The 61,772-nt window shown below is 44.4% G+C and overlaps 1 protein-coding gene across 2 annotated transcripts; it reads left to right on the top strand.

Moving 5' to 3' along the window:
* The first annotated feature begins 4,420 nt into the window (after nt 1-4,420).
* On the top strand, nt 4,421-48,116 carry Rtet (major facilitator superfamily domain-containing protein rtet). Of its 2 annotated transcripts, none has more exons than XM_077686661.1 (12): nt 4,421-4,621; nt 4,885-5,021; nt 8,962-9,052; nt 13,101-13,204; nt 13,540-13,698; nt 15,376-15,564; nt 19,961-20,057; nt 26,581-26,692; nt 28,034-28,142; nt 30,846-30,936; nt 32,941-33,078; nt 37,173-48,116. In XM_077686661.1, exons 2-12 carry the CDS (start codon nt 4,887-4,889, stop codon nt 37,286-37,288), a joined length of 1,341 nt encoding a protein of 446 aa, XP_077542787.1. In that variant the 5' UTR covers nt 4,421-4,621; nt 4,885-4,886; the 3' UTR covers nt 37,289-48,116. The 2 variants fall into 2 exon arrangements, with proteins under 2 accessions (XP_077542787.1, XP_077542788.1); XM_077686662.1 differs by having other exon boundaries at nt 4,621-4,722.
* The last annotated feature ends 13,656 nt before the right edge of the window (nt 48,117-61,772 follow it).

Below are 61,772 nucleotides of genomic sequence, written 5' to 3'. Positions count from 1 at the left end.
CATGGAGGGAAATTTCGAGGCATTATTTGTTTCGGCTGGTTTGGAATTAACAGGGGTATTCTGCCAATTGCTTGGGCGAATACAGAGCTCGAGCAGCTTAAGGTTACGCGACTTAAAAAGTGATTTCTTGAGTGACGCCGATGCCTCCTCCTGTTGTCTCCTGTTTTCTAATCACGTCAAAAGGCAAACAATGTGCCTCTGCAAGCGTTCCGACGCTCGAAGATCCCTTCGGAAGCCCAAGACAGATGCGTAAATTGTGGTTCCTTGCTGCCTCAAGACTCTTCTTGCTTGTGTCTGATATTCGTTGTAGGATTGGGAGGCTGTACCTCAGCACACCATCCACATAGCCGTTATGCAGCATGACCATGGAATGGCAATCGCTGCAGCGTAAACCCGCGAAACATAGTGGCCGAAGAAATGCGGGCGCGTAACCGTTTAACCTCGGGTGACCAGGTCAAGTTGCGATCTATTAGAATTCCCAGAAATCTCTGAACTCGTGCATATGAGAGTGCGCGGCCGCCTAGAATCAGGGGTTAACAATCCATCTTTTTTCGTGTGAAGGCCATGAAGGCCATGGCTACACTCTTATTGGGGGACAGCTGAAGGTCACGGGCGCTGCTGTAGGCGCTGCTGTGTAGATCGTCGAGAACGTGAGGCACACCAGATACAGATGTCATCTGCATATAGTGTGACCTTCACTCCACGGGGCAGGACTCGCTTGAGTGAAATGAGGGCTAGGTTGAATAGCAGTGGACTTAGTACAGCTTCTTGTGGCACACCCTTTTCTACAGCGTAGTAAGATGTGGGGCCGCATGGAGTAGACATAAAAAGCTGCCGTCCATCAAGGTAGTCCGCTATCCGTGCGTATATTCTGCCTCCGAGACCATGGTCTTCAAGAGCGGCAAGGATTGCTGCGTGAAAGACCGAGTCGAAGGCGGCTTTGATGTCCAGGAAAATGGCGGTTGGTGTACAGCCGGAATTTAGTGACTCTTCGATATAAGACACTAAAGCGATGATGTTATCTATCGAAGATCTGTTTTGACGGAAGTCATTCATTTCTTGGGGAAAAATTTTCCTGCTCTCAAGATACCAGATCATTCTTGAATGTATCATTTTTTCCATTAACTTTCCAACACAACTGAGCAAAGCAATAGGCCGGAAAGATGCGTAGCTTGTTGGCGCTTTCCCAGGTTTCAAAAGTGGTACTATTTTTGCAAGTTTCCACTCCGGAGGCACTTTCCCTGCCATATTGAGTTATAGAATTCCAAAAGGCGCAGCTGAGAAGGCCGTGACAAATGAGCTATGGCCTCATAGCTGACGCCGTCATGGCCTGGTGTGGAGCGTTTGTTCACATTGAAGATGGCCGAAGAAAGCTCTTCAATTGTAAAAGGAAGGTCAAGGGCTGGTTCCGACACTCCCGAGTTCGTAGAGCAAGACACACGCACAAGTCGGGGTGAAGGCGTTGATGACGTTGAGAGAAGTCTGCAATATTCCTCGGAGACTTCTTTTAAGTGTGCGCGCTCGTGCAGAGAGATGGCACTGAACGGATGTAGCTGCTGGCTGCGTTTGCGCATTCCATGAACAGCACGCCATATGCGTGTCAGAGGTTGCCTCGCATTCAACGTAGCACAGAAGCTCCTCCAACGTTGCTGATAGCTTGTTTAGGTGGCGCCTGACATGTCTTAGCGCTCGACGGGAAGCTCGCAGGTCCTCCATACTTTTGGTTCGTAATGCCTTTCGCTCCGCTCGTCTTTGTACCGCGCGCAGCCTTTGATACTCGGGATCATTTTTTGGTATATCGCGGCGCTTGCTTAGGCTGCGGGTTGTTTCCCGCAAACAAGAGGCAATCGTGTCGATGAGTTCGCCGTCACCAGTCTGAGCTGTCACACATCTACTCGTAGCGTATAGTAAATGCGTCCCAGTTCGTGCAGTTCACTTTCTCTAGGCGCCTTGATTGCGAAGCGTCGAGGGTGGTTATCAAAATTGGGTAATGATCATTTCCTCTTGTTTCTATGTCAGTGATCCATGTAAATCGCCCAGCAAACTCAGACGAAAGGCATGACAGGTCAATGCAGCTGGTGACGTTCGGGGACTTGAGGTAAGTTATACTGCCGTCATTCAATGGCTCAACACCATACCTAATGAACAGATCAGCCAGTTTCCTCCCTCTTGCGTTTTTGTGCGAGCTCCCCCATAGTACATTATGGGCATTGAAATCACCACAAATTATGTGGGGTGCCGAAGTAGTCCTAATAAGATTGTCTAGCCGTGAAGCGTCGAAAGCAGCGCCTGGCTCGAGGTAGGCGGATATAAAAGTGAAAGGTTGGCGGCCGATAATAGTAGTGCCACAAAGATATTCGTTTGTATCGTGTGTGTGATGGCAGTTTCAACGAATGGCATGTCGTCGCGAAAGGCCACAAATAGTCTACTTGGTTTGTTAAATCGCCGCGAATGCAGTATTTGGTAGCCACTTATCCGAAACTCCTCACCCACACGCGATTCAGAGATGGTAATGAAAGGGAAGCGGTAAGTGTTCACAAGATAGCGAAAGTCCGCAAGCTTTGAACGCAAGCCACGCGCATTCCACTGGAAAATGGTAGTGTTCCTGTAATTATTGTGAAGTGGCAGTCCGGGTCCTATAGCTTGAGTTGTCATGACGTGCCTCCAAATGAACTTTGCAGCGTTGGGTACGAGGCGCTCACCAATGGCTCCAAAGCCAAGACAGCTTCGACCTCGGGGAGGCTTCCGGAAGACGGTAGCGCACGGAGAATTGCCTTGATAGCGGCGAAGAGCATAGGTATCAGAACCTGTCCGAGGTCAGCAGTGGTAGAGCTGCTTGTCGTCTTGTTTAGATGGGTGTTCCGTGGTCGCAAGGTCTGGGGGGTACTGGCATGCTCAGGGTGAGCTGTGGGCTTGCATTGGGTGTATTTTGGCAGCAGCGACATGTGATTCTCCCGAACAGACATTGCGTAGGACTTGTTAGGAGTCGTCTTGATTTGCGACGACATGTCTGTTCGGGGAAAGTTGGTTGACTTGTTAGGTGCCGCCGTTTTGGTTTGCGTAGACTCATCTGCTTGGAGGGCGTTGCTTGGCGTAAATACCATTTCCGGGTTAGGGGGTGGATCCTGTCGCCTGGGATTTGTGCCTTGCACTTGCTGTATGGTCCGAGAGAGGGTGGCAGCTTTTTTCTTTGGACATGATCCGTACGATGCCGGGTGCGAGCCATCACAATTGGCGCATCGTGGATGGGACCGTGATGTGCAGTCCTTATGGGTATGTGGCCCAGCACAAACTTTGCACCGCACAGGACCATTGCAGTGCTTGGCAATGTGCCCGTGTCGTTGGCCCGAATAAACGCTACGAATAAATGCTGCTCACTGCTTTACTGTACGTTCCTTTCCGGCAGCAGCAAGGCAGAACTTACTTCAAAGTAAAGATGTAGAAAAATGGCTGTCGTTATTTAGATAAAGGAAGCTGCATGCTTCATTCCTCGCAGTTTCAGATTTTATATTTTGTAGCCATAGCATGTTAGCGTTGGTATCCAACTTTTACAGCTTTTGAACGAAGTGTTCGTGCAGGTCAAATGGGCCGGCGTAAGCTCACACTTGTGTTCATCGCCTCTCGGTGTCCCACCGCAGTGCGGCGGCGGCATCGAGGATCATCTTGACCGTCATGATAACTCCGGCACTTGCTCCGTCGGGCAGTATCATCAGATGTCACTTATCTGCCCGGCTCTGGCAGCCTTCTCGTCCGTCCAGTGAATACCGCTGAGTAACCTTGATTAAGTCAAAGCGAATGTGTTTTGTTATGGTTTCGTTACACCAGTGTATTAGTTCTACCAGAGTGCATTGAAGGACTCAGATTCTACAGTTGGTTCCTTTGGATTCAGTCGCTCCGTGTGGGATTTTGCTGATTTTAAGTCGACTTGGTTGCTGCTCTCAATAGAGCAGTGGAATTCATAAGGTCTGCTTCCCTGTTCGCCGTGTGGATGCCCACATGATTGTGCGTCGTTCGATTCGTCATTCTCCGCTTTCGTTTTTCGCGCCCTTTCGTGCGAATGATCCTTAGTTCTTGTTTTTGTTACGTGCGACCGTGCCCATCATTTTGCTTCCGTTCTCCTGTAATCCTACATACTAATCAACCTCAGTGAAAGGCTCTATCTGAGATAAAAGCAAAAAAAAAAAGCGATAAAAGCCTAAGATACGTGAGATTTTCTTATTGCGTAACCTTTACGCTAGCGAACAAAAGCTGCTTCTTAATCTAGTTTTTTCTTTACTGCAAAATTCAGTTTTATTAATACTTTTTATTTAGAGGTTGAATGATTACATAATATTGAAACAGCGATGGCAACGCCAAGCGATGCCAACGCCAAATTCAAATTGTGTCGCCACGTTTTGCGGTTGCCTTGGTGCCTTGGCACACTTCTGCTTCTGTTGCTCCATGAGTTACTTTTTTTTTCGTGACTTTTTCAGCGAGTTTCAAGGCATGGTATCTGACGCTCATAACACGACTGCCGCATTTTTGTGTGAAACGCTTACGCATGGAAGAAAAACTGCTCAGTGTCTGAGACTTGTCTATTAAGCTTTTTGCTATCTGCTACGGACGTGGCGTTTTCTATCAGGTAAATAACTTTTCTTTGGTTCAGGGGCAGCACTACGCAGTACTGTTGTCAATTATTGCACTGGCATTGCGTCCCAGATTTACGTTGAAGGGAGTTGAGCTGTACGTAATAATTCGTTTAATGCGTTGTTAGTGGTGTTGAACTGCTTGATAAAAGGTCAGCATGGGAGAGTCAGTGTTGGCTTTGAATGTGTAGACCGAAGAATCGTTGTGTGATTTGTTAAGTTGATAGGTGACTATTGTAGTGTTGATCTACTTTTTCAGAGATGGCAGTTTCAGTGGAACGCGTTCCGCGAACAGTATACATAATATTTATCTACCTGGTCATTGACCTCCTGGCTTTCACCGTGATCCTGCCTCTTTTGCCATCAATTTTGGATCATTATAGCCACCACGACAAGGTGAGTATCAAACGTCCTGCCTAATTAATTTTCTGTTCACTTGATCTCGGGTTAATGAAAAAAAAAAAAAAAAACGCGACATTAGAGTTACGTCCGACGAAACTTCAACCCAATGTTTTGAGTTACATACGACGTGCGCAATCTGAAAGTTAAACTTAAAGTTACGTCCGACGGAACCTTAACCCAGTGTTTTGAGTTACGTCCGACGGGATCTGAAATTGACGTTGTGTTCGACGTATTCCGCAGTAAAAAACAAACAAACAATTGGAGTCACGGCCGGCGGAACCCGAAATGGAAATTAAATTTGACGCGAGACGTATACGGTCAAGTGAAAAAATTACGGCTGACGGAGCAAAAGTACAGTCATGTCCTATGTAATCTGCGCAACCTTATTGAAATGGTCCGTTTCTTGAAACGTGACGACCAATAAAAAACAACACTATGTTTTCTGCGTTAAGTTGGATTTGATGCAAGATTAGGAAATTATAGTTGAAACCGCACCCTTCTGCATTGAAAATGAGTACGAGGGCATTTCTTTTACTACCCCTAATCAATTATTAATTATATTTGTTAAAAGACTCTTGGCTCATGTCAACTTTGTTCTCGGCAAGAGCTACGGACGCTACAAACTGGCACTGCGCCTGCGGCAATACTTTCTACTTTGGGAATTTCCATCTTTTCCTTTTTTTTGGGGGGGGGGGGTGTTGCATATGGAAAGAAGTGCATGAGCATTCGTATTGAGAAACCTTCAACACTTTGATTTAAAAAAAATATTTAAAAAAATCCATGCTTTTGACGGTATCCAAACTCACATCGAGAGGAACACACTCCAGACTCTCGACCAACGGGGAAACACGAAAGGGTGAGGTTTCAACTATAGTTAACCGATGCTGCACCGCATTGGACGTAACTCAGAAAACATACATGTTATTTTTGAATTGACACCACGTATCGGAAAGGGAGGTAGCATAGGTTACACAGGGCGGGGCTGTACTTTGGCTTCGTCAGCCGTAACTTTTTTTTTTGCTTGATCCTGTGTCGAATGTCACTTTAATTTCCACTTCGAGCTCCGCTGGACATCGACTCAAATGTTTTACTATGAAATTTGTCGGACGTAAGTTGAAGCATTTGGGTTAGAGCTCCGTCAGACGTAACCTGAATTCTTCTCATTTTTGGTTACGTCAGATGTAAGTAAAAAGAGTGGGTTAAAGTTCCGTCGGACGTAACTTTAATCTTTGTTTTGGGTTCTGTCGCAAGAGTGGGTTAAAGTTCCGTCAAACATAATTCAAAACATTAGGTTAAAGTTCCGTTCAATTTTAACTTTAATTTTCTATTTGGGTTCCATTAAACGTAATTCCAAACACTGCGGGAAAAAAAAAAAAAGACGAAGGTAGCTAGGGTGCACACAAGTTTGTGGCGACGGCCAGCAGTTTTAAAAGCTTAGGCCAGCTGCTAATATCATTGCTCTGGGATGCCCCATCCTGGTGAATATCAAAATTTTAGTAAAATGTTTCGGTACAAGTCAAGAGAATATTATTGGAGATAAAATTAATTAATTAAGCCACAAAAGTTATTGACAATTATCTGTGAAATTATTGCATTTAAACATTTGCAGCTGCAATTTTACTAGCAAGGGAACCGTCACGCCATATTTTTTGCAGTCTAGAAATGCAGTCTAGACAGTGCTATTATGGTAACAAAAATTCTCCCAATGTTTTAAAGAAGTTAAATTATTTGATCTGGTTATAATAGTAACATTCATATCTGTGTGCAAGACACATGCATGGTTGTAATAACACCATTTAGAACAAAAAGTGAACATTGGTTTCAGTAAAGCAAGCAGCCAACACTGTTTTCTTGATGTTTGTTAAGTCGGTCATGACATTTGGCTACTTGCCATAAGATCAGGTTGTCTTCTTGTGTGCATGTATGTCGTATCAAATGTCACAACACGCCATCCTTTCATTTTCAGTTCAAAAGTTCAGATGGTACTCCTGCTCAAAAGCTATGTCCTTTAATTAGATGGCAAAAATGTCATTGACTGACAAAAAACGACACAGTTCAGCGTCCGTGTCCTTTTCTTCCTTCCGCCTCTAGCTTGTGATTGACGTGCAGCACAATGGCACCAGTTTTTCACCAGTCACTCTTCGTAAAGGTGCATACAAAAGTGAGATGTGCTGACATGAACACAGCTACAGAAAGGAATTCCAGAAACACGCGCTAATGCATAAAATGTCAAATAGAGTAGTGACCTCATTAACTACGAAAACACTGAGTAATCTCATACACTCCAGTTTTATTTTTCTTGTCCTGCTGAGCTCCAAAAGGTGTTTTGCTTGCATGTGATCACGTTGGCCATCAGTGCATTAAAGTGGCTGAGCCGTAATGTATGTGCAAGGCGTTTTTTCTTAATTTTTCTATAATACCATTTATGAAGTTTTACTGAAATTCTCATCATTCGGGCTTGTAAATGCATGTAGGGCCAGGCAATCACCTGCGACCGATTCTTAAACACAGGAGTTATTTGTGTGGTGCTACTATGTAATAGTATGTAAATACTATGTATGTATGAACTATGTAAATGGTATGTCACTTTGTAAAGAGGATACACTATGAAAACAAAAAAGAGTAATGCCCTTACAGATGGCATTTAGAGCACATTGAAGACTTTCAGCTGTTCGAAAAATCGCCTGCAGTCGTCTGCGAGACTTCCCCTTTTAGTCCACGTGTGTTGGTGTGTTAAGATGTAATTTTTTTGTAGCATTCGTGTACAAAATAAACAACAGTAGAAATTAACAAACAAAATCAAATTTTGGGTTACACCAACATCCTAAAGATGAGCCATGTCGTATTAAAAAATATCAGCCGCTCTACATGGGTCCTTGGAAAAGTTTTAGTCCTCCTTTTGTGAGCACGTTGTGAAAAATCTGTTCTAAAACATCATGTTAATTCTTACCTGTAAGAAGGGATCTAGTACACAAACACATATGTAAATCTCGGAAGTTTGATTTGTTCATAGGAAGACAATTTGGTAGTCCAAAGCTACTGTCACATGCTTTCAGTGATGCCAAAAGGTTTTTTAGGTTTGCATTCAACTAAAGACAGGCTCCTTTGTGTAAATGGGGCAAGAAAAACCATGGTATCACTGCAATAAAAACTAAAGATTCACATCAACACAAAAGGGCAGCAAGTGTGTTTATGAAACCATCTTTCAAGGGCAACTACAAATGCAACATTTTCGTCCTATAGGGCTATGGGGCCATTTTGTTCAAACCGTTGTACATTTTTCTTGGTCTTCTGAAGTAGCTGTGAGGTCATTGCTTTTTTGGAAAAAAGGGGTGGCACTTTTTGTTGCTTTGCTTTTGGAAGCAGTTGTTGCCACCACCATGTGAGACTATAGGAATTAAGTTGATCCCTCTATAGCTTAACTGTAGCCTTCATTGTAGTTTCAGATATGTTGATGTCATGCAGTACGGTCAGGTTCTTGAGGAAATTCTTATTGGCGTTGCTAACTCCATCACTGTTCTTAGCTTTACTCAGTACATTGATTTTGCAGTGTATTTGCTCAAAACAAAAACAAAAAACAACAAAAATCCATTCTGTTTGTGCTTTCTTTGGTGTAGATGATTGCTGGCTTGCTTTCGAGTAATAAAATTCTTGCCTTTGCTAGCAGTAATGCGAGAAGAACAAGTTTGGTGCTGCAAGTGCTGTCAAGCAGTTATATTGTTTTATTTTCTTCAGTTGACGAACCAGATTTTTAGAACATTATAAATGGTAGCAAATATTCTGTGGGTGTCTATTTTTATGCTTAACTCCAAAGTGGTTTAGCATGTGGCAATGCATACGAAGTTGGGTAAAATTATTTGGAAAAAAAAAAGGAAAAGAAGGCACCTTGGTTATATCTTGCCCCCTTGACTTGCTTTTTCTTTCTCCTTTACAGCATGGTTTGTATCCATGGCTTGAAGGCCATATCAACTACCTCCAGAGCTTCATCGGGGTGCCAAGTGGTCTCAATAAGGTCCTTTTTGGAGGTATTGCTACAATCTTTAAGCCCTTGTAATTGTTTTTACATGTGACAACACTTGTTGATGACAAGTTGGGCCTCTACACTCATGTTAGGTCAGGAAATGCAGTTCTAGCACTTTTTGACCACCCCGAGGTGGCAGCACTAAAAATAAGTTGTCACTGCCATTGTCATCATTACCATCCTTGTCATCATCGTCATCATAATCACAGTAAATGTGCAGAACTTGCCTAGCTGACATGTGCATTGAGATGATGTTTTGCAGGGTTAAGGGACCCGTTATAGAGGGAGGGCAGTAAAATTTGGCCACCTTCGCAAGTGAGATGTGAAGAGTGAGGAAACAGCAGAGCTGGTGGTCTTCACTATCTTTAAATTGGCTTTTCTTAGGTCTGCCCATCTCATTGGTAAATTGGACACTGATGCCCTTGAGCGCACGCCATCTCTCTCAACTAAAACGCCTGCATGTCGGAGCTTGCGTCATCACTAGGCGTAGCCCATCCTCTACGTGCGCCTCGCCACCCGAACATTATGCCGTGACGCGCACTCCCCACAAGTGCTCATCGAATCCTTGCCTCCTTGCCACTTCCCCTCACACTTATTCACCTAGCATTTTCCTACTCTCCACTTTGCTGTGCTGAGTTTTGAGCAATGCCAGGCATGGACGGAACTCAAGCTTAAACAGCTCTGCTCTTAGAAGAAGGAGGTGAAGGTGGTCGTAGTAGTTGGGTATCGTTATGCAAGGAAGCAGCACAAATTTAACACCAGGGGACCCACGTCAGAGTGTTGTAATGACGCCAGTCATTACAACACTCAAGTTAGTTAAGTAGCTAAAGAGAAAGCTTAAATAAAGTGGAAGTTAACCATCGAGTAGGCATTGTATTTTAATAAGGTGTGCTCAGCTGTTTCTCTTGGACTGCACTGGCCCCAATAAGGATTTAATGTTTGACACTAGTGGGAGAGCTGGTGGTGGTTTTAGTTCAAATGCTAACAGTGCATGCAGTCCAAGGTATTTGTTGGGGATAATTTTAGAAAATTCAATCAACAAGCTTTGCATGCTACATGATTTCAATTCTTTGCCACTGTTCATTATCTCTAGTGAATCAGAATACAACTGCAAAAACACAATTGTATGGAAGGTTTTATGCACATAAAAGAGCATCCGGTTTTTTTAGGGGCAAAGCCCCTTAGGGGCTGGGGCTGTTGGCGTCTCCTGTCGTCGTTGTAATCGTCGTTTGTCCCATGTAGTCACCGTAATAAAACACCGGGACACTCGTTTACACCTCGCGCTAGAGAGCTTCATGCTTCAAAGACAAGAGACTTTTACAGCAAAGCTGTGTACCTATACCCACAACGGTTTCATCTTTGTTGGCAAAAATGCCAAGGCGCCAAGAATACACTTATACACTGCATGCTTCGCCCCTTACCAGGTTTCACATTAGTGGAGATGGCCCGGGATTTATTTTTAAGACTCGCCAGGTATGACAGGAAACATGCAAAACGGACAGTTGATTTGTTGGGACCTAAGGGCTAAATTGGTGCATTAAAAATAACTCGGTGAAAGTACACTTTACATGTGTAGTATATTCATATGGAACAGCATCAAAGCTGCAAAAAGTGAACTTCAAAATGACTGCAGTCAGTCAGTACCCTGGCTTCCTTCCATCTGAACGAGCACTTCTGCATGCTTATGGTTATGTTTGCTGTGCAAACTGCCGTAAAAACCTCAAGTTAAATGCAGTTAAGTTTTGTTGTTGCTTAAAGGTACACTGAAGTGATTTGTAAACATTGTGGTATTACTAGCACAAATTGTAGTCTGGAGTCTCGAGGCCATGTTTCGACCACTCTCGTTACGTTTATAAGACTTTATTCAGCAGAAAAATCAATTCGAAAACGCTGTCCTCCTCTCTGCATCCTCGCTCATTTTCTACGTTTCGTATGACGTCAAAAGAAGATGCCTTGGCTTGACTGCGCTACCGCACAGCTCGCCGACCCTCCAACAGAATCAGTCGGCTCAGCGTTTAGTCTGCTGGCGGGTCGTCAAAATTCATTCACTCGGTTTAATCTAAGCCACAGCACGTTTGTGCCAGGAAGAATGTGCCTTTAGCGGGTTAGTTTGTAGGCTATGAAGCTCTAATCCAGTTCGCTCCACACAAGGGCACATGCGACACTTCGCTAATTGGTATGTTAGTAGAAAACCTAAAGCCACTTGAAGGCGGGAGAAGAGTCAGCGAAGTTATTATAGGTACGAAACCAGGGTGCAGAAAGTACTTTTTGCGCTCGGTGAACCAGCACAGCGGTCAGCAGCACGACCACACATCTGTGAACGCTTTTCCACCTAAGGACTGCAGTCGCTAGACATTAGATATTCTGGGAATTTGGGGGACACTTACTGCACGAGTGCTTTACAAGAAATAGTCATTTAAACTCCCTGAAATGCTAAAATTAAATGAAAATGTAAACTGGCTATACACTATATAATTCGTATATTATACGAATTATACGAAGCCAGCCTGGCAACGCTGGCTTACGGCCGAGTGGTCTGGAGCACTAGCTTTGTTGGTTTGCAAATTGCAAGTTCGAATCCCCAATAGTGCATGTTTTTCTACAGTGAATTCACCATTTTTGCACTGTAACGTTCATTGCTCCATGAGCGAGTTTGCAGAACATGTGCAGACTGACACTGACACGCTGGTGAGTTCTTGTTGGCGTGGTGTTGCCATAGCAGCCAGTGCTTGCGGGCAAAGTCCTGAATCAGCCGACCCTTGGCCTGGTGCAAGCATGCCTCATACAATGCAGGCTTGAGCCAGGCAAGCTCCAAAGATGGGGGAAAAGCGCATCGCATTTGAGCGTTTGCGGTGACACCAGGGCATTCATCCACTACTTATGCATTGGCTAGGGATTGTTACGACTCCAAGCTGTACTGGTAGGCTTCTCTGACGCATTTTACAGCTGACAACATGGCACAAGCGCAGTGTACCGAATACTGAGATGTCAAGAATGCCTATCCACTGATATTATGTCGGATGCCAAGCATGGTGTTTCACAGAACCGAAACTGAAACTAGTTTGATGTCTTATCTTGGACATTGTCCAATCATGTAGCACCTTTTATTGATGTCACTGCTGTTAGCTGGTGCGGCTGCCACAAACTGCACATGGTAGTTCTTCTTCTTTCAGGCTTTATAAAATAAATACCGCTGTAGCGGCCGGATAAACAATGAAAAATGTGTTTATTTGAGCCATCCTACGCAGTGCAAGCAAAAACAGGAGCTTGACGAATTCACTTTAGTGTTCCTTTAAGGAAGGTGATATTGGTCTAACAGTCTGGCACAAAATCATACATACAGCTACTTATGTCAGTTTGTAAGTCTACATTTGTCGAGTGTGTTCAGAACTTCTTTTGTGCCAGAGACTTCTCCAACAGGTTGAAGGGCTTTGGAACTGCAGCTCCTCTGAAGTGGAATCATGCTTAAAAGCTTATTAATGAAATAGAGCAACTTATTTTGCCATGGAAGCAGCACCAGGCTTAGAAATAGAAAAGTATCAGAATGATCGAAAGGGTTCACTTTATGTTTTGGGATTTGAAGTTTTGCATGCAGCATTAGCTTTCGTGTGCCAAAGCAACGTATTGGATTGGGATTTTATGTACTGGAGCTTTTCGGATTACTTTAGCCCAACCTTCGTTAATATTACAGCAACAAAACTTTTCTCTACAGGTATGTTTATGTCTTGTTTGCATCAGAAATGTAACTGCAATGACTGGAAGTTGAACCTGGGACTCTAAACATAGCAGCAAAATGCCTTAGCTACTAACTAGGACAAGCACAGCCCTTGAGTTTGCAGTGTGAGAAACGCTTCATGTAGACATCAGTGGATTACTGGGGGAGTATGACAGGAATCAGGAGCGAGATTCTTGTGGAACACCGTTTTTATTGTAGAAGGACTTGTGCAGGCACAGGCATGTTGCATTGTCCTTCTTGATGCACACTGGTAGGGATTTCATAGATTAGCAAGTTTCACTTATGTGTGCCTCTCGTCAATTTTTTTATTTTTCAGGTTGCATTGGGTCTTTGTACTCATTCCTCCAGTTTCTCACAGCCCCTGTGATTGGCTCGCTGTCTGACGTCTACGGACGAAAATGGATGCTCACTTTAACTACGGTATGTACAAGAGACCTACAGTGTATTCTGGTCATATAATTTACTCGAGATAGGCACTCTTTCTGTCTGATACATTGTAACTCTCTCACAGCGAAAATTGATTTTATTTTGCCCTCCGTACTATGGCATAATGTGAAACTCCTTGTTATCGAGTTTCTAGTTGCGTTCTTTGTGGGTAGCTTTATTTGAAGGTTACAATGGCAAATGCCGTTGTTCCCTAGCATAAAGATTTCATTTTCTTTCTTATGTTACGACGATGATAGTCATGGTGTCTCTGATGGAATAGAATGTTTATTGTTGGTTATTAAGTTCACTATGCATTTTTGTTTTTCCAGTGTGGAGTGGCCTTGTCTTATGCCTTGTGGGCTGTGTCCAACAACTTCTCACTCTTTGTGTTGTCGCGCATCGTTGGTGGCATCAGCAAGGGCAACATAAGTCTTAGCACTGCTGTTGTCACAGATGTCTGCAGCTTGAAACTGAGAGGCAAAGGAATGGTAAGCCGTAATTTACATTTTCTTATGTACCGTATTTACACGATTGTTAGTCGACTCGAATGTAGGTCGACCTCCCCAAAATTGCATCTCTCTCTCTCAAAAAAATAAAAAAATAAAAAAAAGGAGCACAGAAAGCAGCCCGTTTGAACGCTGCTGTGAACGAGTGCCGAGAGAGTTCTTCGGGCCAAGGGCGCTCGTGGTAGACGGGACGATTCAGCACAACACAGGAATGACACAAGCACCTGGCAACGCGGCCGCCTAAAAAATCATATCACAAAGAGAAGCTGTTCCCTCAACTACCAATACCCCCCATACGGTGGCTCTTCCATCAATGATCGATGCTCCCACAAGAGCCGTACGCTCATGGTGCGCGCAGTAGATGTTAAAAAAGAAAAGCTTTTGTATAAGCACGTGGAATAACCATGCAGTGTGGGTTGAGTGGGAAACTTTATTCCCAATCATGAGAACACATTCACTGCGAGATGACAACTATCGGAGCTACCAGCAGCAGCTGCTGCCGTGCGATATCAAAACAAACAACATGGCGGCTGACAGAAGTGGCCGCTCGCGATTTTCTTTGATTCGTGTGGACGTTACTTGCATTCAAGAAGCGTTTTGTTCGTCTCTAATAAACAAAATGAGTATTACCGAATCCCTTGAATCGATGCACGGCACTGACGTAGGAACAGTCATATCACGTTCAGTACACTTCCGAAGGCGCTGGTGGAAGGTTAGCCACTCTAGGTAAGGGGGACAAAGGGCACAGATCCGGAATGCCAACTTTCAAAGTCGGCATCCACCTTTATTGACGCCAGAATGTATGCAATGGTAAATGCTATGCTTCGGCCGTAACCATAGAAACGAGGGTGTTACACTTTCCCCAGCTCGTAGCACCCCTGATTTCTCATTTCTCTTGCTGTTACAAGCGGCACAAAGTTCGATTTCGATTCTAAGTCAACCCCCAACACTGGATTGTCAAACTTGAAAAAAAGGGTCAATCTACAATCGTGTAAATACAGTAGCTCCCCTGTACGATGGCTCTCTGCGCCTATAGTGTCAGTAGGCAGGGAGGAGAAGCTGCTACATGCCTGTCACAGTGGTGGTGTAGTGCCTAAGGACCTCTGCTGGTCTAACTTAAACCAGTCTCCCACTAGAGAGCGCTTCACTGTTTGGGTGTAAATTTAGCACGTTACAAGGGTAAATTTTATGAAGTGTTTAAAGATTGCATTGGGGCAGTGTGGGGGCCCTACTCTTGTTTATCACGTCGTTGGTTTTCAAGACTGGTAGTGCCATTTCTGAGGGAGACAGTGACATCTCAGTGGATACTGCGTGCATGATTTCAAAAGTTCATAACAACAGCTTCTGCTGACTGGTACGCGAAGGATTCTTTCTGCACTGAAAGCGAGCAAAGGTTTACCTTATTACTTGCCTGCAGAACAGAGGCATGCCCCTGCACATTTGAAATGCCTGGGTAGAACTTTGTTCCCTTCTGTCAGCAAAAATCATGCTAAATCTGTCATTCACTGGGAGTTGACTGCCTCGGAGCGAGGGGACTAAGTGAAAAACTTGTTTGTTTCTGTTCGTTCTCAACTGCCACTGCCGTATGCGAGGTCCTGAGCTCAGAGCCGGTTTTCATTGATGTAAAAGCGTCTCTTACCCTGGGTGCTTCCCTTGCAGGCACTCATTGGTGTTGCCTTCTCTGTTGGTTTCATCGTTGGACCTCTCATTGGAGCACTGTTTGCCATGGCGAACAAGGGTTCAGAAGAGTTTTTTGTGGCCCCGGCACTCTTTGCTCTTTCACTGGCCCTCCTAGATATATTGTTCCTAAGCCTCATGTTCACAGAGTCTCTGCCTCAGGAGAAGCGGGTAAGTTCATGTACGAGCGTAAGGCTTTCAGGAAAATTTTATTAGCGTCAACTTGCTGCATATGCACCTTAAAAAAGGTCACTCAAAATCAGTGTTGTACGCAGGATTTAGTTTCAGGGGAGAGCAGAGGGTAGTTAAGGAGAAGGATAGAATGGAATGTTGACAAACAAACACCTCTGTGTACAGTGTGTCTGTGTGCCTCTTAGTAAGTGTTTGGTTGTTTTCTTCATGTTTTTGTTATGCCCAGGCATTGCAGAGGAGTGGCTGATTGTTGTGGTGGCACTGCTTACGTGTGAAAAGGGATTATTGCTGGACCTTATTTGATAAATGGCAGAGTTAGTGACCTGCTTAACTCTCCCGTATGCCTGTGCTAAAGGCTTAATATGCTTGATTTTAAAGTTAAAACATTTCATAGCTCTTGTGACTTTCATTCAGTGCAAATGGTGCCTGCTGCTCAGGCCCATATCTAAACTACAGGGAGCATGTTAGTGTCAGGAGGAAACTGCACGATGTGAGAACCAATATAAAATCTCTTCCTAAAGAGTAGACGATGCAAAAATTGGGTCATGTGAGTGTCTGAAGCCTTGTGAGCCAGAAATAAACAATGAGGGCTGAGAGCTGCTCTAGATGAAAATCAGTTCCCCTGGGTCCCGGAAGATAGAACCATGACAGAACAAAAGTTTGCACAAAAAAAGTTGGTACAACCCCAAAGAGATGGCAGCACCTCTCTATCAATTTGTGGAGCACAAGAAGCAGGAAATTTAAATGTTCGGTTGTTGCTACAATGTTAGGGCAGCAACCACAGGGGTGAATCTGCAATGCTGTGATGTTATGGCAGCTGCCCTTCAATCGCCAATATTAACAGAGCCTCTTAAAGTTGGCTTCATTTATATAGTCAAATGCATTGCTGGAAAGACAATGTTTAAGGGATGATACATTCAAGGCGTTTTATATGAAAATGTGAGGGCTCAAGGAGTTTTTAATAATCTAGCAAGGCTTGTTGGTTTCAACAGCAACATGTACTCAGAGAGTTGGGAAAGGGCTTTATACAAACAGCTGAAATTCAGGTTGGTAGGGTAATAGTGCTTTCGCGCAAAAAAAAAAAAAAAAAAAATCCCGATGTATAAATTTGCTTGAAAACTCTTTGCTTGTGGGCCCGCTAATAACGCATTAAAAGGAGGCCATGCAGGCTAAACACGTTTGGTTCATTCGAAAGATTGCCTCATTAAAATCATACTGACACCGCTTTTAACATACACTTTGCTCAAATAAGCTATATAATTAGGAAAAATGGAATGCTCATGCGACTCACTAGTTCATTTCCCGCGCTAATACCTGTGCTGTAATATGCACAGCTGTGTGATTGGCTGAGGCCAGCAAAAGCAAACGTAAGTTAGGCAGGGCTTATAAGATTGCAGAACTAGCTATTTTCACTTAAATGTAAATGGTTTTATAGCAGTAAGAATTGTGCGGTAAACAATGGAAGTTACGAACGTGCATGTAAACATAGAAGTGCCAGTGCGTACTGCTGTTGGTACTGTGCACACTATGCTTGTTATAGCTGCACAGCAGTCCGACGCTTTGGAGTTGTGTCGCACAACACTGGCTGATTGGCACAAGCAACATTGTCTTACGGGGCCTTGTTTGTCTAGTGTACCCCTTTTTTCACAAAATGATTGCTACCTGCCGTAACAACTAGCCAGGTGCAAATACGATCAGACACAAAGCAAAGGCGGACAGCGGTTTTGCACAGTACGGTGGTGCTATCTAATACCCCTGTCACACGGCAGATCTAATGACATTTAGAGGAAATGTCATTCGCTCTAAATGTCATTAATTCGGCGCTACACGAGAATAACAAATGACATTTGAGGCGAATGACATTTAGCGGCTTATTGAGGTCCCGGACCTCAGTTAGTGGCCAAATGAGTAGCCTCGACAGCAGTAGCGCATCCCTAGACAGAAAAATTCAGTAATAAACCAAATAATATTGTTTCTAAAAAATTGTTTCTAAAAACTGTCAGTAAACTTATATTTTCTTCTTTGTGTTGTTGTTCAAATAGAGAAAGACCAACGAGTACTAACAAAAAATAAAGTCTCGTCCCCAATGTATAGTGCCTAGAATATATTCTAGGCACTATACCCAATGCGCGCGCTACCCTAATCCGGATTTTTTGCAGACTTGTCTCGGCTTGTGATGTCTACTGATGTCACCTAAATAGGTGGTTTTCTTGTTTTTTATTTCAAAAATAATCCTTTGTTACGTTTTTAAAAAAAATATGTGTGAAAACATTCTAGATGCGCTTTAAATGTAATTTTGAGGTTTTGCGAGCTCGCTAATCATCCCCGCTATCACAATCAAATGACATTTGTTTCGCCGTGTAGACCTGCACGGCTGAGCCGAATGTCATTGACAGCTAATGTCATTGACTTTGAATGACATTAGATTTGCCGTGTGACAGAGGTATAAGAGGAGTGCCGGTAAACAAGTCCCTAGTCCAAGGTTCGACGAAAACTCGTCTGGCGAGGAAATAACATTGTTGGTACAAAACCTACACTCGCCAAAGTGCTAAAAACAATAGGTAAAACAAATGACGTTTCGGGGCCCGTACGGGTCCCTTGTTCACATATGAACAAGGGACCCGTACATATGACTGACCTGACACATATGAACCTTGTTCACATATGAACATATGTGAACAAGGGACCCGTACGGGCCCCGAAACGTCATTTGTTTTACCTATTGTTTTTAGCACTTTGGCGAGTGTAGGTTTTGTACCAACAATAAACAAGTCCCTCCGCAGTATATTGCAGACTAAACTGCGCACTAACGTGCGTTTGTAGACCTGTCCTGGTTATGTCATCGCAGGCGTCACAAAACACATGATTTGGTAGGATAATAATAATTTTAACTTTAATTGAATTTCTCAGTGAATAAAGCATCGTTTGTTGCTGGACAAGTATGGGGGGCACTATAAAACACCAAATTTTAAAAATAAAACGCACATGTATTTTGTCTGCATGACCCCTTTAGCACCTGTGCTCCAAATGTGTCTGCACACACAAAATCTTAACATTGTTGGGCCAAACACATTTCATGCCTAATATACAATAAACATACAACTGGTGCACATGCAGTCAGCAAATTAGCTTAACCAGTGCAGCTGTGTCATAGTATGAAACTAGGCAAGTTTGTTGTGCTTATAAAAAAAAAGAACATTACAGTCTTAAAAAAAAAGATTAATGTTTGCATATCCTTTAATGAGAAAAACTAGGGACTATGGCAGTGCACTGCTAGGCTTTCTTGTCTAGAGGGCGTTGACTGGGGCTGGTTGGGGGGGATCACATTACCAAGGTGCCCAAAGAGAAGCATGAGGGCGAAATTGGCCCAATGCGAACTCTACCATGCGGAGTTGGCATTGGGGACAACTCCGCAGACAGCCGTGTTGCAGAAGTGACACATCAGCCAGCACTCTCCGCTGGTCAGAAAGGTGGCAAGTCTGAGGCACGCCTCATAGCCCAGGTGTAGCCCCCCCGCTCCCCCCCCCCCCCCCTTTCTCAAACATTTTTTTGACTTGCCACAAAATGAAATGGTACATACATCACTGGTACAAATGCAATCCTTGTTTGCATCTTTTGTGTTCAGTCCTGCTCGTCTGACTGTGTTCATCATGCTGATGTCTACAATGCTCTTCCAACTTTTCGTTTTATTTTAGTACTCGAAGCAGCAAAGCAGTGTACGGACTGGTCCTCGTATTTAGTCTGCATTTGTTTTTGTCAATCTTGGGCACAGGGACGTAACCACAGGGGGCCTTGGGGGGGTTAAAACCTCCTCCTAAATTTTTTCCTGGCAGCGCGTACGCGAGACTTACTGTTCCTTTTGGCAAAACTGAGCCCCTCCCATAACACAGAGCCCCCTACGAAAAAAAAAATGCTGGCTACGGCGCTGCTTGGGTAGCTTCTTTCTTGTTGCGTTTGTCGTCTTGGGCAACAGATGAAATGAGATTAACATTTAATTAAATGTGATTAACATTTAACAAGACTAACAACAGATTAACAATTCACGAAAATTTGTGTGACATTAACTTACCTTGTTTATATGTAATGGTGGGAATTGTGCAATCTTTCAAATGTCTGAAATTCACAACAGTGTCAACAGTAATGGCACCTGTTAGACCTGACTATCTGCCACCTTTGCCAGCCCTTTGACTTGAGTTAAAGGTTGAAAAATAAACTTAATACTCATGTTGTAATAGTGGAAAATGGTGGAGATAGCTGCCATGGCAAGTTTTCACAAAAGTACCGAGCCTTAGGGCTTGAAGAATATTGTCAGTCATTAGTGTTCTGCTTAACAAGCTTGATAATTAAAATGCTCATGTCTTATCTGCCATTTCAGGCACATTCCGTTGCTTCAACTCTTTCGGGGGCGCTCTCCTATGTCAATCCAGCGTCACTGTTCAAGTTTCAGCCAGTTCAAAAGCTACCACTAAAAGGTAATAGTAATTATGCAATATATTTTCATGTTTGATTGACACTAAAATATTAGAAGTGTGCAAGTATCAACTTTGGGAGTGCAAATCGAATATGAATTGTCAAAGCTGACTGAAAATTGAATTGAATAGTTTCTAATACGAATAGTGAAAACTGACTGTGAACCTATAGAATAGAATGTTTGCATTTACTTTAGTGTTTACCAAGCTTCTGAAACATGGCTACAAGAAAAAAAAGATAACTCAAGCTGTCAGGGCCCACATCTAAGTGTTCCTGTTCTGATTAGAAAATGGTATAACAAATTAAAAATTAAGCCAAGAAGGCAAACCAGTGAAACGAAAATTTGGCGTGTATTGCCAGTAAGAAATGTGGGTTCTTCAACATGCTGTCAATACAGCAAGTATATTTGACTGGTCTATCCAGTCATTTAAAAGAGGCTAGGCTTGCTGGTGTCTGGTATGTACCTCACTGAAAGCATGGGGTGGAACAGCTGCACCATTTGCGCTATTGAGCGCCAAACTCATTTATCAGCGCTGTCCTGCGCCGGAGAACCGAAATGGAGCCGTGAGATACGACTGCCATGATGCCTCTTGCCCGGAGACTTCACTGAAACATCGTGTTTTTCATTTCACTGTGGTTATGGTTTCGGTTTCATTAATGCTATGAGTGGCTATGGAAGTTGGCTTTTGCTTATCTATAGGGCCGGAGGCACTGTGCGCCTTCTCCGTCTTCACTTTGGATTTATTTGTGTCACATTTGCATGGTTTTGTTTGCTGGTGCCAGTCGCTGCGACACGATCAATAAAAAATGAGCAAAAGGGAGTAAAATATTTTGTGTCAATAGAAAACAAGCAAAAGTGAGTGAGATATTTTGTGTCGCATCGCGAACAGATAGAAAACAGAATAATATTCGCACAAAAGGTTGTATAGTTTATAGGATGTAAATTTTAATTTAGTCGGCCATTTTTGCCGAGTGTAGCTGCATGTATTGAACAAACAGGGTCTTGGATACTTTGCTGTCGCTTGATAATTTGGTTCGCCCTTGTTGTGAGCTAATTACTCATTTTCACCTGTGAATTTGGGGTTCGCTTTGCTTATGTGTAGGATGGTCTAGCATTTATTATGCCTTCTAACAAGCTCACGTTATGAAGTCTACGGCATACATTCGACTCTCGCAACCCCGTGACGGCCGAAGACAAATCTATGTTGGGCTTCGCATGCACTGAAGCCACTGTTCTATAGAAAAAATGCAAGCAAACGCCTTGTTTTGTGGAATGCTGCCATTAGTTCGCTTAACACTGCCATCTACTGGACATGAAGTCAGGCCTGTTAGCTGATCCCCTTTGACTTGGTGCGTGAGGTTTACATTTTGAACAGTCTAATGCAGCACACTCATCGGGGCCGAAGGTAGATGACTCCACATATTGTAAATTTTGAGACGTGGTACAAGAACTGCATTCATGGTTCGGAGGAGGTTCTAGTGCACAATAGAATGCCTAATGTAGTATATGAATAGATTAAACCTAATTGGCAGAAGGCTGGTATAGGCTTTCGCGCCAGCCCCATGCCAAACTGCCCTTCTGGCTGCTCCAAACCTGCTCCAAAAGGCCTTTCTGGCTGCTCCAAGCCTGCTACAAAAGGTAATTTTGCTTGCTCCCAGATCTGCTCCCAAACCCATGTGGCCTGTTCCACCCCTATGCAAGCCTACAAGTGGGCACTCTCGATTCTTCACTCACATCACTACTGACACGAAACTTCAGCTTCAGCTAACATACACTAGAGTTCGCATACACTTGTTTCTCACAAGGCTTACATGTGTTGGGCGTTTTTGAACAGCTGTGGCGTCGTGGCAAAAAGCCAACCCAGAGGGGCATGCGTGTGTTCAAACAATATAACTGCTCTGCAAATTGAATAGCAAACAATATTGGTGAAGTATTTGAAGTATTGAATATTTGCACACCTCAATGTTATATATTTCAGTGCAACTATATTATCGATGTTTTGAATGTAATTTGTGCCAGTACACATTAGTTTTTCACTAATTTTTCTATCTGCTGAGTCAGTCAGGTACACTGTAGTCTCCAACAAATATTTACGCTAAAGAAAGTCACATGTGGCAAAGTTTTACTTGCCTGAGTGGGCCTGAAGGTGAAAATGTGTTTTGTAGCATTAGTATAGCCATTTAAAGAAAAATAAAATAATGCCATCTGAGCTCTTCGTGCCGTTGGAATGCAATGTCATGTGAGCTCTTCGTGCCATTGGAATGCCACCTTCAGTACAGCTTTACAATGGTTATGTCTTAAAAGATTCTTTGAAGTTTGGTCAGTCTGGATGTGTATTATGCATTTTTTTTTCTTTTTGTTACTGTAAGAAATTGCAGTGTACATGACTCATTCCTGAAAAATTTTCTTGGCTGAGGCCGTAAATTACATTTTTTTTAAATCTCTGCCGAGCATAGCCTTCCATTCCACAAGCAATAATTCATTTTTCATTACTACAACGAAAGGTAATTTTGTAAACGAGTTTTTCACTAAATTTCTTCCCTAAGGAAGGTTTCTTACTTGGGAAATGTACCCTTTATATCTCGAAGAATTGGAAAACGACTGTTCCCTGAGCTATCAGGGCAAACATATATATAGTCCGGTTTGAAAACATCAGTTCGACACCTCTCATGGGCTTTGTCAAGATGGTCCGCACTGTGTTGCGAATGCTTACCACCCATAACAAGTTGAAGAACACTTTTCTGATGGAGGCGAAATGCAAAAATGCCCATGTGTACGAGATTTTGGCGCACGTTAAAGATCCCCAGGTGGTCAAAATTAATCCGGAGTCCTCCACTGCGGTGCACCTCATCGCCTGCGTCGCGTTGGTGCATTAAACTCCACAATCAATCAATGCAGAACACTCTTTAATGCGTAGCATTCTTTGCTGAGTACCCCCCCCAACCAGGACTGTGTAATGCCCTGCATTTCCACTAGAATTCATATTTCGCCAAAGTTCCACCTGTAATCGTACAATAGCATAAATGGAGATACCTGGTTGAACGAAATTTTAGAAAGCTAGAAAATAAGAAAAATATAAAAAAATCTCCAATAATGGCGAACAGTGTAACGCCTTGCATTTCCACAATAAGGCAGATTTAGCAAAAGTGGCACCTGTAATCGTTATAATGGCGTAAATGGAGATAGATAATTGGTCGAACGAAATTTTGAGAAACTAAAGAATAAGAAAAATTTAAAAACTTGTTTTTATTCAGAAGGTTTTTAAGAGGCTTACAGCGCCAACCCTTACCTTGTAACTACAGAAGGAATGAAAAGAAAATAAAGCCGACTCTCTCTCTCTCTCTCTCTCTCTCTCTCTCTCTCTCTCTCTCTCTCTCTCTCTCTCTCTCTCTCTCTCTCTCTCTCTCTCTCTCTCTCTCTCTCTCTCTCTCTCTCTCTCTCTCTCTCTCTCTCTCTCTCTCTGTGTGTGTGTTACGATTCAACAAAACTATTCTTTTTCAAATGCTGCAACATTTGTATGAGCAGGTTTCAAACTCATTCTTACAAAAAATGGGAGTCCATCTATCTCTCGAATGTGGCCGGAGCATTGCACAGACCAAATGGCATAACCCGGAATTGGTAAAGGCCATCGGGGGTCACGAGTGCAGTCTTTTCGCGGTCTTGCTCATCAACGGCTATCTGCCAGTAACCAGATCTCAGGTCAATCGACGAAAACTAACCGGCAGCGCCCGCACTCATTTAGTTAGGAACACTTGCTGGGTTGTGTTTGCGATAGTAAGTGAAAAAGAAACATCCCCCTCGCGAGGGGCACGATCAAATGCAGAGCATTTCCGCGGTGGGCGCGCCTGCAAGTCGTATGGATTACGTATTGGTTGTTGTTGTTGTAATTGTTGTCTTAGAGCGCAGACATTGTCGATGAAGTCGATGGTGAAACATGCCGTGAACCCCCTGCCGCGGCTATGACGCAACACAATCCAACACAATCCACTTTAATCCAATCCAAACCAATCCAAGCCAATCCAATCGAATCCAATCCAATGCCCCTCGCGAGAGAGAGTTATAGCGCCGAAATCGCGCCACCACACGAACGCGTGATGTTGGCGTCACGATCACGCCACAGATGTTAGCGACGGGAGCGCGCGCGAACGACATATATGGTTTAAGCGCGAACCGACCGCGGCGAGAGAGCGCGATGCAAGCGCCCCCACCTGTTCTCCTGCGCGAACCGACAGTTGCTCAGCGCGAACCCAACGCGGCGAGAGAGGGTGTTGCGCACGTCCCCACCTGTTGTGCGCCCAAACCGAACGCGGCGAGAGAGGGTGTTGCGAGCGGAGAGAAGGCGAGGAGGACGCGGGGGGGAGGGCGTACCTGTGGCCGACGGTTGAATGAGTCAAGGATATAAGGCGCGTTCGTAACCTTCCGTTCTGTGTTGGCTTTGTGGCCGAGTGGGTAGAGCAACATGTACCTTGCGTTCCGCCCGCAGAGTCGTGGGATCGAAACCTGGCGCCAGTAAGTATTATTTTTTTATATAGTGTAGGGGGAGCGATGCGGACTATGGACGCCAACGCGGGTGACATCGTGAGTTACTGAAATGCTCTGCATTTAAAAAAAATTATGGAAAATGGCAAACCGTACGCCCTGCACTTTTACAATAATGCTGATTTCACGGAAGTTCCACCTGTAATTGTTATAATAGCGTAAATCGAGAGAATTGGTCAGACAGGGTTTCGAAAGACCACAAAATTGGCTGTACAGAACTCACACTCAAGACAAGTGGCATAAGAATGCTACGCATTAGTATTTAGTTTAATGCAAATGTTCTCATCTGGCATATTGTAAAATGGTGGAATATGCTCACAAAAAGCAGAAGAACTAAAAAGATGCTTTTGTGTGAATCTGTTATGTTTTCAGTCGCATGTTTCTCGGTGTTCTGGAGCGGAATTCTAAGTTTCGTCTATTTCGTGTCCATTTCCAAGTATCCATTTCAAGCGAGCCCTGATTGGCTGAAAGCAGGCGATCACGTGTGACTCAACACACGCAAGGTGTGGAGTCGGTTTCTGTGCATGTCATTGGTCAGAGGACATGCAATCGTGGGCAAGCGCAAGTGGGCAATATCAATTGTGGGCAAGTGCAACTAGCCCACGAGTAAAATGGACATTTTCGAAAAGGACAAACTCAAAATCCCACCTCTGTTTTCCTACCCAAAGTGAAATTGATGGAATGTAAACTAAACAGCAGTTGGCCTGCTACCCCTCATCAGTGTCATTATATTAAATGCATGAACAGTGCTATTAAAAGCTCGAACTCCAAATATGTGAATTCACAAATAGTTTGAAAACTTCAAATATTTGAAGCTTTTTTTGCATGATTGAATAAGTTTGGTTCTTCTCTCAGCCCTGCTACTTCTCTCACGCTATTTCAAGAATTGTGATCATGGAGGATATGAAGGTCACTTTTGGCCGAGCGTAATTGTTGCAATTGTATTTTTTAAAATCAGATTTTAAGACATTTAATAATTTTCGGATAATTTTTACTACAGCCGTCTTGCAGCTCATGCAGAAATCTTCAGAGTTGCAGACCTTTGAGATAGGTTCTTTCGTGCAACCGTAACTCGCACTGGTGTCTCGACAGAGGCAACATAAGAGATTGTATTGTTTTTTTGTGGAACAGTGGATACGAATAGAATGACAAGCATGTGGGGGGGGATGAAAACACGGCTGCTTACTTTCAACTTGTGGCTGCATGGCTGTCAGTGTAAAGCCATTAGTCTCTTGCGCTATACAGGGCAAAATATAATGAAAAGACAGTGCACAATTCTTACATATGTCACTTAAAGGCCAACTGCACTCAAATTTCACCTCGACCAAATTTATTTTGAATGTGTAGTAAGTGCCCCCAAATCAGCTGGGACACGAGTGGTAGATCCGTGAAACAAACACCTTGGTAATCAGTCGGAAGTGTTTAAAAAAGCTCCGCCGCAGTTCACGCTGCACCTGCCGGCGGATTGCGTAAACAGCCATGACGCGCTTGTGGCGTTCCAGCCGACGGGGTCTTCTTCCTCTGGCCAGCCACACAGCTGGAGAACTGGTCGTGCTCTGCCGCGCACGCTGCACCCATTTTCTGCCCCGTGCGCGCAGACTTTCTCCCGAGTTGTTGACTGTCCGGCTGCCCACGGGACAGCTGCAACGTCACCTCAATGGCCGCGCTCTCCTCGGTTTCGGTTTCAAAATCGCTGATTTTTGCTGACCGCTTGCGGCGTCCACGCGCGTATTTCAGCTGTTGTATTTTGCATGTTGCTTTCTTTTTCAGCAGACTATACGGAAGTAGGGTTTTCAAGAGGTCGAAATTTTGAGTGCAGTTGGTTTTTAAGAAGTGCAGTAAAAAGGAAAGCAGTTATTTTACTTCTTGCCAAATAAACTCACTTCAGTTTGAGCCCTTGTTCATTTTATTCCACCCTCACTCATTTCTGAACTACACCTATCCTCTTGCACTCGGTTCAGCAATGCCTATTTTGCACATTCCAGATCACCAAGTGCTCCGTCAGTGTGGCCTGGCATACTTTTCATACCTGCTGTTCTACTCGGGCCTGGAGTATTCACTGTCATTTTTGACGCACAGCAGGTTCCAGTACACGCGGTGAGCAGCGTTCTGCGGCAAACACTAGAAGTGCACTCGGGAGAAATGATACAAGTGGCATTGGACGTTTTCACTTTTCAATGAGTTGCATGCACAGAATCATTCTACTATTACAGTTGTAACTTTGCACTTCATTTGGGCAGCAACTCCTGTGGTATTTAGACTTTGGCTCGCAAGTGCACATGTTAGACATTTTAAATGAGCTGCTGTTTTTTTATACAGATTTCAAGTTAATGAAGGCTGTATGGGCCTTGTGCAGTTTGGAAAAATCGGAAAAAATCTAATGGAAACAAGAAAATATGAACCTGAACATACAGGGAGAAATGAGGTGAAAACAAGGAAATACATTCAAACCTCGTTATAACGAAGTAATATCGGGACAGGAAAATTATTCGTTATAACCGATATTTGTTATAACAGTAGGGGTAAAAATCGGCTGTAACAAATCGACAATCTGACTCTCACGAAAATACTTGAGACAAAAATGCATTTTTTAGGCTTCCAACCTACTATAAACGAGGTAACTCTTACCTTCTCTTTGTTGCATTTCAAGCTGAATGAGTCAGAGCATGAGTATGTGAAATTACAACAAAACAAGGTTCACTTGACAAAACAGGCCTGAGTCTATTTATTTGATGAAAAATGTGGTCTTCATCTGGTGGCTACTCACACCACTGAGCAGGATGGAGTTTTCCACAGTGTCCACGAACAAAAGGGCCTTTATACTTCTCCAGTTTCGTATGCTGGAGGGTTTTTCCAACTAGCTCCTCAGCCGCCTGGTCAAATATTTCTTCATTATATCCGATATTGCGCGCAGCTCACGGTGTCTGTTTCGTTATAAAAGAATAAGTGTCATTGAAATAAAGCGTGACCAACCAAAGATCGCATTTAGTTCACTATAGCCAATAATTCGCTTATCAGTGTTCGTTATAACGAGGTTCAACTGTAGTCTAAACACGCAAGTGCAAAAATTGTGGTTAATTAGAGTGGAGTATGGTCATATCTCAAGTAAATGTAGGAAACAGTCCCACCCATAAGAAAAAAAAAAAAAAAAAAAGTCAGCCATGCCGCATAGTATATGTAGGAGGAAATATAAAATTCTGTGCATTTCATTTGGGCTTTTTCAGATTCATTTGTTTCCGACTGTGCATGTGAATAGCTATGTAGACTACATGGTGCTACACAACCTACCAAACATTACAGCGGTTTATGAACACATACAAGCCTGTGCTTTTGTATATACATTGTTTTTATGTTTTTGAACTAGCGTAAACAAAGGAGACTGTTCTCTTATCACAGTGATTTCTAGAATGCGGCTTGTCCACTCTGCTTCTGTTCTAGAATGCAGCAGGGAAAGATGTATTTTGTAGTCGGTCTTGTCATGGCTGCGATCCAAGGTGGCTACGTTCACAGAGTTCCCCCAGGGAAGGAAGTGCGAGTTTGTCTGGCGGTGAGTTGGCAGTCCTCGGTCATTAGCAATCGTTGGCAGTCATAAAGGCGGCTATTGGCAGTTCATTTGCTGATGACCAACCTTGAGATTTGGTGTTTGTTCCAATCTTGCACAGTTTTAATTGTGGCAGCTATAGCATGGGTGTACAGCAAAAAGGTTTGCACTGTGTGGAGTAATTTTCTATTGCAGTAGCTTGAAAACTTCTCAGTAATTTCAGTTTCTCTTGGAGCATTGCATTCATAGCCACCTGTGGGAGGCAGAGTGGGAGACTTGGAACATATTGGAATAGTACTTGAGAAAAAAAGTATTTTGTGCCTAATAAGTTTTTTGTGCCTGCCCTAAGCAGTGCTAGTATTGAACCAAGTGTGGAAAACATAGTTATATTAGTCCTTTTTAGTAAGTTGACTTGTTATCACCCCGCTACAAAGGGGAAACCAATAGCAATCATCAGTCATCATCATCATCATCAACGTAGAGCTTTTTCTAGATGGGTTGGGTTTTTGGTTATAAAGCCCCGAAACCAAACTACTAAGCAATTTAGTGGAAACTGGTAGTATAGTTGTACAGAACTAAATTACCCACTCTTATTAAGGATATAAGGTATTAATAGCAATGAATGAAGCATCTTCTGGGACTGTGCCTGGTTTCCAAACGAGGCTCAATCAAGAACTTACCCGCCGCAGCTCCAGGACGCTGCACGCAGTAGCGACAAGGACACTCAACTCTGGGCCGTCCAGCAAGTCCGGGGTGCGCTCGAAAAGCACAGACCAGGCGACCCGGTGACGGGAAGCGTTGGCGCTGCGCCTAGTAACGGCAATCCCTAGGACGACGCCAGGCCTGCGTCGCGGCGCTTAGTCGTTTTGCAGGCACAAATAAAGTTTTTCCTAATCCTAATCTTAAAAAAAGTTCAAAGCTGATAGAATTCAGTCATCAGGAACTTGGGTCTTAAAAACTGTCAATTACAGTAGTTAACTAAACATCGTGTAATATCTTGCTTGGAAGTAAATTACATGCGTACTTTGAGACATCGTCGTCCAAAGACTGAGTTACCTACCCATCATTTGAATATGAAAACACTACCTTGCAACACTGCTAACATTTCCACCCAAGGTTAGGGCCACTTCTGGTGGCAGGCCAGAAGTGGCCCTAACCTGTCCTCAGCCTGTCCTCTCATTTTATTTTTCCTTTTTCCTTTTTTTTTTTTTTGTGGACTGGTGTCAGTATGTTGAGGTAGGCAGAAAAAAAAAAGATCCACTTGTGCTGGCTGGGGCATTTTAAAACTATATATGCACAGTGCTTCGTTTCAATTCATGGCTGCAGTGCCTGTATATCTACGAGGGCAAAAAGCAGAAACAACCGTGTGAGTGACATTTTAGTGGGCATTGGGGAAGTGCATTATAGGCTAGGTGTCTCTTGGTTGTATTAAGCACAAAATTGGAATTTTTAAGGAGCAGATTTAGTGTGAAGAATATTTGTCACTGCTGGTTTTGGTGACAGAGTTCCAAAACGCATTGCAACAGTTGTAGGGGGCTTTTCGGGGCATACAAAAGGTCAACAAAGCACTGAAGTGAAACTCAGCAGTTCATGCAAAGGTATACAAGGTCATTAAGCACATTTGAGGGACTTGAGGGATACTTTTTGCAGCCGAAAAATGAATGCTGTACTAAAGTTTTGTTTTGATGCTCTGTCCACTTTGTTCATTATTAGAAGTACCCTACCCATAGCCCACTGTCGCTGTCACAGCCATGAACAGGTAGTTCCCGTCTAGCAAATCTGGTGCCTAGAGCGAATGACAGGCAACCTGGGTTGATAAAAAAAAAATGCCTCTGGTGCCGGTAGGGGCTTGCACAAGATCAAAAACTGGCAAGGTTTTTTAGAAGCCCACTATCACCGCCAATATGAAGGCAGGACACTTCTCTCGTGATTGGCTCAATATTTCCAAATGCAGGAAAATAAAGTAACCATTTAACACCAGATACCGAAATAGACTCGCATGTGATGGTGCAAGGTCCTGCCATCAGGTTTCCTTAGCTGGGATATGAGAAAATGGCTCATGCGTATGATGGAGATGCGGTATCTTCATCATCACTATTGTTTGCAGCTGGCAGATTGCATACTTAATATCTTTGACTGCTTCGGCAACTGCCGTTCAGTTCAGGTTGCACTAGTAACCCTTTCAGTGCCACTGATGCAGCGTGCATTTTACTGTTAGGCTATGCCGCTGACGTGTCTGTCCGTTTTCAACTTGTCAATTTTTCAATAATGCAGAAAAAAAAGTGACACCAAACAAGGGTCACCGCTGGGTGACAAACAAAATGAGTGTAGCAAAAATTTTTTTGTTACACCCATGTTATGCATAAAGGAATGCTTGGCATTGGAACATAAACAATCCTACTTATGTGCTAATTCAGAATTTGGAATTCTGCTGGTCTTGAAAGTGTGACCATGATGAAAGTAATGACTGCATTCCTTGTGCACAATTTCTTGTTTGCACCACTGTTCTCAATGCAACAATTGTTGTGTGACATTGAAATACGCGGAATTTTCACTGCCCCTGCTGGACTTGTGGTTGGCCAGCTCTCCATCCACACATTTCCACCTGGTTCTGCGAGTCTGGTTCCACTTTACTTGTGTAGTTGCACACTTCAAATGCTCATCTTTATTGCTGTATTGTTGTTTGACTGATGCTCGTCTTTTCCTTAGGGGATTGTGATGATCATTCCATCATTTATCATCATTGGAGTGGCCTGGAGCCCGTCTATTCTATACTTTGGACTCATGTTGTATGCATTTTGTGAGTGTGCAAGTTTATTTTTCATCAACTAAATCCATACAATTCACATAATATAGTGCCAGTAATCCTGAGAAGGCTCAACAATGCTTCCAAATTGCAGAGGCCCCTTCAATATGGCCATTAGTTTTGCTTGGTTTATTGTACATTCATCCAGAGGAGAGAGGAATAAACTTTATTTGAAGTATGCAATTTAAGGGCAGATGGTGACCACTGGGCGCAGACTAGTGGTGACTTCAGCAGCACGTTCCACCGGGGCTTTTTGGACCTGGGGGTCAGGGTGGACCCATGCCACCTCCAATTGATCAGTAGAGGGGATTAGGGGTAAGGGGTTCGGGCGATGAACAAACGTTATCACGACCAGAATATCTGAAAAACGATAAAAACAACTCACGCACATAGATACTCGTTCCACTTAATGTGGCAGATAGTGTCGACATCTCTGCAGAGGGGTGATGGGTACTGAGGAGGGTATATTCATCCAATTAACCCTGGAGCAAATTTTCGGGGTGGTTTTTTTTGCTGGATTTTTATCCCCACTGGGCCTCTTTTTAGTTCATTTGTTTATTTACAGGATTTTCAAATTTTGTTTAGTTCTGGAAGGAATAAAGTTTCAAGTATTATATTTTTGAATATTTAGAGCTTGCCTGATAAGGGTGGTATAAAAATTTTGCTTACAGTTTGCACCTTTTCAGATAAAGCGAACAAGGTGATAACATACCGCATAAATATTATTGCAACATTAGAGGAACCAGGGTTTGTGTTTGCTCAGATATATTTGCTGCCAGGAAGGGGTTAACATTAAAGAATGAAGATTATCTTGTGAGTATTGCATGCATGCAATATGTGATGTGTTGAAGGTAAATTCACGCACGTTTCATATTTACGCATGGCTAACCCAAGTCCTATTTGTTGCTTTTTTTCATGCAAGCATGCCCCGCACATTGCATTCAGCACTCAAATTGAATCTGGATCCGCAGACGTTATTCTGAATTATGAGGAGTTTGGATAATGTTAAATTTATTTGAGCACAGGGCGTGGTGAGGTAATGGTCTACAAGACAAGTTATATGTATTGTACATCCACAGCAAGTCTGTGATTATTTTCTCACTCAGTTATTGTTTTTTTTTGCATTTAGGGATGACATTTTTGTTTTGAAATATACAAAGCAAACAAAGCACCTGAACTAAAATGAATTTAAACACCAAAACCCAGTATACGGTTACTTAAGCTCCATGCCATCATTTTTTCTACATGGGGAGAAGCTAGGCACTTGATCTATCGGGCCATATAGAAGGAGGTTATATACGACCTGGGGAATTTGAATGGAGTAAGATAGCATGTTACAGTATAGCTCTGAGCTGACTGAATGGCTTGCAAGCTGTTAGGTTATATCTGTGGCTTTGCTTCCAAGTTATAGCCTTTTCGAGGGGGGGGGTGAGGGGGTAAATGAATGTCTTCACTGCCTATATTTGATTTGACCAGGTCATAACAGATCTCGGCGTGTAATTTCTAGTGAGCACACCAACATTTTCTTTCTTAGTGGGGTTGACCTCTCAGAAAACAACATCAAGGAATTCAGTAAACATACTCTTTAGATCGCTTTGATGAGTATTTTAAACAGCATTTAAAACTCAGTTCATCTGGAAAAGCTTTTGTTTGAAAACTAGATAAAGCAACCAGATGGTAGCGGCATGTCCACTGCAGGGCATACCAAAGCTGCTCTGCAGTGTTAAGTTTTTTAAACACAAAATGTGTTTATATGTGTGTTTCTAAGAGAAGAGTGTGTAGCCCTCAATGGAGGCTATGTTGAAAGAAATGAAATTGTTTTCATAAATGCTGCTTAACTTGCATTTTTACCTTACTTATCAAACAACCCTTGTATAATATCATGAATGAAGCTAACTTGACTTCACTAAAAACAAACGCATTATTTATTCTGTGCATTAAGTTTATATTATCAACTGGTTATGAAATATGTTTTTACTTATTTGTTGCCCCGTGTAGCCTCAGGAACCGTGGTGCCATGCCTGACAACGCTAGTCTCCAAGTATGGGGCCCCTACTCAGAAGGGCACCATTCTGGGAATCTTCAGGTCTCTGGGTGCCCTTGCTCGTGCTTTGGGTCCCCTCCTGTCTTCCGTGGGTGAGGGTCACCTTTTTTTTTACTTGCTTTTGGATTTATTAGGGTGCTGGTTATGGGGGAGCACAAAATATAAGCAAAAATCTGGTGCAGTGAACGACAGTATGCCTTGACATTTTGTAAAACAGTTGTTTATCAACAGAAGTAATTTTCATGTAAAGGTGGTTCTATTTGCAAGGTGAGGGAAGTAAAGATTACGTAAAATAAAATGTGCTGCAAAATACCAAGCAGGCACCCTCCTGTTATGATTTTGTGCTAATTTAAATTGCCTGCCATACCAAGCAGGTATCCCCATCCACATTTCCCGTCTTGATCCAGTATTGCGTGTCCACTCAGATATTTACGCGAGAACTGAAAACTAAATTGTGTATTTGAGTGGAAATTAAATACTGTAAAACGTCGATACTCTGGGAAAAACATGTCTCTTGTAACCAAAAATTACAAAGACACAGAGGAGTCAGACTAGATACTTTATTATACACCAGCACTAAAGTGTATGTAACCGCATCGACAGCAGACTGCTCAGGATGACTTCAATGGCAGTGAAGTCATTGGTAAACATTGTGAGATTATTTGTGCAAATTTAGGTCTGAAGTCTCTAGGTCATGTTTCGACCTCTCCGGGCATTTATGTGAATTTATTTAGTAGAAAATTTAATTCAAAGGGCTGGTTTCCTTTCTGTATTCTCCTTGCCGATTTTTTTTTTAGATGTTTCCTTTGACGCGCACTTTTTCGGATTAGCTTGACTGCGCCATAAAAATCATTCAGCCGGCCACCAGCAGATCATCCCAATTCGATCACGCGGTGTAAACTGATACCCATCAAGATTTCTGCCCGGAAGAATGCGGCTTCATTTCATTAGTTTGTAGACTTTACTCAGCTCAGTAAAGTCAGTGAAGTCGAAATAACTGCACACTAGCACATATGCGATACGTACCTTATTTACTCGTGGAATCCTCGCACTCTCGTAATGCTCGCACCCCCAATGTGAGCTGCCAATTTTTTGTTTCCTCGCATAATCTTTGCACCCCTAAAATTGCAATGGCAAAAGTGCAACCAGGCGCGCCAGGTGCGTGACAGCCTCAAACGCCACTCACACTGTTGTTGGGCTGGTTTCGCGTGCGCTCTACTAGGCGGCGTTAGCTCAGCGCCCAGTTGTCCCTTCATTGGAGGAGTAGCTGTCAAGAGCTCGCTTTCCGCCATTTTGAGAAGTTTTTCGTTGCTTTGTTCTGTGCTGGATTCGGTGCCTCTTCGCCATGGGGTGGTACGTCAGTTGTACAGCCGCTTTGTAGCTGAAAGCTATCGAATAAGCGATAGAGCGGGGCAACCGAGCTGCAAGCAGGCCTTTCGGTGTCTACAAGTCCAGCGTGCACTACTGGAGACGGCCGCACAAGGAACTGAAGGCGACCAAGAAGCGCAAGGTTAAAGGAGCTGCGCACTGAGCTGGCTGTCATTCCAGCTGGCTGTCATTCCAGCTGGCTTAACTTCCATGCTCCAGCCTTTGAACGCGTCTTTGAACAATTTGTCCAAAGATAACATTCGAAGGCTGTATGCAGAGTGGGTCACGAGCACGCTCTGGCACCGGCCGGCGAGATAAGACCGTCGGTGGAGATGCCGTGCAGCTGGATATCAGAATCGGGGGGGGTATGATTGCCGCAGACGTCGTGATCAAGAGCTTCAAGAAAATGGGCACATCGAATGCCCTGGATGCGACTGAAGACCAGCTGGTGTGGGATGGAGACAAGGCCTCTGAAGGCGACGTGGAATCTGGATGTGGCCACGAGGCAATGGCCAGCGATGTTAGTAGCACTGACTCGGACTAGGGCTGTTCCCATTTGGGTACCCAACTGCCTAACGCGGGAGGGGGAAGGTGGGTGGCGGCTGGCCGCAACGAATACATTTTTGTGCTTCGTGCCTATGTTGACCCTGTACTTTTATCATGACGGTAAGTCCGGCTTGGAAGTGGCTTGGTTATGTATAAAACCTATTCAAATCTCGTTTAAGCTCATTTTTACCCCTCGAAATTTTTTCCCCACGTAATGATCGCATCCCTTAACTTCACACTGAATTTTCCGGAAAAAAAGGAGCGAGGTCTACGCGAGTAAATACGGTATATTGGAGTTACCACGCTTCGCTGACTTCACTGAGGTTGCAAGCATCTTGCATGTGTGGGACAGGTACATTTATAAAAATTCTAAAACCAATTAAAGACAGGAGGAGATTCATTAAAGTTAATCTAGCTAATAAGGAATTAAAATGAACCGAAGCTTTTATCGTAAAGCGTAAAACCAAGGTATGAGAAACATTTTTTGCGCAGGGTGAACTAGCTGTAGCGAACAATCTGCAGCACAACCACACATTTGCGATGGCTTTTCCTGCCTGATGGAACGCAGTTGCTGGTGATCAGATATTTGTGGGGGCTTGGGGGAAGCTTACTGTACAAGCGTTATTCCATAAATGCTCAGCTAAGCAGCTCGGAATGCTATAGTCCAGTAAATAAACAGCGATGTGTGACATGAAGGGGTAGTGTCTCGCTTACATACCTGTTATTTCAGCAGCCACCACTACGCTGTTGTGGCTTACCTAGTAATTTAGCTCATTGCAAAAAGCGCTAACCACATGGAGTGATTTTTCCAGCGACGCGACGAGCGACGCGACTAGGATCCGCAGTCGCCGAACCAAAGTCGCTCGCCGAGGCAACCACATGACAGCGACGGCTCGAGCGACTGAGCATGCGACTGAGGATGGCGATTTCAATGTTTCCGCACTGCGCATAGTAACGCGCTTGGTACGCTGGATGTTTGCAAACATTTTTTTTTGTTCATTTGTCATAAAAAGCATGACTAAAAAGTATTACGCCTTTCTACCTTGCTTTTTGCACTTCATTGCATCTCTAAAACTGGTTTGGGTTAGCGATAGCGCACGCTTTTCCTTCTGCGCCTCGCTTCTCGGCTCCAACATGAACGCCGTGAAGAATTCGCTTTCTTGACGTCGTTTTTCCCACACGGGTCTCACCCAGTGTGAGCGTGAGCCTTCTTGCTTCTGCTTCAGCATGTACTCAAGCTTTGCCACGCAAAGCTTTCTTTGCCGCTGCACCGCGAACGTCGTCTACGTGGATCTTCCCCCCGTTCTCTTTCAAAACCGGAGGTTGCGTGCTTACGTAGGGGCTCTCCTATTGGCTAGTCGCTGAGGCCACTTCCGGGACGCGAGCGACTGTTTCTGGCGACCCAGAACCGAGCGATTCGATGAGCGACTTGGTGCGCGGCGAAAAGTAGTTCGTCGCTAGTCGCGTCGCGCCCCAAGTCGCTCGCAAAATCGCTCCATGTGGTTGGGGCTAAAGCGCATTGCACATGCAGGTTCAAATCGTAAATGCTCAACTTTTTTTTTTTTTTTTTTTGCGCAGTTGATTTTTAATTATTTAGGTGATGTGACATACTTGGCATTCACGATTTTGCACCGCAGCCTTCATTGCTCCACTAGTGAGTTGGCAAGCTGTGTGCAGAGACAGGGCTGGAAAGTCAGCCAACTGCTGGCCTGATGTAAGCATGCCTCTTAAGACACACAGACGAGCCAGGTGAGCTCTGAAGGTGCAGGCGGAACACCTCACAGTTGATCAGCTCCATTCACGCAGGGGGCGTTCAGTGCAGAGGCTTATGCCCCAGCTCGGAGTCTGGCAAAATACAGAGAGTTTTAGCATACTGTGCATACAATGGGTTCCATGTGTACTGGGACCCGACTGGGCATGTGCGCATTCGTTTTGGTAGGGTGAATTAGTTCTGCTGAAGAGTGGCCCCCGCCTCGCCGTGCCCGCACGCGCAGGCGCAGTTGCGTCTCATTACACACGGTACACGGGGTTTACACGGTAAGCTAAAACTCTCTAATGATACGATACCTGCTCGCTATAAGCGGGTCTGGCAGGCTTATCCAACTCATTCTGCACCCAGCAACAAGGCAGAAGCAGGTATGCCGATTCCTGAGTTGTTAAGGATGTGAGTCTTGGGATGACGGCGGACACCGAACATGCTGTGCCAGGGTTGACTTAGTTGTAAAACCTATAAAGCAGCCAGGCATATCATACGGCACTTCTTCTCTTTCAGTTTACTGGTGGGCTGGCCCTGTGACTTGCTACTGCATTGGCGCCTGCCTGTTCATCATCCCACTTCTTATTCTTCGGAATTTGCACAGAACAGTTGGGGACGTCGTGGTCAAATGAGATTATTTCGCCTGTATGATGCTTGGTGCCGCAATTGTTATGCTTGTTCAAAGCGACCCTAATGCCACGGTCTGAGGGTGGAGAAATGTCTACCTGTCACGCTTTTTGGCAAGCTGTCGTGTATGCCTTTACAGTGCCACTGGTTTTGTGATTTATTTTGTTGTCTCTACAGTTCTTAGCTAGCTTTCTGTTGGGAGTTCTTCTTTTTGTGCTTGCTGACAAGTTCTGTAGCAAGGAGCTATTTGTGCTTCATGCGGTTAAAACTGAACTGAGCCCAGCTGAGAGAAACCAAAAGATTTGATGTTCCTCGTGACAATAGGTGACGATTGCAACTGCTCAAGAAAACACTGAAGACGCTGACATCATCTCATTATTAAGTGGGATGCAATTCAATGTGCTTAATGCTCAAGTATTTAAAGCTTTGTTTTAGATATTTTTATTTGCATTTGCTATTGTCATAGAAATGTGGTTTTTCTCTTGTTGCAATTTGCAATCACTAGCGCCATGTGCTTTAAATTTATATTAAGGGAAGTATGATGTAAAATATATCTTATTTTAACTAGAGCATATTTTTTACCCCTAGATTTCTTACCTCTTTTTATTGAGTGTGCTCCTCGGAGCTCAGTGCGTAATGTTTCCAAAGAATTTTTATGCCGAGACAACTAAATATTCTTTATTTTAAAGGAGTACTGACACGAAATTTTTATGTTACGTTTTTTTCGCTGCTATGAGTGCCTACCAGCCCACTAATCATAGAATGACAGATTAGACGGTCGAGCGCAGCGTAAACATTCATTTACGGCGTCGTTTATTCGTGCCAGTTTCGGTTTCGACAAAAAAACGCAGAGCGGCCGCCATGACAGCATGTATCACATGGCGTCATCATTCTTGCCGTATCGCTGCCTCTCTGGAAGCGCACGCGAGCGAGCGCACGCGCGCGCCCAGACCGGCCGAGGTCTTCGCCGTCCCCACAGGCCCGGGCAGCATGACGTCAGTCCCAAAACCATGACGTGTACACACGCCCGAGGAGCGCGCACCAACAACAGCCAGCGCGTCGGCTTCGTCACGGGAGCCCGACGTCGGCAGTTTGGGGCACGTAGCAGATGATGTCACGTCGGCCCGCTCTGGGCTTTCTCGTGCGGGCGAAGATTAAAATGGATTTTAAATATGTTTCGCTGAATGGTTGCTGTTGAAACTTGCTGGGAAATATATCCTGATAAAAAAAAAGTGTTTTACATAGTTATCTCAGCTTTGAAATTTCGTGTCAGTACTCCTTTAAAGTATTTTTCTGTTTCGTCTTCCTTTTTTTTCTTTGTTTGTAACTGAAAATTACGCAAAAAGAAAGGTGGAGTGTGTGAAGACATTAAAAAAAATATAGTTTTGAGCAAATCAGCTGTAAAACTTGTCGCTGTAAAGGTCAGGAAAAGGACAAAAGTTAAAGCTTTACTGATATAAAGTCGTTTGCATCCAAACCATGGAGTAAGATGGACAGGAGCTGATAGCATGACTTCATTGAGGCTGCAGTGAAGAGTAGCATCCCAGCGCACTGCCTTGACTGCAGTGGAGACTGTTTCACTAGCTGCCTTCACTTTTTCTTGTGCCCATTCTTGCCACATCGTGGCATTGTATAGGCAGGACAGCAATTAGTTTACTTTATGAGAAAAATTACTGCGCGGAAATGATGTGGATGCCCTTGCCTTATTTAGGAGGTGTTGCTCTTTTCCCTTTTCATTTGTTGTTTGTTTCAATGGTGCAGTAAGGCCATTCAGGGCCCCTTTTTCTTTCTTCTTTCCCCAGATGTGTGCAACCAAACCAATTGCAATGAGTAGCACTAAAATTTATTATCAGTGGTTTGTTGGTCAGTCTTGATTGGGGTTTTATAGTTTATGGGCTAGGAGCTAGGCAAAAACCAGATCACAAAACATTTGGTGCCGTTTGTGCAATGATAAATGTTTTTACTGCCATTAGAAATGTGTTCTCAGTTAGGTGTGCGTAAATGGCCAATTTTTAATTGAGTACCAGATATGAATATAAAAACTGAGTGCGAATACAAAGTAGTGTTAATGCGTGCAGGGCACAGTGCCATAACAATATTTTTGAACATGAATAGCTTTGCTTTTGTTTGTATAAAGCTTCTGCACACAGCCAACAAAAAAAATATGCAAATTGGGCAGTCATTTACAAGATAAGAAAAATGATACAAGAAATTGTGGCAGGGAAATGGGACAAAATGCTTGACAGGCACTGTCGTATAGAATTGTGGGTTACTGAACGTTTGATTTAATATGGAGAGGCTACTTGACCAGTTGCGATGCCCCCAGACAGGGAACAAAGGCGTTTGCTTGGTATTGGCTGGTATTACGGGTATCTGATCAGAAGTGTACGCAACTGGCCGTAACTTTTTTCGGTTTCTCACTCATGCCACTTATCAACAACTAAACTTTTTTGGAGCAAAAGCGCTACTATTCTGTCTTTCAAGGTCATCCATCGCTTCACAAGTGACCTTCAGCGACTAGCGCACAAGCTGTGCCCGTCTTTCTTTTCACTTCACTCACTCGGAGCCATGCCATCTGCGCGTGTGCTTTAGCACAAGTGAACTACGCGACTGGCTAGGATTTAACGGCTGCTTCGTTGGTGCTTGGTCCCTCAGTCTTGCCATCGAGGGCATGCGGGCTGGCTGTCTGTGCATGCGCTTCAGTGGTAGCGAAAGGCTGGATTGAACCATCCAGCAGATATAGCTAGATGGCAGGCTGCGAATTCTCAACCAAAGGCAAACCGTCACGAAACACTATGAGCATTGTCTTTGGTTTTGCTCGTGATAACTAGGTTTAGAAGTGTTATTAAGCCTGAGCCATTTTTTGGTTTATCAATTGTTCGTCCAAAAAATGTTCTGCTTAAGCTAGCGTGGATGCAGAATTGGCTCTTGCTTATTTTGAAATATTTATATGTTTCAGCTGCGGCATCATGCAGAAAAGCCAACCCAAAGGGGTGTGCCGTGTAATGAAGAGCCAGCTTCTGAGAGAGCCAACTTCTAATACTGTATTAGTCAAATAATTTGGATATTTTGAGCGGTAAAACCGTGCTGAAAATCAACTCAAATAGATAACCCTACTCTTGAAGTATGCAGAGTTTTGAATACCCGCACAACTCTTGTTTAGAACATTTGAACAAGTTCCTAGTTCTTGTGTAGTACGATTTAGAGGGTAAACAGCAGACAACTGGTGTTCACCACCCTTCAAGTTGAAATGTTCTCTGTGTGAAGGTCTTTAATGAGACTGTGTCATGAGTAGAGACCGGAACTTGTGGCACAAAAAATCCAGGTTTTAGGCGCCTATAATAGGCACTAAAAAGTGTCATTTAGGCATTTCTAGGCACCTAATACTATCGTTTAGGCACATATAGGCTCAATTCGTATATTCTTCAGCAGCATATTTTACGACAAATTTTTGACTTGCAGTAAAAACAGGGGACAAATCTTTTGCTGTAGGAAAGTAATGTTATTTTCTTTGGGAAAATTAGCTACACAAGACTTGCTATTTTAAGGGGAGACGCGGGTCTTGGAATCCCGAAATTTGGCCAAAAAATCGATTTTTAGAAATCGCCATTTTCAGAAAGTAGAGCTATTTTTCTACCGGTTAGCAAAATATCCAGACCCAGGAGTACGTATTTGAGCCATAATATCAATTTATAGCACCGACGCCCGCTAAAATCGGCCAAGATTCGACGCGAAAATAGCATTTTTTCGACGACGCGCCCCTCGGGTTCTACATGCGCCACGGCGTCCATCTTGGTCTCATTCGAAAGCGCGTCTTTTCGTTTTCAATTCCCCGCCAGAACCACTCCGTTTCGTCCGTTGGTTGCGAGTAAAACCGGGGTAGAAAAGAGACGGATCGCGCCGCCTAATTGGTTACTGACTGCACGTGACCGCAGGGCGCAACCTCATTGGCTGGGCGCCGTGGGTCGTCTGCTCGGCACTCTCATCACAGGGCAACGGCTCATGTATTCGTCTGTGCGAGGACCGGCAAAAGCCCCGCATGGCGTAAAAATATAGTAAAGATGTCTATCGATAACCGAAAGGAAGAACAGGCATTATTAAAAGCGCCTGAAATACGATTTTCTGTTCCTGTGACGACGACTTATCGCGAGAACGGCGCCGAGACGGAGGTAGGCTTAGCGCCCGCGCGGGCTGCCGAGACGATAGCGTAGCGATATGATTACGCCTGCGGGGGCACTAAGGTGCGTCTATCTTTCGATCAGCAGCAAATAGAAAGAAAAGAAATGATAAAGTGGAGGATGCCGCATGTCGACGTCGCAAGGGAAGTGTGTTCATTCTGTTATCAACGATGCCGCGGCGGGTCGGCCCGCACTCCGGCGCGCGGTTCCGCGTCGGCAGATTACCATATAGATGAGCGATTTGAGAATTATAAATGTTCGCACTGTGCACAATGTGCGTTGGTGACGTGATATACGAGTAGATTAAACCGAAAACGTGGTTATCCCACATAGCCAAGCGCATGCACGTCACAGAGCTGTGGCGGGCATTCCGTTACCAGCCCCTTCGCTGCAACTCACTTCACGCGATGCAAATCCGATTTGATTGCTACAAATGAAGCACTAACATAACAAAATAAACGTTTACAACTGTGGTGCACGATCGGGACCTCAGCCCTAGTCGCCAAAGAGTGACGGCGTGCTGCCAACAGCATAAAAATTGAAGCAACGTTCTGGCTTTGCTTTTGTTCAGTTTTTCTGCCAGGTGCCATCTGTAGACAAGAGAATTTCATAATTTTCCCATCAACTGATTTCAGCAAACTTGGTATGCTCGTGTTGAGCGAAAAGCGAGCTACATTCTAGAACCTTTCTTTTTTTCATATGCTCAATAGATAAATCTCACTTGTAGTAAAACTTCAACTGCGATTTTCTCAGCTTCCCTTTTTTTGCATATGTGCCTAGCCTTACAGGGGTTTTGAGGTAGTTTTTTTCAAAGGATTTCTACAAGTGTTATACCGTTGAATTCGGGATAAAATGAACTGCATGCTGAAGCTATTTTAATTGGCTCATTTTGCCTCAAATAAATGTTATGAGTAATAATTAGAGGTCATTAAGTTTTCAGAAAACTGTACTTGGCATACTTAGATTAATTCTATCCAATCAACTATCTTTACAGGAATATAAATAGCTTCAGCATGCATGGCAGGTCTTAAGCTACACATCCATACCATTTATTTTTAAAAAAATTGAATAAAAAGTTCCTTAAAGGCCCGTAAGAAATTACTTAATTAGGCTCCAGTGTTTTCTTTATAACTCAAAAAATAATTCTACCACTTGAAAACTAATTACATATTTGAAATGAGGAAGACAAAACACATATGCACAGTGATTTTCATTATCACAGACCAATTAATAAAAAAGTTCATTTCAAGACCCACGTCTCCCCTTAACAAGTTTACGTGAAATGCAAGGTGATTCGACAACAAAAGAAAAGTTTAAAAACCGTGACATGCCTGACCCATCTCAATGACTTGCAGCTTCAGGTTGTACCTCACATCAGTCAAAAATTGTGTGCGAAAACAACACAGTACGCAACATTCTTCGCAACTAATTCCTTTGTTTGTAGGTGTGCTAATGCCCTTGAAGGTTACCCAGCATGGCAAATGACGGTTGTCATGACTAGAGTACTTCAAAAGTGCCAGGATGCTCATTCCTATAAGCTCCATTTCTCATTCTTCTTCCTTTGCGTGCTGCATCTTGCCATCCGGCAGTGTTCCCGTGATCGGCGGACGTGTTCGTGTGCACGTATTCGTGGTGTCACCTTAGAACTTTGCTGCACCAGATTAGCACGGGGTTTTCTCTTAGGAGGCGTCTTTGGCCTTGAGTGGCATGTGCACAGCTGCGTCGCGTTCGTTTCGTTTTTTTTTTTTCCTCCATTTTTTTTTGTTTTTTATTGCGTCAGCAATGGATAGGGCACACTGGCAAAAAATTATGCCATTGGTCTGCGGACATAGCACGTCAGAAGGACAGAACAAAACAGCTTGTGTGGACAGGGGTGACGTTGGTGAGGTTGGCTGCGGTGTCGCTGCGTACAGGCCTCTGGCGACTCGGCTGATGTAGCAGGTTCGGGGTAACGGTGGCTCGTGCGTGGTTTGCGTTTCTCAGCTTGTTTGGTACGACTCATGGATTTTTCGTGCAACAGTCCTTGCAGAACAGTCCCTGCAATCCATCGACTCGAAAAACCGCAAAAGGGGTATATAACAAAAAAAGGCATTTTAGGCACTCAAAATCTCATGTAGGCCCACATAGTCAAAATGGGTGCTAAAGAGCTCATACAGTCAAAATAGGCACCTATAGGCACAATAAACTATTGCTTAAAATGCTCCCGTTCCCTTAGTTCATGTTTATATGTAAAATTTTGCCTAAAGTTCCGGTCTCTGGTCAGGATTTGCCAATTCTTGTGAAATAATTGAATTTATGACAAAAAATTTTCCCTCCACTGGTGCTATGAATCGTAGGAGGCAAAAAAAAAAAAAAAACAGCTCCAGAAATCCTTTGTAGGAGCGATAGTTTAATTAATACTCTTCGCTTTCACAAAGTCCCTGTGGGTGGAGCTTACTTAAACTGTTCTCACCCAGACTCAATGTGCTCCATAGCATTGGAAGAGGGAGCTTTAGGGCTTTCTCAAGAATAGAGAGAGAGAAAAAAAAATAAACGTGAGCATGCCGTTAGACAGTTTATACAGCCTATATAGTTTATGGCGAAAGCCTTAGATCCCTCTTTCATCGAACTCGTGAAGTACACCAAAAAGTTTAAGCCGTTTCACTCAACGTTCAAGTTGTTGGAAATACAGAGCAGTGATTCGCCATAATGGGCTGTGGCGCCGTTATCCACTCACTGCTGCCACCCCTCACGTTCTTCGCCTCCCTGTCTTACTCCTCTCGATGAATTGAACGCAGGTGTGTCCAATGCAGTTCAATTTTCCCGCCTTCATAGTGCTCGCGCGCCCCCCTGCCTTGAACAGCAGAAGTGGGAGTTCTGTTCTTTTTTGTGCTTGCTTTCATCTCGCACGTGCTGGAGCCTCACTGCGCCATTCTGAATGCGTCGGTTTTTTTTTTTTTTTTTTTTCTTCCGCGGCCACTTTTTTACCACTTCGTAAAAACCAACCCTTCGAGCATGCTTAACTAAATGAAATCAGGAACTGCCAGTGAAGTACATATATTGCCTCAACTGTACCTGCAGTTTCCTTTGTTCCAACTAACGAGGACATGTATGACCAGTGCCAGCGGTTCCAGGAGTTTTGAACACTTCTGCGTATATAAACCTCTTCATGTATCCTCTTAACTGTTGGCCGGCTGAGCCGAGGGACAAGTGGGTATCTTTATGAAGCCTCTGTTTGGGTGGGTGACGCCGCGGCGCTCTGTTTGGGTCCGTTACATCACGTGACTGTGGTGGCTAGACAGTGTGATAGTGCACGAGCTACGACGGCAAGCTGGGCCCCTAAAGTGCTCTGCACTTATAATTAAAAGCATTTCACTCTTTAGAAACTGCAACTGTAGTGTAAGCATGCTTTCTTGTGCTTTCTTGCAAAGAAACCTGTGCTTTCTTGCAAAAGAAAGCACAGGAAAGTCCAGTGACAGTAGAAAATGCAATGAACAAAGGTAAACAATCAGCCAAGCTACCGCATAGCTGAAAGCTACAGTTGCTGCTTCTGTCTCATCTTACTCCGTGGTCGAAACAAAGTGGTGGAGTCATATCATTGACTGTAATGTTTAGACAAGTTAATGTATGAATCTTTAGGCTGGAAGCTTTGCTTTTATTTTGCCGTTTTGCGTGGCAAGAGGAATCGACTATCATATTGTGATGTTTTGTGCTGTTGCACTGACACTCGCATTTATTTCTTTAGGCATTTATTAAGCCTTTGAGCAGCCAGGATGCCTATTTTCGTTTGTGATTGTGCCGCTGAAGACGAGTGCAGTGCAGCCCATTGTTTTGAAAAAATTATGAAACACGCCTGAACCTGATTGTAGTCTGTCCCAGCATGGTGTAGGATGTTCAGCAACATGGTGAGGAATATGTTGTTACATCTTGGGGGTTGATATTTTACTTGTTTTAGTGGTGTTAGGCGATCAGAATGCACTCCTTGAGACTGGAAAATATTAGCCTAATTGTGTGCTAAGAGTTGTGTGTTCCCACAGCAACTGCATTGCCCTGAAAGTTTGCTTATTTGATTCCTCCTATCGGTGAAGTGGGCCTTGTTCACTCAGTGCTGTTTCGAAGCAGGTTCATTATAATTAATTCAAAGATATTCAAGTTAAGTTAAAGGGAAAACTGGGATGAAGTGGTGAAAAGTACTGAACCAGAAGTGTGTCCAACTCATTGGCTCATGAGCGTGTACTCCAATCTTTCAGTAGTGCTATAAAAAGTGCAGATCTCCGGGCTTTCAGCATTTGTTGCCCATGCTGTCTGCAAGCTGCAGTTACTGCTCAAAATTTCTGAACATACCATCCTCGCCCCCTTTTTTTCTTTTGTTGATTTTTTTTTTATTCGCTGTGGTGTTTAGTGGTTGGGAGGATCTGTCTCGCACAATTCATGTCCGATAGAAGCAGTGTTTACTTCTCGTCTGCCGAAACTGCTTTTGCTTATTAAAAGTGGTGGAGCTACGTGGTAGTAACAGCTTTCAGTCCTGTTGTCATTTGGACATGCCCTGCATTGTAGCTGTAAAATGGAATGCTTGTCTCCTTTTTTTTGCAAAGTACTAGACGTTTTGCTTTTGAGATTTCTTTCCTAAAATGGATTGTGAGCAATAGCTTTTGAAGCCATTTGTATAATCTTCATTGAACAAATCTGTTGGGCAAGTTGGTGCAATATGATTGAAAAATAGAGCACGACTTAGACAATGACAGTGAAGAAGGACGACGGGACAAGCGCTCTTTATATAATCTTTTGTTGTCCTTGCGGGCTGCACTGTATATTTTTTTAGTAGATACTGCGGCAGTACTAATGGAGAAAAGAAGTGTGATATTCATGGTGCGCGCAGTACTTGCTGCCATTCTTGGCTTTGTGCAGAATGTTTCTCTTACTAAGGTGTTCTAACACAGCTTTAGAAACGTGTGATCTTTCCAAAGTGCGACTATTCTCCCCTTTGGGATTCGTGCTTCTTTTATTATTGCTGCTAACACAGTGTTTTGCTAATACTATTCTGAGTTTTCCAACAAGTGTTCTTCCTTAATGGTGGAGCCTATGTTGGCAGTGATAATAGTTATTTTTGCGCACATGTATACAGTGCAGTTTAGTGTCATTTTTGTATGGTTACGATATTTTTGCTTTAGCAACATGCTAAAAGTGTGTTTAAAAGGTCTATGATGTGTTTATACTATGGCCACCGTGGGAACAAGTTTATGTGCCTCATATAAGGCCGTTTGTGTATTTACATACTGTGTCCCGTAGTTTCAGAATGTCTTGTTGGTCAACCTCTATAAAACGCGAGGGGAATAGTCTCACATGTACAGGAACCAGGTCTTGCATTCATGAGGCCGTGCTTACTGAAGACCCAATATGGAATGAAATTCTGGTGATTTTTGTACGTTCCTTCCGTCCGGGTGCAATGTTGATCAAGCAGAGCGCTCACTTGTCATAATTCTGCCATCACAACATAGCAAACAGAAGGAAGAAACAGCCAACACATGCGAAACTTTGCCCAGAGACATGTTACCAGGACTGCAATACTACATGAAGGTTGTTAGCTGTGGTGCGTTTGGCTCTGGGCTGCTTACCATGTAATGCAAGCCTGTGGCGAGAATGACCTGCTCATGCTGGGAGTGATTATTTCCTGGCAATTCCTTGTAAAGTACCAACTTAGGACTGGCGCACAGGAAATAACAACCATCTCGTTCTTTAAGTTTATTCTGTTCCAAAACAATTTTGTTGCGGAGTGTTTAATTCTTTGTTTAATTCATAGTTTAATTCATTGTTCAGGTAAGTCAATTTTGGTTCTCTTCCATATTTATGTGTAAAGAAAAAAATTTTGTAAACTAATAGTCCTCTTATTGTTCAAAAAAAAAGAAAAAAAAAACGCTGTCAATTTGTTCTTGTAGTCCATTCCAGGTATAATAACCCAAAGTTGTTAGGCTCACAGTGTAACAAGAACCAGCGTACAATACGCATGTGAAAATGAGGGTTGTAGCCTGATCGCCTTTACCAATTTTTTACCTCAGCAGACGTCTGCTTATTGGGATGCCCATTGATGTTGTGCAAGGTGTTTGCAGGGCTAAACATAGGGCCCTGCTGTGGCTGAATATTATGGCCGCAGCTCACTTTTTTCTTGTTAGAGTAGAAGTGAACTTGCCACCAAAGTTTATTTTCTTGTACCATGAACAAAAAGCAAGTTCTGTCGTAGGATAAAGGAAAAATTGCCCAAATGTCATGTCAAATATTCCGAAAGAAAGTGATAATGTTATCATTCTCTATTTACAACCGTGACATTGTCATCTGTAGTTGACGTAGTCTTCCAGTTCAAAGTGCATGCAGGTGATCATGCTGTGCCTTAATTGCCTTGAAATGAAGTTGGTGGCCGGTGTTGAGTGTTCACATGCTCGTATCTTCCAGCATTTATTTTGCGACTAGCAAATCTTCATATCTGTTGACAGCCTGCAGCAGTTTGACTTGCAAGATGTACCACATTTGTGCAGGCCTTTTGGCAGCACGTGAGTGTGTGTGTGTTCGTATGGCAATCTGGTATTTATGCATACATCCCTCCAATCACACCCGTTACCAAGCATGTTTAAATCTGTAATTATGTGCTCAAAGGCAAATAAACTATAGTGAGTGACTGAAAGTGTTGTGCCCTGACCTTTCATACGTTGTCCACAAGCAGTGCGAGTGCCCTGAGCTCATGGACTACTCTCATCATAATCAGGTTGTGTATTTACCATTCTTCTGCCCATTCAGAGTGTGAAAATAAGAATTAATGATTTCATTGTCCAATGAGGCAGCTCTGCAAAATTCTCCTGAGCTTCTGAATTCAGACAGCATGTTTTCCAAATAGGGCACCTCGAGCCTTCTTGGCGAAGGTGAATGGGGATACCAGGTTCTCTGAGCCTCCATATTTACACGGTCACCTACTGGGGTTAGAACTTAGAAGTTTTAAAGTCAAAGGTAGAAATCTAGAACAGTGGCTGTCAGAGTCTTGGTCGAACTACAGCTGACGGGCTCCTTGCCTGTCTACCATACGGAAGCCCCAGGACTTTGCCAGAACCTTGTTTTCACAACCAGGACGACTTCCCTTGATGTTTTGCTCATGCATGGTCAGGCAACAAGGCAAATCCTATAACAAGTGTGGTTAGAAAAAAGAGGCTATGTAGCAAAACAACTGTCCGAAGATATGTTTATTGAAGTGAAAAACAAAGAATAATCCAGCTGTCTTCCAAAACTAAGCTAGGCGACCTTGAAAGCACCAAAACTCTCCATCGAACTTTCAACAAGGTGCTTTGTCATTTGCCACTGCCATTTTCTGGGTTTGTCTGGAAGATATTTTTCCTGTGTTGCAGAAGTGAGATATGGTCTCGTTGCTATTGGACCGATGAGTGGTCTGATGGGTGTGTCAGTGTAGCCCATGCTTGCTGGAATTTATGAATCCTGCAGTGAAGCGCGAATTGGCTGAAATTGATTTGCTTTAGGTATTGTGGTGATTTCATTGAGTGCGTTGTGTCTTCCAGTCTTTATAAGCTTATAAGGGTAACCCGCCGCGGTGGCTCAGTGGCTAAGGCGTTGCGCTGCTGAGCACGAGGTCGCGGGTTCGATTCCCAGCCGCGGCGGCCGCTTTTCTGATGGAGGCGAAAAGCAAAAACGCCCGTGTGTACGAGATTTCAGCGCACGTTAAAGATCCCCAGGTGGTCAAAATTAATCCGGAGCCCTCCACTACGGCGCGCCTCATCGCCTGCGTTGCGTCGGCGCGTTAAACCCCCACAATCAATCAAGCTTATAAGGGTCTCATTTCTGCTGAGGGGCAGAATAAAGGAAACCGGTACTTTCCGCATGAAGGTTCAAGGAGTGCGTGGCTTTTCTCCTTTAGTGGGAAATAGGCAGGGCAGATGGTAGCGTAAGCTAGTCGTGGGAAGCACACCTTGGAGGCACAGGGCTTGAGCTTTTTAAGAGTTCTGTAGTACATTCGGTTATGCAGTTCGTTTCCCTTGCTTGAGCAGGAAGGCTGTAGTTGAGGTAGATTTCTCATTACGGGAACATGGATTTTAGTATCTTGTGGAACAAGGATGGCATGTAGTTGAGACGTATGGCATCATGGGTCTGCTTTTGGTCAACTGGGCTTAGTGACGAGGAGCGCGTCATCTTTTGCAGGAAAGCAGTCAAGTCGCCCCAGATAGGCTTCGTGCTTCCCTGTAGTTTGTGAGTAGTTTTTTCATGTCCCTGCCAAGCACAGCTTTAACAGGAGACTGTTTATTCACACTACAAGCAGGGTGATTCTTGGTGGCGTGCCATTTGTGTGCCTTGTGGCTTTGCTCGCCCCCTTCAACTTTTTGTGGGGCTTCTACCCGTGGTTGCACCCATACATGGATTGCCACAAGAAGTTTACGGGAAAACACTTGGTTGCATAATGGTGGGCAGCACTGCCCATCAGATTTAACAGTGACTTCACCCAGTAATTTCTTTTCTTTTATTCAATCTGCATTTATCATCAACATCAACTAAAAATATCGTTAGCCACGTGTTAGGGCGACTGAACCTAAATTTGTCGGTAGAAAAAGACTGCCGAGCATCCTCTGCCTGGCTCTTGCCCTATTGCAAAACGAGAGAGGAGAGAGCATCACTGCTTGTTGTCTGGGCCAGAAGAACAAAGTCTATATACTAGAACACTCTCCAATAGTCTATGCGCTCAACGTGGGAAAGCTCGCCCATTTTGTAAGGTTGCAGAAATTCGTCAAAGTCTTCAAGCATAGTTTCGCAAGCCAGACCAAATAAAGCTGTAGGCCTCTACCCCCAACGGTTTCATTGGCGTGGGCAAAAATCCCAAGGCGCCGAGGCCTAAGACGCCGAGCGCATGCATCAGGCTAATCAGGGATACAGCATAGAGCTCAGAATTCACAAAACACAAAACAAGCATAAACATCGCATAATGGTTGATAAGGCGCCTGTCAACAATGGACCCCCCCCCCCCCCCCACCCACACCATGTGTTCCTGGTAAAGATTATGTCTACAGATTATATTAGAAGGCTAGGCAGGATTAGTGTCACTTAATGGAGCAGTTCTTGCCCAAGACGCCGAGCGCATGAGTCAGGCCAGGCAGGACCCAGCATTTGCCACCAGAGAAGCCGAGCGTAGTGTCAGTAGATAAGGTATCACAATACCGCCACTGAGGCACGCAAGTCAGCAACAGCGGCCATTTTGGTGCATAGGCCTCCTGCGCTGGAGTTTTGGCGACAGGCAGCGCCCCTAGCGGCCAACGCCTCTGGGTAGTACAAAAGCAGACGACCCTCGCCGCCCTCCATGTGTTTTCAATTACAAGCCAGAGTGAAAGTTGGTTGTGGCGCTTTGTGGCGAGTTTAAATGACTGCATATTGTATGAAATAGCCCTTAAAGTAGTTGCAGAGGCTAAACAAAATAATATCCGCTAAAAGAAGCCGATTTGTCGACTTTCTTTTAGCGAGCTTTCGCGATGGTCGCGGCGTGGGACAGTATCGCCAGGTCGGGTGGTTTAACTGTTTCACGACAGTTAGAGTTTTTTCTTCTTGCGTGCGGTCGAAAAAGGAAAGTTCACGAGTAGCATAAACACGGAACGCTGCTCATCCTATATCCTGAGGTAACTGCAAAAGGTTGCTTCAGCGGGAGCATGCAAGCGAACGCAAGAATTGCGCAGCCGACTCAGCTGACACTGCTGGCCTGGCACCGCCTTTGAAACGAGTGGGAATTTTGTTTCGTATTTTCGCAAAATAAATGATTCTTGCGTAACGTTTTACGCCGCACGATTTACGAACAAGACGGTACATGTATACTAGCGAGTAGGTGGGGCAATAGCGCCAAATAAACAAATTAAGCGCTATTAAAGGACGCAAAACATGCACCAAATCACACGCCCGCTGCCTGCAGAGATGTGTACTTCTATAACACCACATAACACAGCATAACATAACACAGCCGCATACACGGCGCGGGGCCCCGAATATTTACATACGATCATCAATGACTGTGTTGGTTTTCTAGTGCAGGGGTCGTCGAATCTGAACGCCGACACGCCAGTTTTGACTTCAAATGGAGTTAGACAGCGAGGCAAGAATTATTGGCGTCCTCCAGTTGAATTGCACCCCCATCTTCACTCTTCGCCAGATTATTGTCAAATATTATTAGAAATTCGCTGAATTTTTGTAAATGTTCGCTTCTTTCGTTAGCAATAAAAACGCTGATGTGTTTCTGTAGACGTATATATAATTTCACGTTTTCCAGATTCGAAGATGTTTTTCGGCGTATTTGGCCACATTACCGATCTTCAATTGATTTTGTTATTAGGGAATCTGGATGATTAGTGTTGCTGTCACGCAGCGTCAAGTAAGAAGTGTCCGAATTTAATGATAAGAACTACAATAAATAACATCAGAGGCCACTGGTACAGAACAAGAACAAGCCCGCGAAGAAGTACGACCAAAGCATATATCGACAAGCTTTCACCGAAAATTATTTCAACGGACGCCACCTTTCACTCGAACTGAGGGCAGTTAACACATAATTTGCTTTCTTGATTGATTCGGGGCCGTTCTTTGTTTACAACTCTGATCTTTGAAGAAGCTCTTTCAACATCTACATTTAAAATTGGAAATTCGGCGAGGCGAAGGGCTACGAATGCCAATCCTGGCGTTTTAATAAATTGTGAGCGTCAAAAGACAATCGGTGCCCGCTTTAGAAGCGCTGCATAATTCGTGTACCTCCCTAAACATTGCTCAAAAACATTAAATCTCGTCATTGTCCCTGGCAACAAGTTTGAAAATGTCCTTGTACGTTGAAAAATGGTCAGACATTTAAAACTGAACACTGACCTTTTTTGGTAAAAACTGAATTTATAAGAAGTGTTTTTCCAGATTAAATAGAAAACACCGCCTCCCATGTGTATATATAGAAAAAGGGAAACATACGTAACGGGGATGAGCATTTCTATTTAAAAAATATCAACGGCGCGTACCTATTGTCAGTCAGTATATTATCTCTATGCTATTGTCAGAGGCAATCTTGACACATTTCAACGGGTTTTGTTCAGCGTCACCGTCGTATCGCAGGAAGCAGAGCATGCAGGGGTAAGACAGCTGCGCATATTGCGCAGTTCTAATACAAATTTGTTTTCTTGCGCCAGGCTGCTCCAAAAGCTTTAAAATTTAAAAAACTGCGCCAAACTGCTCCAAAACAGTCTGAGAGCCAAGGATATTAACGCTCCCGTCAGTTTCAGTGCGGGAAAGTGCTTATAGACGGAATAATTTTCCAGCACCCCCAAGGTGGTGCTGTTTGTAAAGGTTTGATTGATTGATGATTCAATAAAAATCCCGCATAAAGTTCTCCCCGAGATTGTTTTTTCGAAAGTCACAATGCCGTGTTATTTACTGAGTTTTAAAAATTTTCCATCTAAAACCATTGCAAAGTCCTGTAGAAAAAATACTTATGTGTACCGATGGGTCAAGCTATAGTGAAAATTGTTGAAAAAACGGAAATTTTGTGAGCGCCATATCTCCGGAACGACGTCACTGGGCGCCGCCATCTTGATGTGATGAAGATTGGAAAACATGGCCGCCTGGCAAAGCAGGTGCTCGTGGTTCAGGTAGAGTGCTCTTCGCCAATTTCTACTGTGGTTTGGGTTATGGAGGTGTCTGGATTTACATGTAGTCGCTTGATCTGTTGCGGGAAGTTGCGGGGCTCGAAAGACGGGAGTTCATCAAAAAAAATCACGCCATATCCACGGAATGAATGATGATAAGTGGGGCGAAGCTCGAGAGGGGGAGGTCATCGGTAATTGTAACTCTCCCGTGAAAGTTCGCCCATTACATCATTAAGAAAGACGTAAGACTGTGTGCGTACATTGTACAAATCAACTTTTATTTTGTTCTTGTTCGTTCGTGAGGCTGCAAGCAAGCGCTCGTATCGGCAGGCAAACCCCGATGCAGTGAGAGCTCGCGAGGCGGCTGCAAAACGCATCAAGCGAGCTCAGCCCGAAGCTGCCGACGCGAGGTTTAAGCACGACTTTCTAGACGAGATGCTTCGGCCTCTCTTTCGCGCACGGCGGGATCCTGTCGGCGAGTGCGCGCTGCCGCCGCCCTGCGCGCCCTCCGCTCCGCAGCCTTGTCAACAACCACCTCCTCCATCCGGTGACTCGTTGCGAAAGAGGAAGCGCGTCAACAGCGATTGCCTTTTATAGTGTCAGTCACGTGCGAGTGACGTCATCATGACGTCACTCACACCAGCGCCACCTGCGAGTGAGTCATCGAACTAGGCGGTCACGTAGCGCCACCTGCGAGTGAGTCATCGAGGCGGACACGTAGCGCCACCTGCGAGTGAGTCATCGAACTAGGCGGTCACGTACCACGAGACACAAGGGATGGACAGACCCACGGCTTTAGGAGCTTTGCCCCTAAAACAATGAGGTGCCCACGAATTCACCATGTTTCGGACTTGAATGTGTGGCGCGGTGCGTGCTTGAATTGTAATGAAATTTCGGGCTTATTGCGGTGTTATAAAACGCGGAGTTATTGCTGCCTTTGACAGCGAGCTTGCGAGCTGCGGAAATGGAACGATCGACACTGGAGAAGTGGCAGTGCAGGCTACTCCGCCGTAAAATGTTCAAGCTGTGTCCGATAGCGGGACGGGCTAATATTGCACGCTAGTAATAATGGTTCATCTATCTGAAGTGATTTTTTTTTGCCAAAGAGGAGGTGGCTGAACATACCAACGTTACTCAAATTACGGTTAATTGTAGTTAACGTGCACCTTGGGGATTGAAATGGGAGGGCTGATGGGCTGCGACGACTGTCACTTCTTTTTGCGCAACTTTTGCCGTGGCTCTACACCTGTGCGTAAAGCCCTGTCTGGGATTACAAAAATAATAATTCCAGCATTCACATGATAATAAAAATGCTTTACAATTGCTTATTTTTTCAATTCAATATTCTCAACGGCCCTGACCACTAACAATTACCTATGCATAAGGCTAAGGATTTAAAAGTGGTTTGTGAAAAGGTAGTGAAATTCGTACCTTGTGATACTATGGTAGAAAAGTTTTCATTGAAAGTCTGTTTCAGTCATATGTATGTTCAAAATGGATTAAAAAGTGCACTCCTCCCTCACCTTAGTTTCCAAAAAATTTGATTTTTAGGCGCCTAAGGTGACGTAATAAATGTCATTGTTCTGCTCCAAATCAAGGTTCTGCTCCAAAATCGAGATTTTGCTGCTCCAAAAACTGCCCACAAATCTGATTCACCTGTCTCACCCCTGAGCATGGAAAGCGAGTAAAGGGGAGGGGTAAGAATTAAAGTAACCGCATGACGCCAGATGGACGGTAAGCGGGAGTGGAAAGGGCGCGAAAGATGAGAGGGTATGGGGGGATTGAACTCTATGAAAAAAATTACACTATCTTTCCGTAGGGGAACCCTGAGTAGTATGCGAAGCAACCATGGGGTCGACTGAAGTTCCCATTAGTTTTCAGTTCGTCGTTTCCGTTGACGTTCAGCTTCGCGTGCCTTCGTTGTATCAGTAGCTTCTTGACGTAGTTTGAATGAGTGAAGGACATAAGGCGCGTTCGTAGCACATGCTCCCGTCTCGGGTTTTAGCGTAGTGGGAAGAGCGCCACGTACCTCCCGTTGCGGCCAGAGAGTCGTGGGATCGAAACCGGGCGCCGCCTGTTTCTTTTTATAGTGGACTGCGCTGACGTCAGCCCATACTCTGACGGGGCTGAAGAGACGCGCATGCGCAGTAGAGTGCGGACGGCGGACGACGACAACGAGGGAGGGAGGGACACAGCCCCGAGCATGAGATGCCTCGCATCTAAAAGACACCGTTTGTATATTTTGTCTAGCCTAACCTACCACCCCCCACCCCCGCCATTGAGATGCACCCCCCTTGATTCGATTCCTGGGGAATCCCTTGCATCATGCACATGCACCGACGACCCTGGTGGCATAGTGATGGCAATTTACTTAGTCTTTTGCCACGATCCAGGTTCAAAACAAGCGGACATGAAATACAAGCACAACATATTTGCAATGTTTTTCAACATCCTTCACTAAATTTGCTTAATAATTACCCCCAATTTAAGGTTTTCTTGTTTGCTTGACTGTATACTACAAAAACATAAGCCAGATTTAGACATTATGGGTTTTTGGGTCGTTGTCATCCCACCGCTGACAACCCGTTCCTGCATGCGGGAAGGCCGACCCGAGCCGAACTCTGTCGCCTCCGACATACGTGTGGCAGCGTGGTTTGAAGCGAGCGGCCAGCCAATGTTGCAGCCGTGAAGAAGTCCAGAAGCCGTAGGCAAAACGTAACTTGTTTACTTCATAGCGAGAGATGAGCCGAAGCCAAAGAACAATGCCCCGACGGGCGAGGTTACAGTACAGGACTCGAGCAGAGTGACAGCATTGATTCACTGCTCAAACAGGAATGAACTATAGAGCTTGGAGGGGCTTTATTTATACCCAAAGCGCTAACGGGCAAAACAAGCGTTCCCTCTAGATTAATGCCTCTCTACTCTTGAAGAAAAAGCCTCAGTTTATCATGAAGCTCAGCACCATCGACTAACAACTTCAATGCAAGGGCGGGAAATTCTTCGCGCCCTCGGGTATCCCACCGACCACCTCCCACCCATCACTCCCTCGCCGCCACCCTGGGAAAGCATACCAAGAATCACTGTGCTACCCATACCAAAACACATGAGTCGAGCCACAGATCAAGAACGTAGAGCATCTCGCGCTCAACATCTGCCAGAACCAATCCATGACACCTACTACACGGACGCCCGTTTTGTGGACCATACAACGACTACGGCATCGGTTGGCCCCTGCGCAGCTCACGCACGGCATCACGTCAACGTCCCCTCGCCCACAGCTGCAGAGACTCAAACCTGTGGTCCCTCTTGGCTGCCCGCATTGAAACTCTCTGTGCACCTCCGCCAAGCCCGTTACCGTCGGAGGACCATGGGACACCCCCTTCCTCCGAGGACTCATAACTCCGCGGCTCGGACTTGAGCTGCAGAATAAAGTTTCATCTCTCTCTCTCTCTCTCTCTCTCTAGATTGTGCACCCGACACTAACGGCACAGACACACACACCACTCTTCCAGAGTTCGTGAGCAGTCGGTAGTAGCGGCGCACGCTGAGTCCGAGAGAGGGGGGAGAGGAGGTCTCCGTGGCGGCTTCTGCGTCCTTCGGGCACGTTGAAGCCTGCCTCGTCTGCAACCGCCGAAGTCTGAAACACGCCGATAGCGAGGCGCCAATGACCCAGACATGTAGAGGCCTGATAGGTTCTGTCGGCTGCAAGCGTGAGTCACCGACAAAGGGGGGCCTGCTTGAAAGGAGCACGTAGTGGAGGCTTCGCCGCACCGCCGAGGAGTATAGCGGCGGGCTGGGCTTTCTGCATTCCAAAAACTATGCGTCGCATTTATTCAACCAGCAACGATAACTATCGTTATTCATTTTGAACTCGTGAGAGCTATTGAAAGTACATGCTGGTACCGAAATGTTAAAAAGAAAAAGAAAAAAAAAACACCCTTATTCCAGTGCCTGCCGTTCAGCGTTGGTGCTATAATATGCAACGAGGCACGCTAGAACAAGTGAGTGGCAGAAAAACATTTTGTTTACACTTTATTTAAAACATTATTTCTTCGCTTCTCACTATTTAAATGTCTTATACAACGGCGGCATATTCATAAATGTTCAGAGCATTCATCAAGGTCGGGGAGTTTGGGACATGTAAACTATTGTTCGAGCAGGGTGAACACGAGTGAAACTGAAATCGATGGTTACATTTTTATTATAAAGGATCATCTATTGTAAATCATTGATTATAACTTATAGACAAAAAAGCACAAGGAAGCAAACAGTAGACCTAATCAAACGTCTACGGATCGCTTGTCAATCCGGTGGGACGTCGTGGCTCCCGTAATCGCCGTCATCGTCGTCACTGTCATCGCCAACGCAGTGCACGTTTACGTGGCCTAGGTCGTTGCGAGCGCGGTATTTTTCGGCTGCTGGTCCCGGAGCCTTTAGCAGGCGCGGCCCTCTTGAGCCCATCATTAGGAGCTGGGAATGTGAAAAACAGAGTGAAAACTAATTAGGCGGGGACACGTCGCACAATGCGGTCGAGTTCGCCAAACGGTTCGCACGGTGAATTCGCGGACTCGTGGTGCGTCATGCCGCGGAACGGTTCTTGGTTGCTGGGGCAATTCGTCATTCCGAGTTAACGACGTGGTCAGGCTGCATGACATCATAAGGGGCAAGGGCCAACTGCCGAGTTGTCTTACGTACAAATCTCTGTGACGACAACTGTACACGAATTAAAGCCTTACCCGCAAGCAAAGATATCTCAAAAATACTTATTGATTGATTGCTTGTATGGTTTAACGCGCCAACGCAACGCAGGCGATGAGGCGCGCCGTATACTGTGGAGGACTCCGAATTTTGACCTCCTGGGGATCTTTAACGTGCGCCGTAATCTCGTACACACGGGCGTCTTTGCTATTCGCCTCCATCAGAAAAGCGGCCGCCGTGGCCGGGAATCGAACCTGCGTCCTCGTGCTCAGCAGCACAACCCAAAAATACTTAAGCAAAGTGAAAAACGCATTCTGTGACTTGATCGCCACGCTACAATGATTAGGAACTTTGCCGTTCGGCTTTTTGAAGTATTCCACAGAGCGTGCTGGCATCGGAAAAGGGGATGGCGGTCTCAGTATCGGAGATCCGATCCCTGCAAGACGCGACGTGCTTGTTCTGAAGGTGGATAACGCTGCGTGAGTTTTGAGTTTAAGAAAATCAGAGCTCTTCCACCCTCAGAGGAGGTAAGTCCAGCGAAGCTTGCGCTCAGGTAGGATTTGTTATTTATTGATTTATTTGAGTACCCTAAGGGCCCGTATTGGGCATTACATATGGGGGGGGGGGGGGGGGCGGTTAACAACAAACGCAATACTATATCACAGTTGAACTAGGCGTAACACATAAAGTACATCGATTATTCATCGCTGTTTCTCGTGTCCTTTTTGTTTAACAGGGCATGTATCAACGCAAAAAAGTTAGTACTACAACGGGGTTACGTATAAGGTGCTAACAAAAGCAACGCGTAGCAACAAAAACACCCGTAGGCACATTACAAAGCACACATACAATAAAACCAAACGATTCCAAACATTGTGCACACTACAAGATTACACTGGACAAGTGAAACTGCAAACAAAAATACACATTTTACAACGCTTTCTTCAAAACAGCAGTTACTAAGGCTTACTGGTCAGTATTTTGGGTAATAAATGAGTGCAACGCTGTCTGAAAGGAAGATGATTCTGTTAGATGAACGATACTTGGCCGGAGAAAGTTCCATTCCTGTATTGATAAAGCAAAGGGGGAGTTCTGATACTTTTTGGTTCTAGCAAAAATTGGTCTTACTTTGTGCGCATGATCAGTTCGGGAGGAAAGGTGATGAGCCGGAAAAATATTGGATGACTTGAAAGATGACTCAGAGTAGTAAAGGGAGTGAAAAAACTACAAGCGCGAAAATTTCCTTCGGGTATCCAGATTAGGCAGATCAAGAGAACTTTTCAGCGCAGATACGCTTATATCAGAAGAGTAGGAGCGCAAGATAAATCTTGCAGATTTGTTCTGCACAGCTTTGAGGGAGTTAATAAAGGTCGTTTGGTGTGGATGCCAGATAACAGAAGCATATTCTAATGCGGATCTTACTAAGGAAATGTGCGCATGCAGTTTGGTATTGCTGTTGGCTTGAAAGGAGGCGGCGTTTAAGAAATCAAAGAAATCCGAGGAGTATACTCGACTCGAGAAAGGAGCGGCGGCGATAGAGAGACGTATATAAAGTGTGGCTGTAACTATACCTGCTACGAAGATTGCCATGCTTCACTGTGCAACACACAATGTAAAACAGCCAGCTTACACAAACAAAGCTTACACCGATTCGTTTGAAGTTGGCTTCACCTCTAAACACAAGTGCATTGCCGGGAAGTCATATTTAGGGGCAATATAAGCCGTCTTATATCAAGATGTGGAGGCTCTAGGACCTTCTTTATTTTGATGAACTTTTCCCGTGCGCTCAAAATTGTTGGTCCGTACGCTCTTGGTATATCACCGGAAGCGATCTAGCGCCACTGTAAAAAAAGGCCCTTGCACGACATGGAGTCTGACACCATAAATAACGGAATGAAAATTTGCAGTCTACTTTGTGGGAGCATTTAGCGGTTTAATGGTTGTTGATTTGATTGGGTCTACGCTACCTAAAGCTAGGTCTTTTTGGACTCATTCATTGGATGCTTTACGTCGGAATGAATCATAACGGTGAATGCCAAAAGGAAATGAGGGACCATTCCACTCCCTGAACGTGAACTGCCAGGAAGCTGTGCGGAAACCTCACAAACCATCGGCCTCCCATTGCACAACAGAAGAGGGAACAATGCCAGCAACTGTGGGCATTCTTGTGGAGTACAGACGAAAGGCGGATCTTTGTCTTCGCCGTATACATATCCCCGCAAACACACCCGAAGCTTATATCGAGAACTTCGCGTGCGCTCAGTTTCCCTGGCTGAAATGTGGACCGCACACTGTGTTGAGAGTTGTCGGCGACTGCAATGTGGACGTCTTCAAATCAGACAAGAAGGGGTTCATCCAGCTGATCTTGGGCGAGATTGGACTGGAGGAGCAGCTTTACGTTGCATAAACGGGTATGAGTGAATGGCAGTCTTTCGAGGAAGATTGAACGTGGTGTAGCGCATAGTGGCGTTCGATTGTGCGTGGAGCCTTAAGTGTATGTTGCTTAAGTGTATGAGCTGTATCTCAAAGAACATCAAAAACGGTGTGGCCTATAGTTACTGTCGACGCGCGCACTACTAAAAAATACTGCCATCCTTGCAATATTCGCTGTAAAATGATTTAGGAAGCCGGCCTTAATTGTTGATTGCTGCTCGCAGCGAAATAACACCGGGTCCTTAAATTAAGGTCGGTGTGCTTCAAAGACACGTATACAAAGAAGCCCGAGTAAGGCAAGCGACCTTTACCTCGACTTCCTCCTGCCAAGCGATCAGACGAGTCAACTGATGCCTATTAAGAAATCTCCTGGCCCTCTTGTTTTTCAGCAGCCGGGCACTGATCCTCCATTCATATATACTACCTGTAGTTTCAGTGGGTCCAAACGAAATTTAAATAGCCACCGTTTAAAATACAGCTGAATCTACAGTGCGAAATCTACTGCAACATTGTAACACTTTGTCACATGAAAAATGCTACGAAAAGTAAAATTAGAAAAGGGTAAATGAAATGTAATTGGCGTTTTCCGGTGACAGCACACAATTTCCAATGTTGTAGAAACTTGTACACACCGCCCGGTTAATGTACCGGAGTGCGTTATTTGGCCACCTTCCTAGCATATCGTCCTGTCACGTTACAAATTCCAAAGGAAGGGGATAGATTCAGCATTGTAGTAGTTCCTTTACAAAAGCGTCGCAATTTCTGTCTTTGTGGCTTTTAGCTGAGCCCAAAACAAGGGAACATATATCTGAGAGCGAAGAGAGTTAAAAGCCTATTCCCCCCTGTAAAGGTGGGTGACCAGCGCAGCCATACCGAGCCGCGGCACAGCACCACGCAGTAAAGACTCCTTGAATGTCGCGCGCACTTTGGACGTTGTCACGTCAGCCTTTTTTGTTTTCGTGTGCCAATTTTTCACTAAGTCATTCTCAGTTGGACTCTACATTGGACTGCATTGACGGACGTTAACGAGGTTGGGACTTGGAGTAGCGGGTTCAGCTATCCCCCTTCTCATGCGTAGGATACTCTCCTCGCGCTAAACAAAGAAACAAACAAACAAAAAAAACACCGCTTACGTATATTATTCGGACCCTGATCACTGCCGCAGTCGTGGAAGAACCCCGTCTGTGCATTACACTCGTAAACACTCACCATGACCACGTTGCTTGTAGCATCCATGATGAGGACCTAATCCAATAGTGGGCTCTGCTTCTGCCAGGAGTCGGATAGGATGGCCAGCTGGATGTACCTCCGACTCAGCTACAGCCGGCTCGGTGCTGGCTGCATTGGGCGGCAGCAGCAGGGGAGGAGACGCAGCATGGCCATTGTGTCTGTACAGGGGTTTTTCTTGCAAAACCACCAAACTGACAGGCTTCCAGGCTGCCGACTCGCGGTCGCTGACACGCGGAACCTGAGCGCACTTCCTCCCATTGGCGACGACGGGGTTCATTGGTGATGCCTGGGTGGGCCAGGCGACGGTCGGCAGAACCGCGCGA

Source organism: Haemaphysalis longicornis, unplaced genomic scaffold (assembly GCF_048455015.1).
Source record: "Haemaphysalis longicornis isolate Haplotype H1 unplaced genomic scaffold, Haemaphysalis longicornis Haplotype H1 scaffold_1, whole genome shotgun sequence".
Lineage (NCBI taxonomy): Eukaryota > Metazoa > Arthropoda > Arachnida > Ixodida > Ixodidae > Haemaphysalis > Haemaphysalis longicornis.
Note: the sequence above shows the minus strand (reverse complement) of the source record. Positions and strands in the feature narration are given on the sequence as shown.

Bases quoted from the DNA above. Each gene is read 5' to 3' on its own strand.
- Rtet (XM_077686661.1), top strand. From the start codon at position 4,887: ATGGCAGTTTCAGTGGAACGCGTTCCGCGAACAGTATACATAATATTT. The intron at 26,693-28,033 runs GTGAGCAGCGTT...CTTCTGTTCTAG, and splicing joins AGCAGGTTCCAGTACACGCG to AATGCAGCAGGGAAAGATGT. The intron at 30,937-32,940 runs GTGAGTGTGCAA...TGCCCCGTGTAG, and splicing joins ACTCATGTTGTATGCATTTT to CCTCAGGAACCGTGGTGCCA.